The sequence below is a fragment of the Megascapheus bottae genome, chromosome 11 (assembly GCF_031878675.1).
Source record: "Megascapheus bottae isolate mThoBot1 chromosome 11, mThoBot2.hap1, whole genome shotgun sequence".
In the NCBI taxonomy this organism is placed as follows: domain Eukaryota; kingdom Metazoa; phylum Chordata; class Mammalia; order Rodentia; family Geomyidae; genus Megascapheus; species Megascapheus bottae.
This window is the reverse complement of record NC_143519.1, coordinates 19,701,847-19,773,935: the sequence shown is the minus strand read 5'-3', so window position 1 is coordinate 19,773,935 and position 72,089 is coordinate 19,701,847.

Here is a 72,089-nt window from a genome sequence, read left to right as displayed (position 1 = left end):
TACCATATAAACATGAACCCAAAAGGATTTTGAAGTTTCTCAAATTAAATTGCTTTTTAGGAGGGAGATTGTTCAAAAGGACTCATATTAACTCCAACTAAAATAGGGAGAAATGCAAAAAAGAGAAGGATATTTTCTGCTCCTCATATAAGAAATGACGATACATAACTCAAAATTGTGGATCTTATCTGTATCCAGCATACTTACTGATAATTTCTCAATTTTAGACAATGGTTTTATCTGGATAAGATGATAGTCTTTGTTATAAAACATGCAGACGTGACTTTGGCCAGCCTAAAACTCAGGGAAAATTTACAGGAGGAATGAAAGAGACAAGGAAATTAAAATTCATAAATATTTAAAAAGCCAAATTCTCAGTCATTAGGACCATAAAGTGAAATCGAAAAAATAAATCCAACTAATATTTCTCTTCTCACCACACCTAGTTTTAGATGTTGAATTAATGAACAGAGGACATCAAAGGCCATCTGTATCTATATTCTCCTGTAAATGTTATAAAGCTATAAATCTTTCACAAAGGATACAAAGATGGACAGCAGGAAATCATGTCTGGAAAAGGGAAGTGCTAAAATAGTGATTTCAAGTATTTTTTAACTTAGTTTTTCAAAACCAAGATAGTAAATAATAAGCTCTGCAAGTATTCTCTAACTGAATAACATTTTAGTCTTATTTAAACATCTCAAAATTAATTTTAATACATCTCAAAATACATACCCTTTTGATAAACTTATATAATTTCAATGTCAAATCCATGAATTTAAAGTAAGATTTTATGAATAGTAGACTCAGGAAGTTAAATTGAGAAGCATATTCATGGTTAAGTGAATGTATTTGTCCATAAACTTTTCAGTATTCTCAATTTAGTCATTTTCTGTGCATGCTGGGATTATACTTCAAGAGCAATCATTTTGACTTCTTCTTGGGAAAGTAACCATTTAACAAAGGTATGATGATAAACTTCAATTACACTCCTTTCATGAAAATTCATATAGCAATTACTTTAAATCATTTTGTTTCTCAAGAGTTCTTGAATTCAATTAAACAGGATTGATTTCAAAAGAAAAATTAACTCCATATTTTAAGAGTAAACATGATATATCTCTCAACATGATAGCATCCTTTCATCTTCTTTCCTAAGGAGCTGAACAGACACTCATGGTCCTGTCACAAGCTTCCTCTTACCTCATCCATGTATTTTTAAAGATCTTTTTTATTGCAAATTCTGTTTGAAAATGTGTGAAAAGCGTTTGACATTGCCCATAACAGAATTACTTTTAAAAAGAAGAATTTGAGGATTCATTCATGACCTAAAAAGGGCATATTTATATTAAAATCATCAAGAATAACAAAATAAAACATAAACTGCTCTTACATAAAATATCTATGTACAAAAATTTGTTTAAGACTGATTTTTTCAATGAACTCTTGTATACATTATTTGTGCTCTTCCCAACAAAACAGGTATACTACCAATACCTTCATTAATATAATTGCACACATTGAAATTCAAAACAAGTGCTATCTAGAGTAGGAAATGTTTCAAAGAGTACTGTAAGAGATATCTGAAGGATGGAGATACTCCGTTTCTTTGTTTAATACTTGGGGAGAATGGTTCCTGGGTGGATTGGCAGTATAGCTGAAAAGAATCTGCAAGATATCAAACCAGTAATTAAGACACCCAAACTTCTTTAGCAGTGTGAACAGCACTGAGCTCTTTATGTGAGGAACACTTGAATTGTGAATGTCATAGAGGCCAAAAGCAACTCCATTACCATTGGCTACCAGAGCATATGAATATACTCAGTAGGGCAATACTAGCCAAATTTATGACAGTGAGTATTACATAGGAAAAAAATAAGATGAATCAGATGTTTGAGGGAAATTTAAGACATCAGATTATAATGTATATGGATGTATGTCTTTATAGAAGTCATCTCAGAACTCAATTTTGCAAAATATGAATTTCTGATATATAGTTTAAAAAGTCCATGAAGGACATAGGTGATTGTTCCTTTATATATTGATGTTGTTTTCCCACTTTTTTCATTCACTTGCACGTGGAGGTGCTGACAAAGATCAAAAAGTGATTGAAGAAAACAACTCTAAAATAAACCCCACTGTGTACTTTTTTTGACAGCAGACCTTTGAGCAGTCTGTCCCCTTGACCTCCTCAAATCCTTTGTAGTCTAAGAAATGGAGCCATGAGCCTTTTTTCACTTACAACTCAGAAATACACCAAGGAATGGAAAAGATAACCAACCTGTTTTTCTTAGAATTCATACTTACAAAGTACACACGAGCTCATCAACACTATGGTTACTGAGTTTTATACATTAGACCAAAGTGTGAATAAATATTGGGAAATCAAAGAGAAATACACAGCCTTCAAAGAAAAGGTGATGTATTCAGTGAGATAACACAGTGATGTTGGGAATGTAACTGACATCTCAACTGCTGTCCTTCATTGCCAACAAATATCAGTTCAAGCCCTAAAGAAGTAAGAACAAAATACCTTGGTGGAACCAATCATACATAAATAATACATACAACTTCCAGGAGAACAAAAGTCATGGGCAACAAATTCCAAGATATCTATAATTTTCATATGTGAAGCACATACTTAATGTTACTCAGCTATCTTCACTACTTGAATCTTATATCCACAAAATTCCTGACACTAATTTTATGATATTCATTATTAATCATTTCACATATTTTTTGATAAATGATACTAATAGAGTTCAGAATATATAACAGCTAACTCTCCCAACATTCATATTGATTTTTCTGAGCTATAAGAAAATAAAAATCAGCCAGCATGGGAAAAGTTTACAATACCCTGAAATCACCACAAAGCACAATTGATTTGTAAAGATTGCTTTACTTTTGTGTCTTAATGTGTGTAAATCAGACTAACTCCACTGACACTTCTTTTTAAAGGTTAAACAATATTTCTTGTCAATAGGAAGATATTTGCATTTTCCAGTGGAGAATTAAATATTTTGTTTAACAGAAGATATTGAATTAAATATATATAATATATAAAATTAAACTATGCATATAGAATTAAAATAAATTCAATGGAAGATAGATATTCTTTTTCCAAAAGATCATCCTGTCATTAGTTGATTATGTAGTTGATTATCATGACATAATATATATATATATATGTTTATCAGCTACTGGAATTTTACTCTACAGATGAGTATTAAAATAAAAACACATCAAAGCCAGATTTGAATTAGTCTTGTGTTCTAGACAAAATAGGTATAATTCAGTGGTAAATGCAATTGTTAGATCTTTGTAGCATTTTGGTATTTTGGAAATAGAGAGTATGGAAATGTTTTTCATTTCCCTTTCCTTATTCCTTTCTATCTTTCCTTTTTTTTTTTTTTGTCTTGTGGGCATCTGAGCTTTCCCTGGGCCTCTTTATGCTCAAAGCCAGTGCTCTATCACTTGAGCCACAGTGCCACTTTCATCATTTATCAGTTTCTAAGTGGTTTATTGGTGATTAGAGTCTCAAGGACTTTTCTGCCCCAGCTGGCTTTAAATCACGATACTTAGGTCTCAGCGTCTTGAATAGATAGAATTACAGGTATGCACCACCAGTGCCTCACTTACATTTTATACGATCCAAAGTTTCACAATGGAATTATACTCATCCATTAGAAATAATGATATTTTACTATTTGTAAGGGGATGATAAGACTTAGGAAAACTATATTAATAAAGTAAGCTAGACCCAGAGAAATATTGGTTGAATGATTTCTTTCATTTGTTGAAGATAGGATATGTCTGTAAATCTACAAGTAAACACACTGGATGCTAAAATGAAGAAAAATATTAAAATATTGAGAGAAACAATACACTGTGACAAGATAAATTATACATATCTGTAGGCATTCAAACAGAGTGAGGCCAAATTAGGATAGTCTTAGCAGAGGATCAGAAAGGCTCAATAGCTAGGTACATATGATCATGTAAAATTATATTTATCAAAATGAACTCCAGGAAATGGAATCAAGAGATTTTGTTCTTTCTTGGTAATTTTGTTTTATTTTCCTCTTGTTTTGTTCTTTTAGCTGTCTTTAGGGACAGTAAGACAAAGGCACAGAAATGTCACTCATTAGAAACAATGTTGAAAATGAATGCTAACATTTGTGGGTGGGGGGAGGGGAACACTGAAAGGGAGTGAAAGGCTTTTCTTCGAAAAGAAAAATATGCTTTTTTTATTGTCAGGGTGATATACAGAGGGATTACACTTATATTCTTAGGATAGTGAGTACATTACTTCTTGAACATTGTTACCCCTTCCCATGTTTTTCTGCCACTCCCCTTCCCCCACCCCTCCCAAGTTGAAAAGCTCATTTCTATCATATTGTCTTGTGAATATTGCTATTACACTGGTTCACATTTTGTCCTTTGTTGAATCTGACTTATGTAACTTTACACCTCTGTATATCTTCTTTATCATATCACTAAAAATGCATGAAATGAAAAAAGTTCCAAAGCATTTGCCTGCTCTTGGATCTATGACATTATCTAAATGTATGATATAAAAGGAAACATATGTACTTTGGATAAGGAAGAGTCAGAATGGGATTTTGTTACTGTAACTTCAGCACAAACATCTGCTGCTATAGAAAAAATATTGTTGATTTATTTTACTCATTCAAAAAGATTGTAGCCTGGAGTTTGTGGAACACACCTGTAATCTTACCAACTCAGGAAACTGAGATCTGAGGATCATGGTTCAAAGCTAGCCAGGTAGGAAAATCTGTGAGTTTCTTATCCCTAATTAAACACTAAATGTCAAAGAACCCTAATTTGGAATGAAAATGTTAATAGTTAATGTTCAGGTTCCCAGTTTAAGCACCCAATACACACACACACACACACACACACACACACACACACACACACACACACACGGAAAAATGGAGAAAGATGCAAACACTGGTTTCATTATGCTAATCAGAAGCAATTATTGTAATTCATGCTTGTTATTGGTGTCTGTCAAATATATAAGAAGTTTATTTCAAACTGGTCCAAAATCAAAATCATGCATTATTTTCTTTTAGGAGTAAATAAATCTTTTCAGTCACTGCAGAATTATTGATTTTAATATCAATTCTCTTCTTTGAGTCAAACACTATACACATGCTTTTATATAATCACATTGCTTACTTATATATTGCACACACAGACCCACACAATTGCTCTTCTAAGATAAAACTTTTGTTTCTTTTCTAACATTCAATGCTCTTTTTCCTCCTTTCAAAGAGCAGAAATTAATGTTTAAACATGGAACAAGTGGGAACAGAACCCAGTGTGTACTCATTTTCTTTCAGGCCCTTAGGCATGAGTTGCCTTCTCTCTGCTTGTTTTATACTGCTGACTCTTGCTTGTTTGCTGGCAGCTGTGAAGAAAGGCTATTTATCTTAAAATTGACCAGTGATGAAGTTTGCTCACTATTGTTAAATAAGCTGGGCAAGAAAATACTTTTAGTGCCTAAATATTTTCATCATTCTGTCACTCTAGTTGCATTTGGTATAGATAGAAGAAGGAAGAAAAATGTTGCCCTTGCAAATATCCAGGACATATAGAGGAATCATTGATACAAAGAGATAATCAAAATAATTTTACTTATAATTTTCAAAGGAATTTTTCTTCCTTTGGAATTTAAGACAGAACAGAATATTATTCTGTAAAGTAGACAAGTTTGTATCACCCTTGTATTCTATTTAATATATAATTATGAAACAACTTGTGAAGCATAATTTCATGCTACTTGTTATTCTTACCCAATTCATCAAATTACTTTTGCAAACATTCAGATATAGAGATATTATTCAATGTCGAGAGTAATTTTTCCTAAGTTGGGGAACTTGCAGCGTGAATAATTTGCATGTGGATTTTTAAAAATAGAAATGAATCAAAAACATCTCCTTTTCCCAAACAATACATGTACAAAGAAAAATAATGTATCAGCATTTATCATTTAGAATGACATCTAGTGTTTTTTGCTCCTTATAATCACTATATTACATTAAAATAAGTCAACTGATGCAATGATGTTAGTAGTCAGAAAATATGTTCATAAGATTTAATTTAATATCAGGAGGCACCAAATATTAATTTAAATTGCACTTTCAGTTTCAAACTTGAACATTTAATCAAAAGAACTAATTTTGATTGGTTCCATATCTCTGCTATGGTAAATAATGCTCTAATGAATATGGTTGTGCTAATGGGTTTAGATTAGTTAATTGCTGGCCATACAGGAGCTCTATACTTAATCTTTTGAGGAATTACAATACTGCTTTCCAGAGTGGTTGAATGAGTTTACACTCCCACCAACAGTGTAGTGATCTCTCCTGTCCACATCTCTGCCAGCATCTGTTATTAGATTTCTTGATCATGGCCATTCTAACTGGAGTGAGGTGGAATCTCAAGGTTGTTTTGATTTTGCATTTCTTTTATGGCCAGAGATGTCAAGCCTTTCCTTATATGTCCATAGGGCATTCTTATTTCCTCTTCAGAGAAGTCTCTCTTTAAGTCCTTAGCCCATCTTTTAATGGGATGGTTGTTTTTTTGAGGATTTGTTTTTGAGAGATTCAATATTTTTTTAGCTGTGGGTATATTTTAGTTATGAAGCCATACTTCTATTTTACTTCTGTATGTTTGGTTTACCTGATAGGTGCTTAAATAAGACCACAGAAGCACCTTGTGAACAGCTGTTTATATTGCCTATAAAGGATATGGTTAGATATTGTGACTTTCCCCACATCTCAGAGCCAATATAATAAGACCATAAACAGCAGAAAAAGTGATAAAAATATATTGCTGTGCATATCCCAATTATCTGTTCTCCTGCTGAGGATAATTGTATTTTGCATGTCATCTGACTATTATTTGGCTCAGGGGAATTAGTTCTGTTCTGTGAAATTTTTCTAGGCTATAGGATACTTCAAAGAGAGGGAAAAAAGTATTTTTTAAAATAGCAACTTTCTAAGATGTTATAGCTAACATATAGATCTTGAGACAACCTTCCCTCTTACCTGTGGGTTATTACTGCTTGAGTGAATGAGGAGGAGGAAGGGGGTGGGTCATGTTTACAAAGTGGGACTTCAAACTAAAATAGAATCAAACTTGATGTTTTCCATTCACAAATGCTTTCAGTGTTCTAAGGGTCAAGCTAATAACACGGAAGGAGAAGTTTCTGGTAAAAATATAAAGTATTTAAAAATTTGAATCAGAGTACAGATTGTGGGATAATTTCAAAACAAATTGCAATTTTTTTCAATGCATTTTGAAATAATGTATGAATTGATTTGATGTAGTCTTTAAATTTTTGGCATAAAATATATACATATATCTACACATTCTCACAGGATTTAGTTTTACATCCCTGTATGCATGTATGGGTATATACATATATAAATGTGTTCAATGAGATAGTCATATTTAAGTGTGTTTGAATCATATTTTATATAGACTAATTTTGAGTATAAAGCAATTTTGAATGGAAACAGTATTTGTGCTTCTTTAATCTTGCTTGTTTGAATGGTCAGCATATTTGTACACAAGATAATAATGCTAATGAGCAGTTTAGAGATCAAACCATGACTCATAAATGAGGAGGATTTAAAAGCTATTGGTCATTTTTCCAAACACAAGTATCAAAGTAGTTTAAGCTCCAATTTTTACCAGGGAGTTGAAGTTTGGGCAAGAGAACATGTGAAGGACTAACTGGACCAGCTACATCAATAAGGTGAGAAACATTTCCTCAAGTATGCTGCCACAAATTTACTTTATATAATGATTGCATTTAGTATTGAAGTGCATCCACACTATAACACTTTAAGACATATAAAGATTAAAAGTGTTGTATACTTTTAAAGTTACTTAAAAAGTATATGCTTTTTAACTACAGATAACTAAGTCATGACATAATGATTTAAAAACTCACATATATAAAGTAATCATTATAGATCATAATGCAATACAGTTTTTTTGGTATATGCTGTAACTATACAAATATTGGTAGTAGGAAAAAAGTAGAACCCCATCAAATGCCTTAAAACTGTCTTTCCTGAAAGCATGCAGGAAAAGACAAAGACAGAATTTTGGTTTGATTTATGTCATTAAAATAAATAATGTTAGGAACTGAAATATTTGACATGGTTTGTCATGATATGTTGAATTTAACAATACTCTAAATCTTCATTGAAAGATTTCATTGTCTAATGTCATGTACAACAATGAAATAGGTGGGTGATATAAAGTATAAAGATTTAGTTTCAGACTACCAGAAGCAAAGTATAGTGACATTCTTTAGAAATATAACATAGCATTATTCAGCAAGGTACTTTAAATCTTTACATGCAAACATTTTCTCTTTGAATTTTGGTATAAAAATTTAATTTTTGAAACTGGGCATCAGCGCCATGGCCCATACCTGTAATCCTAGCTACTGAGGAGGCTGAGATCTGAGGATCAAGGTTCAAAACCAGCTCAGGAACAAAAGGACCGGAGACTCTTACCTCCAATTAATCTCTAGAAAACGGGAAGTGGGGTTTGGCTCAAGGGTAGGGAGGTAGCCTTGAGCTGCTGAATAGCTTGGTGACAATTCCCAGACCCAAAGGTAGGGTGGTAGCCTTGAGTTGCAGAGCTCAGGGACAGCCCACATGTTGCGTTCAAGCCCTATGACATACAAAAAAAAAATAACTTTTGCGTAGCTAGATTTTATTCAAATGTCTCTGCTTGTCTGTAGCAAAACGATCAGAGTTTTAGTTCATAATATGGTAAAATGCTATTCCACCATAGAATAGCTGATGGAAATAAAACGATCCCAGTATTCAAGGTTAGTATAGTAACAACAGTTATTTGCCAGGGATATGGTGAAGGAGCAATAGAGGAATTGTTTTCATCATATATAGAGTTCTAGGAATGCCAGATGGAATAGTGCTACGTTTGTTATTCAACATTGTATTTATCATTGTAAAAATATTTGCTAAGAGAGCTAATCTCATGTTGTTCTTTTTAGTATAATGTAAATATAGTAACAAGGATTAGGAACAGATTTACAAAAAATGTTAAAAGGCTAAGTATTTTGTAAAAGTATACTAAAATATGGAAAAGATGAACTTGGGGTTAAGGTTATTTGTTTGCATTTGTTATAAGGTCCCACTAAAATTTGCTATAATAATATTTCAAAACTTCATGATAGCATGATATTACATTAGCATATTTATCTCAACTAGTAGATACATAAAATTCCAATCAATTAGAGATTTTATTGCTCATTCGTTTCTAATTATAGATCCTAGTTATCACATAAGTTTCAATTTTTTAGAAGCACACAAAAATTAATTAAATAATGGTTACATAAGTAGTAATTTATTTTTCTTTTTATCCATACTATGCCAAATACATTATGTAAACACATTTTTACAATGCCCCAGAGTCATAAAAAATGTGTTGTACTGAATGCTTTTTCATTTAATTGTCAAAACTTTTCAACTCACAGTGACAATCAAAAAACTTTGTAATACAAAATATCTTAACATAATATAAAGTACATTTAAAATGTGTCTAATATACAAAGGTACATATACTAATGTATTTATACAGATTCATCTTAAGTAATGATATTTTGATTTTTATAATATTGCATACATCCTCACTTGAAACAGGAAAAACATTACTAGACGAAGTGAACAGATACACTTAAAACAGTCTTCTATTTGAAAAATATTTATTGTCTTAATCATGTGGATTAAGATCTCTAAAATTGACTCAATACCTGAATCTTTCAAAAAATACTAATCCTCATTGAGATGTTATGAGTAGATATGTCCTTTGAGAGAAAATCAGATCATAAAGACACCCTAAATATTCAGCACTGATATCCTTATATTCCTAGTCCTAAGAGATAACTAGTTTTACTTATTATGTAAGGGTAGACTGAAGATTTATATACTGAAAGATACACCTTCAGGACACCTATTTTGCTGACATTTGGACTTTTCCAAATTTCCAAATTGATTAAGAAAAACTTTCTATTGTTCAGCAGTTTCCCATCCTATAGCATTTTATTATGCAATCGTAAATATGAAAAGGAATTTTAAACCTAACCTGGATATATCTATCCAGTAGAGTCGTGGCAACTTTTTACAAATGAATACTCCTGTGTTGGGGCAATCATAACATTTAAGAACAGCGGCAATGTAATTATAATTTACTATAATTCTATAACTTTGTTTTATTGAAGCTTTTCTAGACCCAGACAATTTGTAAAATTTTTGATCTGTAAATTCTCTCCACTACTAAAACTGCATTGAGTATCAGCTTTTAAGATATACCTGAATTTAAGGAGAAGGAGTTTAGTCAATCAAATGACAGCTTATTCTGGTCATATTTTCAGTTAGAGAGCCACATGCGTATTTCACAGTATACACAGAGCACAGTACTATGTACATATAATACGTAGTATATGTAGTACACAGCCACCATTGTAAATTAAAAAATAAATAAAATATTGAGAATAATGGTTGTTATATGTGCAATTTTCTTCTTTTAACTATTCACTTAGTTTTATCTGCCTGTCAGTGTATCTTCTAAAACAGGTAGGGATATTTTATGACCAAGGTAGAGATAAGCTTTAGCCTGATTAGATGATCTATGGATAAATTATGAAGGAAGAACAGATAGTCAAATTAAGTAGAACTAACAATTTGTACAGAGCATAAGCATTCACTCCCTTTCTGCCAAATGCCTTTTCAATTATATCTGAATTTGGTTCCATATGATCTTCTTTTCTACCTTATGTGTTTAGAGAGATATAAATATGAGTAATGAACTGTTTGATTGCAGCATTCAACTTTATTTACACATAACAATGTACATAGTTTGTCAAAATATTTCAAACATTCAATATTGATTTGTTTGAAGCAAGTAAAAGAAAGCTTACCTTGCCATGTTTATTCTAGACGTGACTGGGGTAGACATAGCTTTTCAGGCAGAATAAGCTTAGTTCCCAATTTACTATGTATTAGCTATCAATTAAATAAAATATACTTAGTCTTTTGATATCTTTTACCTGACCATATTTACTAATTTTCCTCCTATTTACTTGTATCCTTCTAAAATGTAAAATAAGACGATAATGAAACTTCATTTATCTCTTAGGAAACAAATGACGAAATCCATAGTAAGCAGTTTTTCTAATTTTACTTTTTTATTGTATTTTATTGTCAGGGTAAGGTATAGAGGGGTTACAGTAACATTTGTTAGGTAGTGGGTACATTAATTCTTGAACCTTGATACCCCTTCTCATGATTTTGTCCCCCTTCACCTCCTCCCTCCCAGTCATTTTGGCTTCCCCTTTCCCTTCCCTATTTTAGATAAACAAATACTTATATATACAATATACCAGGTAACAATGTCAGATACAAAAACCACATGAAATTAATCGCAAGTGGAAAAAAAGAGAAATGAAATAATGTCACATAATATATGAAGAATATCAGTCACAAAGATAAAGCTCTTGTTTCCATATTCTAAAGTTCAATTCCTTTAGACTCATCCTGTATGATTTTTTGTACATAACTTTTGAGCTATTGTGATCATGTCCTAGAAGAGTCCTGGATGTGTACTAATTACTAAAATGAGTGAAACCATGGAGCCTATGCTCCTTTGGGTCTTATTTCACTTAATATGATTCTTTCCAAGTCTTTCCATTTCTTTATGAATGGGACGATGTCATTTTTCCTGATGGCAGCATAGAATTCCATTGTGTATAATTGTCACATCTTGTTGATCCAATCATCTGCTGAGGGGCATCTGGGTTGGTTCCATATCTTGGCTGCAGTAAATAATGCTACAATGAACAAGCAGTTTGTATGTGAAGAATTTCTCTGTACAGTTCTATGTAAGAATTAAAATGCTAACTCAATTTAAAAGGAGTGCTTTAGTGGGGACTGTGGAGCAGGAAGGAAATATGATTTTGGCCATATGCATTTCCTTCTCCACTAAGTTTTTTTCTTTCTTCTGTAGTGAAAATGTTAGCTGGAGTGGGAGTTTGAGGAACAGATGTTAGTGGGAGGGATAAGTGGGTTTTTGGTTGATTTGTTCTGTGATAAGATGTTATGTTGAAGAACTAATGTTATTTCATGGGGTCCCTTCTCTTGAATTGGAGTCTGTAACTTTGTGACCTATCCCCAAATTAATTTTAACCTATTTAGTTTCTTACTGAATCATTCCATGTTCTAGGTTACTCATGACTGTGTACCTGTACCACAAGAACACTATTATTTTCAGAATTTCTCATCAAAGGTCAGCATTCAGTATTGTGCAGTGGAAGCTTGAAACCGAATGAAATGGAAGTACTTTGATAAAAGAAATTAGAAAAATTACAATAGCATCCATAGCAGCAAGGGATTATATATTACTTTTCAGTTGTCTACACTTAATACTGTAGTGTTTCAAATGTTAATAATACCTGGCAATCTGAAATTGTGTAAGGTCCGTATCTATTATTTGTGATTAGTTCAAAAATTGAAGAAATACTTTTCCTATATCAAATTGCATTGCAAACAATAAGAAATAAGTTATTCCTGTTACTATGCCACAATTGGAATTCTAACATGAGTTTCTTTGTATCATTCACATCTTAGTTATGAGTGAAGATGAAAATAGCAAAGAAATTTTCAGGGACAGTAATACATCCATTACAACAGTATTTTGACTACAATGGTTAAGCAAAAATCAATGTAAGCATTTTATGAGAAATGCTGAGCTAGGAGGAATTTATAATAAATAATATTATTTTGAAATTGGTTTTGTATATCCTGTGCATGAGCAACATTTATAATAAATTTATGTGCATATATACAGGCTAATTTATTTTTCCCAAAGAATCTGTGGTTAAATATAACTAGCATGTCACTATCTGTATGCATAATTGGTTAATGATTTATTCCTTCCAAAACCCTTTGAATCCTTTTGTGCTACCAATGTCTAAGACTTAGGCAAATGTTTAAGATATATTGGTCTCTGTGAATCTTTGGCTCAGTAGAAATATGCATGAAACTGGTACATCAAAACTGATCTCAGGTGAATATACACATTTCAGAATCTTGAACTGTATTGTTCTTATTAAAGCTATTAAGATACATGTTTCTTATGCTTTAGATTTTTATAAGATTGAAATAGAATGTCCTTTTCTACTCACAATAGAAAATGAATCATGTATTAAAAACTCCAAAAGTCTCTCTTACTAAACTTGAGACCATTATGAAATCTCCTACTCATATAGTTAAAATAACTCAGTCTAAAGAGAAGTAAGTTATAGAGCATTTTCTTTCAGCAGAAGAACTACTTGGTGTAATAACTTAAATGATATTGTTTTATCACTAAGGACAAAATTGAACTACTGGATCCAGGTGATGCACGTAGATGAGAATTCCATAGAATGAAAGTTCTAGGGACTTCAGATTATTTAACAGTCATTTATAGATGATTCAGCATACAATCTCATGGCTTAAAATACATATATTTGTAGCAATTCACTGGCCTTTAGCATGGCTCCAACATGGCACTTCTGTATATCTCACTACACATAGGGATATTTCACTAAAAAAAAATTGCTTTTTAACACTGCAAGGAAAGAATACTGAATTTCATATATCTAACAATATACATATATAAAATATACTCATAAAACCAAGAAAAATTCATGCAAACAGTATTTAAAGATCACACAAGTGAGATTGGGAGCCAGGATCTGAGCACAGATCAGTGTCTAAATTCCAATAAAATTGAATAAATAATAGAATTTAAGTTTACAAATAAATCATATGTAACTTCTTGAAAAGGAAACTAAATATTTGGAAGAGAATATTTCACAAATGTAATTCACCATATCATTTGCATTGACTCTCTCATGGATAGAGGCAGTAGACCCAGACATGGACACAGAGATGGAGAATCAACTCAAAACAGATTCTGAAGAGTTACGAAGAGATTTTGAAGAGAGCCAAAACTTGTGGAGTTCACTCAATTCACTTTTATCATGTTATGTAGATCAATTGATGAATCATCCAAGGTCAGAGGTTGGCCTTATCTCAAAATAGGAATTCAGAAACTAACAAGTGTAATTTAGAATATACATTAGTGATATGCCTGTTATATTGTCATAATAATTTCATTACATGTCAAGGAAAAAGTATACTTTAGCACTGTTGTCATATGCCATCTCTTGTTAAAGAATGCTTACATTTCATTTGAGGGGAGTATCTCATCTTATCTAATAGGAACATGATGAACTTTTGTTATTTGAAATTTGATAGGGAAGGGGGGAAAACCAAGATGGGGGTGGGGGAAATGGGAGGGTGGGGGGAGGGTAATGGGTACTAAGACATGTGAAAGGGTATCAATGTAAGTGAATTAATGCACCTTCTATCTGGCAAATATCATGTAACCCTTTTATTAATTACAATAAAAATATATTAAAAAATCTCATGAACACACTTTTCATGATCTGTGTAAGTTACTGTGAATATGAACTGTGCTCTTTTACTTGAAGATCTTGTCTTCCGAAAGTGGTAGAGGAAAAATTTACAGATTACAAGAATTCCTTTGTATCCAAAGTCAGACTAATGACCAGAATTCAGAGAGTAAAAAATAGTTGAGTTACACATTCAAGTTAGAAGTGGCCTCTTAGGCTTTTTAGCCTGTCTCCTTGGAACAGTGTACCAATTTAATCAAACAGTGTGAAGGGAGTGACAGATGGATAGCTCATCAGTCCCACTAGGTCTGGCATGACTTGAAAGACAAAATCTATCACAATGAATTAGAAACCTGATGTGAGAGAGAAAAAGACAGAATAACTTGATTTACATGTCTGCTTTATCAGAGCAAGGATAAAGACTGCAGAACCACCCTCTGTAAGCACAGGAACTGTTCCAAGACAGTACAACAGACAAAGGGACACCTTATATGTCTTACCTGCAGCCATTAGCCTGAACAAATTAGACTGCAAGGCAACTTAGAACAATACTTAACATATAGGAAAGTTTAGATACTGCACTTTAAAGTTGTTGATATTTTTGGACTTCCTGGATAACTTTTTAAATTCCACTAGAAACACTTTCAAAAATCACTACAGTATAAAAATTGGAACAAGTACTTAGTATACACTTATGTTTCTTAACATTTATTTACATATACTTTGAATATTTATAATAGTGATAAAAGTGTATCTTATGTTAGATTAAGCATCATACAGAAAGGTCTAGGAAATGCTGTAGATTAAGCATTTACTTTTCCTGAAGTCTTAACTCCAAAATCACCCCCCACACCAGTGTTTTTCCTCCCACTGTCTGCTTTTATGGCTTGAGTCCTAATTTTTCTTTCTGAATTACAAAACCTGAGAGTCATTTCCATATCTACTTGATTCAGAAATTTCATGTCCTTTAGCAAGGACAGTAATAATGTTAAAGAAGATATCCCAATTGAGTCTCGGAATGAAAACAAACTGTACTCTTGATAATATGGCAGCTAATTAATTTGTAATTAATCTTCCCAGACATTATTTAAGAACATCTGTCTATTTTTCATAGTTTTCATGGTACTTTTCAATTATGCTAAGTAAGGTGGGTATAAAATGTCCATGGGGTGATTGCTTTGAGATTTTGATGGGATCAATGGTGGATGAACTTTTTCATCTTACCAGTAATAACTTGCCATAATCAGAAGATCTTTCAAACATATGCTTTTAGAATTTTCTGAACAGTAACAAATTTAAACATTTCAATATAGAGACATGCGTGTTTTTATAATTGGTCAAGGAAAGGAGGGAGAATATGTTTTGTAAATTCTACATGATCGATTCAACTTCTTGACTGTTTAAGTCACTATATTATTACAATGTATAAATAAAATATATTAAGATTTTTGTTATATTATATCACAGAAATACAAAAGGACTATAATATAATAGATATGTAATAGATATATGAAGCATTTTATTTTGAAAAGTTTTGTTATTCTTTTCTTATTTTTTTTTGTTAGTCCTGGGTCTTGAATTCAGGGCCTGGGCACTGTCCCTGAGGTACTTTTGCTCACAGCTACCAACTGAGCCACAGCTCCACTTCCACCTTTTTCAGTTCATATGGTACTGAGGAATGAGTACCAAGGTTTCATGCATGCTAGGCCATCACTCTACCACTAGGATATGTCCCCAGCCCTTATTTTATAATTTCTAAAGTGTAAACATTAAATGTAAATTTTGAAGTTTTCATCATTCTTAGTTATGTTCTATAAAGAATTAGAAACATTGATTTTGTTTGAGAAAAACTTAGAATACAATAGAGAACCAGGATCAAATTGAGATCAAATTCAGTTTAAAATAAAAACTGTTTTCTGGAATATCAGGATATGCAACTATAAAATATATGCTAGAATTTCTATGATTTTATGGGAATAAGATACTAATAACAATTATTAGGGCAAACTAAAAAAATAGTAATAATATTACTATTCATTGATACATATGCATTAAAACAAGTTTGAAAAATTTATCAGCTAAGATGTTTAGATACAGTTATGATAAAGACATAAAAATCTTTAGGATTGTTTTCCCACTTTATATCTTTTTAATTTTTAGTCAAATCAAAATTTTACCTGAATAAGATAATAATACTCATGAAACTTATACCTTAAAATATTTCAGAAAAGTGCCATAGTTTATATTCTTTCAAGTCCCTATTTAAAAAATTCAAAAGAAAGAGATCTATAATATGAAAAATAAGAAAAAACAATAAAATTTAGCTACTGAAAACAGTCCTTAGCTATGTATCTCAAGATAGCATATTAATTGACCTTTTGATTTTTTTTTTTTTGCCAATCCTGTGCTTGAGCTCAGGGCCTGAGGACTGTCCTTGGATTTTTCTCTCTGCTAGAACTGTACCACTTGAGCCTCAGCACCATTTCTGGCTTTTTCTAATTATGTGGTACCAAGGAATTGAACCCAGGTCTTCGTGCATGCTAGGCAAGCACTCTACCACTAGGCCAAACTCCCCGCCCTGATTTTGGTTTTTTAATATAGATAGTTTACCACCTAATCAGTCTGTCCATAAATAAAGACAATGGAATCTTTTGGTTTATTCATTTTTGTTGCATAGTAAATTCTGTTATATCTATACTTGATGTCAGTATAAACTCAAATTATATTTAATCAAGTTTTGTTATCTTCTCTACAGTATCTGTAATGCTCATGTGTTAAGATGATTTCTCATTAACAGTTTCTCTGGGCTGGACTTGGACCACAGTCCTTCTGATATCTGTGTCATTATTAGCTAGGATTACCAACATGAATCACCATGCCTATAAGGAATTAAATCTGATAATCTGGCTATATCGGACTTCTTTTTCTTTTTTTTTGCCAGTCCTGGACTTGAGCTCAGGGCCTGAGCACTGTCCTTGGACTTTCTCAAGGCTAGAGCTCTACCACTTGAGCCTCAGCACCACTTCTGGCTTTTTTCTGTGTATGTGGTACCGAGGAATCGAACCCAGGTCTTCATGCATGCTAGGCAAACACTTTAACCACTAGGCAAAACTCCCGGCCCTATCGGGACTTCTTTTGACTTGATAGAATGAAGGCATTATCCAGAAAACCAATTTAGTGTGCCCAATTCTTAACTGCACCTTTGATAATCACTTACAAGCACAATATTAAGGCCTGATGATATGCTACTTCTTAAGCCACACCTCCCACAAGTATTTAAATGGTTATTCATGTCATCTGGAAAGTCCAAAATCAACGGACAAACACAAAAATCACCTACACCCATTTAGAATGGACAGTGCAGCTTAAATTTGATTAGTATCTTTTGTGGTCATGAGACCAAATGAGTAACAAAAGATCACACCAATTCTCTTATGGTCATCGTTTCATATATTTCCCTTAGAAAAGATTATTAGAAAATGAAATTAAAGCTATTTATTAATCGGCAAAGATATTATATATATTACAACAAATGAAGAAATATAAGATGAACAAGTCAAAAACAAGTTAGATAAAAGAATGAAAATGAAAAGTTTTAGTAGGTATTATATAAATTCCTCCTGAAAACATATCCAAATAATGAGAAATGGCATAAATATAAATATAATAATATTCTGTAGAACAAGGATGAATAGATAAGTGCATAATCTAGAAAATGCCTCCAATTCAATAAATCAAAAAATAATTATATAATATCTTGCAATGAAACAAGTTCTGTTATGCTATAAATTATCTAACATATCAATTATGTTTCCAGATTCTAATCTAAATAAAGTTCCTATATGTCAGAAAGCTTAGAAATAAATTAATAAACCAGCGTGCAATATATAAAACTCTCAATGAATTAGGTATTTTCTTTTAGTCTCTATATGGAAGCCTAGCAAGGGGGTTTATTTATATATTTGCTTCCTCCAGCTGTGTTAGCTCTATTGAAATATCAGCCTGTCTGTTAAAATTATTTACCTGTGGTCAGACCTTTTGAAGCAGAATACGTTGCTCTCTGCATGTCTTTGGAATGACAATTTCCCTTTTCATTTTCTAACGGAAGCAAAGGGATGTCTTTACCCATAAGCATTGGAAAGGCATTCTACAGGTAAAACCAATAACAGTGTGGGGCAACTTCCGAGATTAGAGATTTTTCACATGGAATTTTTAATGCTCTAACATATTGACTATCCTACCATTATTTCAAATGAAGTTTAAGTTTCCCTACCTTCCTGGATGCCTCTCCACTACTTCAGGCATTAGTTTTCTCTTTGACATTAATACTCTAATGGGTCTGAGAATAGATGAGCATCAATTTGTTTTGAGTGTTTACCTGTTATTTGGATAGTGCTACTTCCAAAATCTATAAGCCCAATTACTATCTTTTACTGAAGGCTCAGCAAAAGACATAAAGGTCAATATAGTAAAGTTACATTTGAATAACCAGAGAGTTTGCATCTTAGAAAATAAAATGCTTTGACTTAAAATGTTTCCTGTAACAACAAACACAACCAGTATATAACAAGATCCAGATTACATATAGACAACATGCTCTGGCACAATTAAATATATTTTCAAAACTGTGGAAAAATGTCTTTTAAAAATTATTCCAATATGTTAAATGTAGTGATGCAAACCTATAATTCCAGCACTTAGGCGGCTGAGGCAGGATGGTTTAAGTTTGAGGCGATATATATATATATATACCGAAGAATTGAACCTAGGTTGTTAGGAAAGCACTCTAGCACGAGGCCAAACTCATTGTCCTTCTTACAGTTGTTTTTAGGCAGTGTTAGATGTCAGAAATTAACAGAGAAATCATGTAAAGGGATTACAAGAAACTAATTTAGAAAATTCTAGTTTCAACCAAAACATTTGAATTCCAGGAAAATAAAAAAAAATACATTCTGAATAATCAAAAGTAGTTTATCACTGAAGTACTTCTCTGAAAACACTTTTAGAACAGTAGTACATCCAGATGAAAAATGAATTCATAAAAAGTTAATAAAATATGAAATTTTCATTTACATAAATAATAGGAAAGGTTGTTGCTTCCCAGATAAAGTCAAATCAGGAACAAAATCTAATGTAAGCCTAAGATAGATGACAGTAAAATGACAGAAATTAGCAGTTGATAGGGACAGTTGCAATATGATTGCTAATCATTTAATTTAAATTATAAATGAAAATGTACATAGCTATGGGGATATTTTTCTTATATGCTAGAATACTCAACATGAATGTTGAAGATGAAATGAGCCTTTGCGTCTTTGAAATCATTTGAAAATATGAGTCTGTAAGTGGAATTGTGTGATCATAAAGCCTGTCACCACATGGTCAGGGTGTTTAATACCAAGAAAAAACTTTTTTGTCTTTATCTCCTCTCCTCATTTCTCCTCCCTTCTGCTCCCTTTTCCATCTGCTCCCCGGCCCTTTTTCCTTCTTTTCTCTATTCCCTCTTTGTCCTTGGTCCTTTACTTTGTCCCCTTTTCTCCCCAGTTTTTCCCTTTCCCCTATAGTCATTCCTTTCTTCCTTATTTAAATTACTAAATAAGTAAAGAGAATTAATGTTCTGCTAAACAAATAAAATTTTCAGTGTTCTCCTTTCTGTAGTTTGGACTTGTATCTATTTGCCATTTGCCATGATTATTGTTATAAAGAGGGCAAATAATTAATTAAATAAAAAGATCAAATGGCGTGAATGTAGATTTATGGCCAGAAGGTAGGCGGAAGATACCAAACTTCAATAAAGCACATAGATAATACAATAATATATGAAAGATTATTAGACATTTTTATAATTTTGGAAATTTTATTACTTTTTTTCAAATAGGTTATTATAATTTTTCCTTCATAATTAGCAATAAAACTTTAAAAAATTGCAGGGAGGCATACTGCCTCATCAGGAGGACAAAAGAGGAATAACTAAGGAGTAATTCTTCAAAGATAATTTTGAGGTAAGAGGATTGTAAAGAATAAAACAAACACATCAAAAACTAGTATTTTAAAACTTGGCTATTCCTTTTTTCCATATATATTTATTGTAATTAATAGAAGGGTTACATGATATTTGCCAGATAGATGGTGCATTAATTCCCATACATTGATACCATTTCACATGTCTTGGTCCCCATTTCCCGCTCCCCACCCCACCCCTCATCTTGTTTTCCCCCCCTTCCCTATCCAATTTCAAATAACCAAATGCAAATATATTCGATATATCAGGTAACAAAGTGAGATACTGTAACAATATGAGATAACCAAGGGAAAGCAAAAGAGATGAGTGATAACGTAGTACCTTAAGAACAACCATCATTTATTATATGGCTTATGTTTCTATATCCTAGAGATCCTTTCATTTAGAGTCATACTATATGGCCTTTTGTATCAAGGTTTTGCTCTATTGCAAATATCTGCTAGGAGAGCCCAAGGTTTCCACTGATTATGACAAATGAAGGAAACCATTGAGCCTAAGTTCCTTTGAGTCTGGCTTACTTCACTTAATATGACCTTTTCTAAGTCTTTCCATTTCTAACAAATGGGGCAATGTCATTCTTTCTGACAGCAGCATAGAATTCCATTGTGTACAAATACCACATCTTTTTTTTTTTTTTTTTTTGCCAGTCCTGGGCTTGAGCTCAGGGCCTGAGCACTGTCCTTGGACTCTCTCAAGGCCAGAGCTTTACCACTTGAGCCTCAGCACCACTTCCGGCTTTTTTCTATGTATGTGGTACCGTGGGATCAAACCTGGGTCTTCGTGCATGCTAGGCAAGCACTTTAACCACTAGGCCAAACTCCAGGCCCCCAAATACCACATCTTGTTGATCCACTCATCAACTGAGGGACATCTAGGTTGGTTCCATATCTTTGCTATGGTAAATAGTGCTGCAATGAACATTGTTATGCTGGTGGATTTAGTATGTCTTTGTTTCTGGATGTTTGGGTAAATGCCAAGTAGTGGAAATGCTGGGTCATAGGGGAGCTCTAAGTTTAGTCTTTTGAGGAACTGCCATACTGCTTTCCATAGTGGTTTGCACTCCCACCAACAGTGTAGTAGTGATCCTTCCTGGCCACATCCCCTCCAGTATCTGTTGTTATTAAAAACTTGGTTATTCTTATTTCTTTACACTATATTGAGGATCAAAATATGACTTTTTTTCTACTACCTGTTTTCACACCCAGTTTTTCTTGGTGTGAGATTATTTTTATTCCTGTAATACAGAACTGATTAGGTGTGAATTCCAAGCTGATAGGTATATATACACCTTCCATAAAGGTCTCAGTGTGGCAATAGAAAATATTTTATTTTGGCCTAAGGGTTTTCTAAGTGTTATGAAGGCTTAAGGAACATAATTTTCCTGCAAGTCTGAGTTTGTTTTTATGTGTGTGTATGTGCATTTTTAAAATACAATTCTCCTTAGCCAGCTGGTATCTTAACAGATTTTTATAATGCCATCAAAAAAACCTTGTAACTTCCTTAGTGGAAAGAAAAGAAAGGAAGGAAGGTTGAGTATGGAAATCAAAAGAAATAGAAAATACCTGTATTTTTAAAAATCACCCAACACACAAACTTAAATTATAATTATATACCTATATGTGCATTTACAGTAAGGAACTACTATATTTATTTTTATTACTTCATAACAAATTATAAAAATATAGCAGGTGAATAAACACCCATTGTTTTTTCTCTTTAGGGGTCAGATGTGGTTTAGCATATTCAGCCCTCTGTTACGGTTGCTGTAAAGTTATGATCAAGGTTTCAGTGTTACCTACCCCATTCTCATCTGGACTCTGAAAATTCTCATTGAAGTTTAAGAGACTGTTCATCTTCTTTTGTCATAGCTGGGTCAATAAGGGTCCTGACTTTTTGACAAATGTTGGCAAGAGGCTGCTGTCTGTTCTTAAAGCCTATTAGAACTTTTCAGAAGCTGCTCTTCTCTCTCATCTTGGATAAAGGATTTCTAGTACATGATTGCTTAGTGTTTCAGGTCAGCAAGGAGATTGTCTGATCTGAGCTGAAGCCCAAGCTTGCATTTGAGGGCTCTTATGTGATTAGTCCATGCAGAGGTATTGCTCTTTTGATTAAACTCAAGTGTGTTAATCAGCTTTTCATTACTAGGACAAAATACCTGAATTAAATCAACTTGAAGGAGGGCACAGTTATTTCAACTCAGCATATCTGTGGCTTTATCCATGGGTACTTAGCCTTGTTGCTTTAGACCCTGGCCATAATGTGTATAGTGGTAGGAGGGCACAGCCAAGGATTGTTGTTGAAATCAAGTGTTAGAGAATGTGGTGCCAGGTCTCAACAGCTTCAAGTTTGCCTGCTCCCCAGTGACCTCACTGTATCCAACTACACTGTACTTCCAAGTTTCTCTTGCCTCCCAATAGCAGTCAACATGCTGACCAAGCCTGACACACATCTATGCAGGACTCCACAGATCAAAACTCTATGGCTCAAGACTATTGGGTAAATCTAATTAGATTTGAGATACATTTTTAACTACCTTCTTTCCTCACTGCTTGGCTCTACTGAATATACAAAGTTGCTTTATTGCCTTCTAGCTGGAATAATGCATTCACATATATAAACTATATTAAATTAGGAAAATGAAATTTGTTCTTGTATCCTAAGTGCCAATTCTAAATCAGTAGGAAACAAATTGATTTGTGATTAATCTTTCTCCATAAATATGTCCCTTATTTCATATATGTATATATATGCAAACACATGTGTTTAGATTTTTGGCTGATGATATTAACATCTGTCATGAATCAGAAACTATTCTACATTATGCCCTCAGGTATTGAATTTTAGACATCGTCTTCTTCTATGTAGATAGTTCTCAACAACGATTGTTCAAGATCTTTAGGCAACAGAGATCGCTGGCTTTAATCCCTAAAGATTCTGATTATCTGGAGTAGGATATCCATTCCCATGACATCCCCAAGGCATGTTCATGGCAATTACAAATTGCTTTGTGTTGCCCCATTCCAAGCTATCCTTCAAGTTAATATATTGGCAGGCAACAGTTGAAAATGAGATAATTTTTGGATTGTCAGTAATTAGGAAGATAATTTGATCAAAGTTGGATATAGAGATTAAGAGAAATTTTGACAACTTCTCTTGAGGAATCTGAGTTCCATAGGTAAAGAGAGCTCACATGGATATGAACAGAGGCTATCAGACAGGGAGACAGCAGACTAAAGTATTCAGGAGAGCCAGTAATAATCAATGGGTGAATCTATGAGAAGTCACAAGCCAAAGGATGCCAGGTATAGATAGTGTAATTAGCTGACAGCAGAGGCAGTAAGAAAATCTAAACGGAAGGAAAGTTTATAGAATATCTGTATGAGTTTAACTATCTAAAAGGTACGAAGTAAAATTGTGGAGAAAAGTAAATGAGGCCAGTTCCTTGTTAAATAAGATAAAAAACATTGTTGTTCCTTATTCATAAGCCTCAGCTCTGCTGAGATCCCTGTGTGTTTTCTTAGCTTACTTTAGGTCTTTCTTTTTTCAGGTTTCCTTGAGTGCAGTCTACTTCATCAACATTCCTGTCTTGTTGCAGTCATGATATAAATTTTCGATCACAAACTCAGTTTCAAAACACATCAATACCTCAATAATTTACTCTCCTACAGAACTTTCTACTTGTCACATTATCATAAAAGCTGAGATTAATTTTTGTTCAATGCAACGTAGGGGATCCAACCTGCTCCATCCACCTCACTCAGTTGGTCTCACCGAAGTGCTTACTAGGATCCTGAACTGGGTCAGCACAACAAAGTCCTGGCATAAGGACCTTCATGGAGAACCTGGTAATGAATAAGGAAGGGAGGGTGTGTTGCAAAGAGGGATGAGGAATCCGGAATGCCCTGCTATTAGATAGACCTTCTTTAGGTCCTCACAGTCATTAAAACAATGTTAATATCACATTAGTACAATAGCACAAGGGAAGAATATTATGATAGAAACCAATGAGAGGCCAGAGTTAAAGTATAGGGGTAGGAGTGTCTCACGCAGGAAGAATATCTCAGACATATCTCCTAAGGAAAGAATATCAGACATCTGTGCAGATGGAGAACAAAGAAGAGGAAATAAGTGGGAAGAAACATACCAAGGGCAAAGATAGAATGAAAAAAGAACTTTGGTTTGTACTTTAAATGCTGTGGGCGAATGACAGTAGTACGTTAGAACAGTGACATGAACTATTTTTAAATGGCAAGCAGGTTGAGTATTCTCAACAATGAAGGAAATAGTTCTCTTTCTTTATAAGTAAAATGACTATTTAATATGATAGTAGTTAGAATGCTGCAGATAGAGACATGAGAAGTGATTGTGATGATTTTGGTAGCAAGTGATCATTCCCTAACTGTAGGTAGACTCTTTGCTTCTCTATGATTAGATTCAGCCTCCTGATAGATTAAAGCTGTGAGTTAATGGGTCAGAGAAACCTCTTTGCTAGAAAGAATCACAGTACACTGAGAAAATTGGAAGAGTCATTTAAATGGCATTTCTCCTACTAATTGCACTCTTCTCAAATCAATGCTATGTATTATCTGTATATTCAAGACTTTGAAATTCATGCCCATTCTTGTTTCTTAGGTTCTCACTGAATCAGACTTGTATTTTCATGTCTCTTTTCTTTGTTTTCCAGTCACTATCATAATTCATTTTTACTAACCTCAAAACATAGAGAAAGATTCTACTTCATTTGAGAAAGAAAGAAAAAAGAAACCACTCTACTTTGGTTCAGAGATTCCTGCCTTCGTGCATGTAATGTTATAACATGCGGATAGTATAACTTTTTTCCCACATTTTATCTGTTTGGTTTGTGATTCTTTAAGAGAAGGAGTAATGTCTTATTCAAATTTTAAAGAACTCCCAGGGCTATAAGGAAAGCATGGAAGATCATGTTGTGACATATGCATTCTACTGAAAGTAAATATTTGTTGAGCAGCAGAAGAAATAAGTCGATATTTGTTCTTCCCTGCTGATTCAGTCACCAGCTTATTGTTTTGTTCCTCATTGTCCTTCTTTCCTATACTTTCCTTGTAGAGATCTCCTGTAATTGTGCATTGCAGAAGGAATTCTGCCTAATTTGTGAGGAGTTGCTTTTCAATAGATTCCCTTTAAGTGTTGCTTGATTGACTTAAACACAGGTGATCTTAATGAAATGTCTATCATTTTCTAGTACTACTTATCTCAATATTACATAAAATAGTCTATAAAATATAAATATTGCACAAATGTAATTATTCCTAATTTTTCATTCAGAAATGATACTTGATTTAACCAAAAACAGTGAGAAAGAAAAACCATTGACAGCCAGACATGTAGCTCATGCTTGTAATCCTAGCTACTCAGGAGGCTAAGATCTGAGGATCAAGGTTCTAAGCCAGTCCAGATACTAAAAAGTAATTGGAGACTCTTATCTCCAATTAACATCTAGAAAATGGGAGGTGGGGCTTGGCTCAAGGGTAGGGTGGTAGCCTTGAGCTGAAGAGATCAGGGACAGCACCAAGGCCAAGTTCAAGCCTCATGACTCAAAAGGATCGGGAGTTTGGCCTAGTGGTAGAGTGCTTGCCTAGCATGCACGAAGACCCAGGTTCGATTCCTCGGTACCACATACATAGAAAAAAGCCAGAAGTGGTCCTGAGGTTTCAAGTGGTAGAGCTCTAGCCTTGAGAAAGTTGAAGGATGGTGCTCAGGTCCTGAGCTTAAGCCCAGGACTGGCAAAAAAAAAAAAGAAAGAAAGAAAGAAAACATCGATAGAACCGGACACATTAAAACAGGAAGATTGACGACAAAATGTGTACCCTGCAGATAACTGTATACTTTTGACAATATTACATATCAGATAGAAAGACACATGAAAACTAAAGTATTCAAGATCAACTCAGTGCATAAAATGCTACCTTACATCAAGAGTTTATGATTCACTTGAGAAGAAATAGCCTCACAACAGACACCATGCTCATTGATTTTCATTATATCTGCCAGAAAAGTGAGATGCCTAAAAAAGGCTCACATACACATTGATGCTTTACTTATATACTCTGGAGAACATAAACAAACTCCCCATACACATTAAGGACAAAGACCATGTCATTTTGTAATAAAGCATACCAATAATAGCAATAACCTGATCAGTTGTGTGTATACATACAAATATACATTTACATATATATGTATATATATATATATATACACACACACACTCTTCAGAAAATCTCTAGTGCTGAGAAAATAAGCACCAGTACCTCTACTGCTGACATACTTATTCCCTTGGCATGCAGTACATGAACATTTAAGAGGTACTGCTTTTAAAAATATGTACTGATGCAGTCATTTTATTTTCTTTCTTCTTAACCTAAAAATCCTCTTAAAAACTCCACAAATGACTTATTTTCTGGAAGGAAAAATGTGCTTATCATTTTAAATTAACAAAGAACACTTCCCTCAGCTCAGTAAAAAGGCTCTCGTGCAGTATCCAAGCCTTAATGAGTATTTGTAAACATTCTGAGTTTGCTATGGTAACTAGATGAAGTGGCAGATTAAAGATATTAAGCTGGATTTGCTCTGCTGCAATCAAGACAAAAACATATTTTACCAAAATGTAAAGGCTAAGATATATACGAAATTCTTTACAATGCTGTATTTTCTAATTTTATTAATATCTTTTCTGCCTTTGGCATGTTTACATTTGCTACTGTATTTTTCCTTTTATATATGAAAGGTTATGCACTTGTTGCCTTTTGCATACACAGTTTCTGAGAAGACATTTTTTCTATTGTGTGATAACTTACATGGTGAAATGAATATAATCCAGGACTTATATTATTTTTTTATTGTACTTTATTGTCAGGATAATGTGTAGAAGGGTTACAGTTACATTCATCAGGTAGTGGGTACATTGCCTCTTGAACCTTGATAACCCTTCTCATGATTTTGTCCCCCTTTCCCTCCCTCTACCCCTTCCTAGTCATCTAGTTTTATCCTTCCCTTCCCTATTTCAAATAAACAAATAATTGTATAAATAATTTTATACCTGTATACAAATTCAAATACAGTAACCTCATGAGATTAACCATAAGTGGAAGATAAAAAAGAGAAAAGAAATAACATCACACAGTACACTAAGAATAGCAATCACGAAGATAAATTTCTTGTTTCATTAACCTAGAGTTCATTTTGTTTAGATTCATCCTATAATGACCTTATGTACACAGCTTTTGTGCTACTGTGATCCTCTGCTAGGAAATCCTAGTTGTGTACTAATTATTACAAATGAGAGAAACCATGGAGCCTATGTTCCTTTGTATCTGGCTTACTTCACATAATATGATTTTCTCCAAGTCTTTCCATATCCTTACGAATGGGGTGATGTTGTTCTATCTGATGGCAGCATACAATCCTACTGTGTATAAGTACCACATCTTCTTGATCCATTAATCTACTGAGAGGCATCTGGGTTGATTCCATATCTTAGCTATGGTAAATAATGCTGCAATGAACATTGTTGTACTAGTGGATTTAGTATGTCCTTGTTTCTGGACATTTGGGTAAATGCCAAGGAGTAGGATTACTGGGACATAGGGGAGTTCTATGTTTAGACTTTTGAGGAGCTGCCATACTGCTTTCCAGAGTGGTTCAAGAAGTTTACACTCCTACCAACAGTGTAGTAGTGATTCCCCCCTAGCCACAGCCCCACCAGCATCTGTTGTTATTAGATTTCTTGATAATGGCCATTCTAACTAGAGTGAGGTGGAATCTCACTCATTTCTTGTATGGCCAGAGATGTTGAGCATTTCTTCATGTGTCCATAGGCCATTTTTATTTCCTTGTCAGAAATGTCACTCTTTGATTCTTTTATTGGGATGGCTGTTTCTTTGAGGATTTGTTCTTGAGAGATTCAAATTTTTAAACTGTAGGCATATTTTAGATATGAGGCCTTTGTCTGTTGTATAGTTAGTGATGATCTTCTCTCACTCTGTAGGCTTTCTGTTTAGTTTGCTTGCTATGTCCTTTGCCATACAGAAACTCTGCAGTTTAATGCAGATTCATTTGTCCAAACATTCTTTAATTTGTTGTGTTTCTGCACCTTTTTTAAGAAAGTTTCGACCTGTGCCAATGAGTCCTAGTTTATCTCGTATTCTTTCGGTAAAGTTTTGAGGGTATCTACTTTTACCTCCAGGTCTCTGATCCATTTGGAATTAATTCTGGTGCAGGGTGATATATAAGGATCCACCTTTAGTTTTACTATAGCTCTGAAATAAAGTCTAAACTTTGGTGTTGATATTCCTCTAGCACTGTTCTTTCTGCTAAGGATTGTGTTTGCAATAAAGGGTCTTTTATTATTCAGCATGAATTTTTGGATTGCTTCCTCTATTTTATTAAAGAATGACACTGGGATGTTGTTGGGTATGGCATTAAATTTGTAGATAGCCCTTGGCAGGATTGCTATTTTCACGATGTTAATTCTTCCAATGCAGGAGCGTGGGAGTTTTTTCCATTTCCTTAGCTCTGCTTTGATTTCCTTTTTTCAGGTTTTTAAAGTTTTCATCATAAAGGTTCTTTACATTCTCTTCTGCTTCTCTACATATTAGATATGTCATACAGTAGTGATTCAAGAATGTACATAAATTAAATTTGAAAACAAAATACAATAATTAGGGGAAATGCTGTATATGGTATATATAATGAGATTATTTCAATTGAATAAATTAAATAAGTTTCAGCATAAACTTTTTACATTATTGTTTATTACTTATATATTATTGAAGTGCTAGTGGTTGAATCCAGGGTCTTGATCATGTGTGGAAAGTGCTCCACCATTGAATAGCATTCTTAGTACTGTGAAATTTTACAATACATTAAAAAAGTCTGTGTGCTCAGCTATTTAAGACCCTAAGTTTAAGCCCCAATACTGGCCAACATAGACATACACTTGTACATCTGTCTGTCTGTCTGTCTGTCTGTCTGTCTGTCTGTCTGTCTGTCTATCCTCCGTGTCTATCTGTTGGTCTGTACATTTGTGATATTCCTAGGGCTTGAGTGCTGTCCTTGAGATTTTGTGCTCAAGGGCAGAGTGCTACTACTTGAGCCACAGCTCCACTTCTGGTATTTTGGGTGCTAATTGGAAATAAGTCTCATGGCCTTTTTTTTCTTAGGAGGCTTTGAACTGTGACTGTCAGATCTTAGCTTCCCAAGTAGCTAGGATTACTAGTATAAGCCTCATGCACCCCACTCTTTTTTTGGGTGGTTGTTGTTGCTTCAGTTTCTGCATATAACATTATGGAAATATTAAAAAATGAATGCCAGCTTTTAAACCTCTTCGCCTCTGGCCAAATAATTAGAAGAAGGTGTATTGCCATTTCTGACAGTGGGAAGATTTTGTTGGTGGCAGAGACTTTGCTGTCTCCTGGTAGCACCTCGGTTCCATGTTCTAGACTTCAAAAACAAACAAATACAAACTTAGTCTAATAGCTGTTAAAAATATATCTGGGCCAGGAGTTTGGCCTAGTGGTGTAGTGCTTGCCTAGCATGCACGAAGACCCAGGTTCAATTCCTCGGTACCACACACATAGAAAAAAGCCAGAAGTGGTGCTGAGGCTCAAGTGGTAGAGCTGTAGCTTTGAGAAAGTCCAAGAACAGTGCTCAAGCCCTGAGTTATAGCCCAGGACTGGCAAAATATCTATCTATATCTATGTATCGATATCTCTCTCTATCTATATGTGAACATTGACTATCACTCTTAGTTGAATCTCTGATATTGCAGGAATAAATCACCCATAATTAAAACAAAAAGCCTAAATTCTGAACCATTCCTGCAATAAAGTTTTAAATATCTATCATATCTTTTAGTAAAGATTTTTACATAGCTATAAATAGATAGATGTAGATAGTTATAAATATCACACACCTGCATTAAATAAGTAATGCATGTTAAGATAGTATATAAGTAAAATATTGCAAGACTCAAGGATGGGGAAATGTTCTTCTGTCAAGGCCCAATTGTATACTTTCACTATCATTTGAAGTCTTACAAAAGACTATGACCACAATCTAGTCTAGGTAGAAAAGTCTTCAGAATTCCATGTCCTAAGATTACCAGTAAAAAGCTAGGCTAGTGATAAAGCTCTACTGGTACAGAACAAGCAAGGAAGCAAGCCAAATGAGTGAAAGATTCTGAGTTCAAACACTAGTTTAATCAAATTATTAAAAATATAACAAATACAGTGCTTGCAAACAGCAGTCATTTTATGATTTTTCACAACCTTGTAAGTTAGACATTTGAGGCAAACTAACTGACCAATTTTCTCCTTCCACCAATTGCTAATGGATAGCTTCAGGTATTTAGTGGTATGCTAAACTACCCTTGAGTTTCTAGAATTTTTTCCTGTATATTTTAATTATCACAAAGAAGAATAGATTAATAGCTAAATAAATGGTATTAAAATAGAGGAAGAAAATTAGTGATATACGCTAAGTTATCCATGGGCTTCCAATTATTCTGAAGTGGGTATTAAGCAAGTACACTTGGTCATATAGCACAACCTGGAAGTAATTCTCAACTATAAAATTCTCACCTATAGAATTTACAAAGTTTCTGAATTCAAGGTATGTAGATACTTTTCCATTACCTGTCCAGAAACTACACAATATTAAATAGGATTTAGTTAGAACCATGTCAATTGAAAATTAGTAATTTCCATGCATCTTGGTAAAATGTATTCTACTCTCTTAGCCATTGTCAAAAAGGTCTGTTTAGTTAAAACCAATAAGAAGGATAGCTTCCAATACAATGGCGTCCCAGTATTAAAAGATGATAAAAATGAATAGAAGACTAACCCAAGTATTTCAGTAAAATTGAGTCCCAGTATTAGAAGATCATAAAAAATAAATAAAAGATGAATCCAAGTATTAAATTATAAGTGAAACTAGTTTTACCAGGGATGTGTATTAGTTAGATAGTATCACAGCAGATGGTGGTCACCTATACATGACTAAAATAAGGAGAAACTCTATTTGTTAACTATCTGTTAAATGGAGAATTCTACTAAAGTTTTTCTAGAAAAGTTCCAAAAGTAACATAGTGAAAAACTTAAACAAGAATTGCTCATCATAGAATTAAGAATTCTAAATGGAAGCCTGGCAAAATGGAAGCCTGGCAAAATGGAAGTCCTGGCAAAAGCAGAATCTATCCAAAAAATATAATACAAAAAGCTACACAACAGAACATGGCTTACATGTTATCTTTCCAGTGTGGATTTGTATGTTTTTTGCAATGTACAGAAGAAAAAAACCTAGAAAGAAAAGAAAACAATCCGAAATATTAGTTTCTAATGCACAAAATATGAAGATCTGACTTGCTACAGAACGTATCAGCTTACCTATACTTTGGGCATTTGTATGGTAGTCATGTTGAGAAGTTTTGCTAAAAGTTTTCCAAAAATGGGTAGCTTATTTTGTTTTGAAAGCATATAATTTTCCAGAATTTGCTAAGGTCAATATATTTCTAGACAAATATATTATGAAGCCCAAAAAGGGAAGCTAAAATAATGAAAATACCCATTTTTCCAAAGATATAAAAATGTCCAAATATAAAAACAGCTTCACTCAATGGTCCATGGTTTTGTGTCTATAGAACCATAACTCTTATAGTCTGTATTATGAGTTGACCACATATCACTCCAAGACTGGATTAGATCATTCAGCAGGATGCTTCTTCTGTAACCTTTAGCTATTTGTATTGTAAGAAGATAGAGTTCAAAACACAATCTTGGGAGTGTCCTGGTTTAAATGACACTAACCAAGGATACTTACAAAGTATTAGAGTTCCAGGAGTAAAATTAGGACATAGTAGCATACAGAAGCACAAGAGAACGTTTCAGCAGAAGTTTCCTACTGACCGTGGTGTGCAGAGGCACTGCATAGTCCCAGTCTTAAAAAAAAAAAAAAGCTTTTGGCCCTTTAGTAATCTGAGGAGCTAAGATAGAAAATACAGGCAACTGAGCAGACAAAATGAAAAGAAATAGGAAGAACTTCAGAGAGAGTATAGCCTTATTGGATAGCTAGACAAAGGTTGAGAGAAAATAGAGAGAAGAAGATTCTCTCCTGTCAACTTTCCTACACTGGGAAAAAAAGGCAAGCAAATAGCAAATAACTGGATGTGTGGATGATACATCTGTGACCAGAGCTGGAAGACATTCTCTTGGTACCATCTGCACTGTGACTGAGGAGGTCTTTGGGGATGGATCAGCCATGAACACACAGTGAAAGGTTCTTTGTTGGGCTTGTGGAAATAGAAGAAAAATTACATGAGAAAATTTCATGGGAATTTTTCTGAGAAATTCAAATACAACTTAAATGCCTTTCTTTCCTAATAATTTTTATCTGAAACATATTAAATCCAAAATGGAGCTGTTAATAACCAAACCTATTCATCCTGTACCCTTTTCCTTACTAGAGAATGAACCCATCATTGTCCTTGACACATAAACATCAGGGGTAATTTTTAATTCCTTCTTTTCTCTCATTCTCCACAGTCATTGCATCATCAAGTCTTTATGGTTCTCATAGGTAAACAGGGTACTAGTTTTTACTCACATTTTCTTTTCATCATCTCATCCATCAACAAAGCCAGGCACCAGGCATTCTTTAAGTCAATAACTATGATAAGTGCTGTCTGATCTTCATGCTTCTACATAGACTTATCTACAAATTATTTTCCACATAACATCAACAGTAATATATGAAAGCTTTTATCTTAGGAGATCACTCCCACAGTAAAGGCAGTTAAAAAAATCCATACTATAGTTGAAAAATATAAATTAATTAGATACAACCTATTTCATTTCATGCCATTTGTATTATTTCTTCTTTCACTTATTGTACATCAACAGTACTATATATCTATCTCACCATCATCATTTCACCAGGTGGGCTGCCTTAGAGCTTAGAACTATACATTTCCAGTTGCATCTTTGTGGACGATGCTTGCAATCTTGACGATGTCATCTTCGATAACTTTCAAATCTACCTGTAACTTTCCACAGTGACTAAGTATACGAGTGTAGTCATCATGAGGCAGGTCCACATGTCCTTTGGTTAAGAATGACAGTGGCTCTGGGTGTGGTGGCTCACACCTGTAATCCTAGTTACTCAGGAGGCTGAGATCTGAGGATCAAGGTTCAAATCTAGCCCGGGCACAAGAGGATCTGAGACTCTTTTTTCCAATGAACCTCTAGAAAACTGGAAATGGAACTTGGCTGAAGGGTAGGTCAGTAGCCTTGAGCTGAAGATCACAGGGGCAGTGCCCAGGCCAAGTTCAAGGCCCATGACCCACAAAAAAAAAAAAAAGAATGACCATGTCTTAGAGAGTATGAGAAACAATTAAATTGTCTATGATGATCACAAGGTTCTCTAGTTAATACATATATATAATATACATTATATGTATATTATAATATATATTATGTACATCAAATATACAATAATTTTATATGTATGCATTATATATTATATATACACATATGCAATTAGTCCTTTATTTTAGCGGCTGCCTATGAAGAGAACTCAAAAGCATGTTTACGCATGCTTTTCCTTAAAGAGAAATGTATCCGGTAGACTCACCGACAACTGTTGTGGCTTGCACTGATTTGTACTTGTTACGCTTTGCAGTCAAAGCAGGTTTTCAACTGCAATAACTGCAGGGAGGTGACTAGGTTATAAACCCTGTGTCTTAATGAATAATGTATGTGATACTAGGTAACCTGCTGGGCTGTAGCAAGTGCTACAGGAAGCCACCACATCCAATGTGATTTTCGCTTTAAATTTCTACTTATTTCATACATTAAAGGAACAAAATCCTAATTGAAGATCTTTCCCCACCCTTCCCAATTTAAGACATGCAATCAATTTGAGAATTACATAAAATTGCTGGTTAGAGCCTCAGCCTATTTTTGAACTAGGCCAATCTTGTAAAATGCAATTTTAAGATAAATTAGATTTTCTGGGTTCCCTCGGGTCTCAAATCAGGGTATCACAATTTACTAAAATAAAACACTAAAAGGCTAAATATCTTGTTTAGTATGACCACGAATTTCAGCATGGAGAAGGTTCTTAGTATCTATCAAGGCTCACTTACCGGTTAGAATAAGGCACTGAATTTTCTTCTTTCCTTACTAAGATATTCCAATGAGTTCAAGGTTTTATTGAAATAAAAATGCAACCATATCTGTCAACAGGGTTGGGGTATTTTCTGTACATGCTTAACTTCCAGTATGGGCACAGTTAAGTACACAATAAATACTTTAATATTTAGTGACTCGACATATGCAATGAATACAGCATTTCTTCCAGTGCAAATGTGATAGGAAAAAAATTGGTAAAAATTTGTGGAGAGCTTACATGTTGAATTATTTTATTCCCTTTCTGTTATGTGACCTGTAATGTGGTCTTAACCTCTAGCTTCTGTGTCAGTCTTTCCAAGAAATAGGAAAAAAATCTAAAGGGAAGTGAAATGAACTCAGATTTCCCTCACCTGTGCTGAGCTATTCACAAATTAGAACAATGGCCTCCTATCAGATTTTCTTTAGAATTTCTTTTATAAGTTATGTGGATTCCTGGACTTATGACCATCCTCTACTTTCATTGAGAATTTGGTGAGCTTTTTATCTCCCATCCTGTTTTATGGTATGCTAAATCCTTTTTATTAAGGTAATAAATAGGAATATAAAACAAATCAAAAAAACATGCTTCAAAAGATTAGACATTTAACAATTCATAATTAAAAGATACATACTGATATGTATGTATTAATGTAAAGGAAATTTGTTCTGTGCTTTTATTATAACCTTAAAAAATTCAATCAGTTATAAAATACATAAAACTAAATAATGTTGACATTTTATCACATTTAAACTTTTGCAAGCCCATCAACAACAATAATAATAAATTATGCTATACTACTAGCCATATGGCAATATCAATGACCTTATAAATGAATGAAGAGATTATAATTTGTGAATCCCTCTAAGGGACATTTCAGGATGCTCTGGTATCAAATATGATGTTGAAAAATAATTGGACTATTTTATGTTAGTGTGACTTTAAGTTTTCTCTGGTGTAAGATTGAATTACATTAGTGTCATACTTCTTGGTTATGTGATTAAATACAATATTACATGCAAAATTCTCTTTATTTTTCCTGATCCAAAATAATAATCAAAAGTCATTAAGCCTGATTAAGGAGCACTGATTAAGATATCCTTGATGTCTAATGAGATTAGAATAGTTATTTTTTAACAGCTTACAGAAGAGTGACTGAAAAATAGCACCTATTTTTTGTATTCTCTATTATATTGTACCATGTATCCTTTTTTTGTAGTAATACTGATCATTTGGGTTGAGTGCAGAGCATTTTTACAATCTTAAAAGCCTCTTTCCAAGCTCTAAATGAATTTTCTGCCTGAATTTTATAGATACTTTTTCTTACATTCAGAAGAATGACACCCACAAGTATATGGTTGATAACAATGCGGACGAAAAAGAGCAAAGTTGTCATTCCTTACAGCTTCTATACTGGATATGGAACAGAATTGTCCTATCCTAGTTGCTCTACCATATTTGCATGGATAAGAATTATATGCCTCTGAGATGGAGCCCTTAGCATGATTACCTTTGGCCTTTTGCATACACAGGTCATTTTGCTAATAAGTTCCACAAAGCAGTCTACAAAATATAGATGGATGTATTTTTAAATTATGGACTTAAGGTTTTGTATTATCTTTTGGACTAGTTACAAGATGCACATTTCTAAAGTCTATTTATTTTCGAGAGAATGTTGGGAATCTTAGTTGTCAACTCAATGGTGAAATCTGAGTGTAGGAATCCCTTATTTCAAGGTCACACTTAGGTTGTCAATGTACAGTATATTGGATGTTGAACTACAATCCCAAGAGTATCATAGAAAATCGTAAGTAAATCAGCTAGGGAAAACTGTGTGACATAGGACTGTAGAAAAGAGCAACAAAGGAGTCATGGTTTTTGTGTTTCTTTTGTTGTGGATTTGCCAGTTTCTCATGCATGTAAATAGACTGAGAACTACAAAGATGACAAGCACACATTTGTAAATCATTTATAGGTGCTGTTTGATTGTCTTAACTCCACATAGAAGGAAAGAAAGGACAGTGTTAGGGAGTTTATTCAGGCTCCACACTTCCTTGCTTACAAAGAAAAGGATAAATTATAAGCTATTTTTAATGGCACTGGAGGAATCTAATCCCTCATTTGCATAAACCTGATGACTTACTGAAGATAGCAATTAATTTCTGGTTAGTTTTAGCTTTCTTTAACAAATGCATAACATCAAAAGATTCTTAGCTGGAAGAAACATAAAACTCCTTTTCAATCTAGTATATTAAAATTAACACTTTCATTTCTATGACAATATTGATTTGTAAGTTAACTAAAAATCTAATCTCACAAGGTACATTCTCTCTCACACATACACACAAACATACATACACACAGAATTAAACTACAGGGTCTGAATTCATTGTTTTATTGATAAATATGTGAGGGATTTGAAAAGAGAATTCTGAAATGCTATAATGGCAAATGAGATTACAGCATGATGTTAAAATCCCAGGATCCTCATAAACTTGAAATGCTATTATTTTGTATCAAGAAAAGTGAAAAACTGCACAAGTAAATGTTTTACTTTGTGCTTAACAAATTTAAAGTTACGAAATTTGTAAGATGAAATGCACAGAAATGGTGCACAGGGACATACCGAATTACATATTTTACCTAGATAGTGGTTTATGTGACTCGCCTATGAAATATTTAATATTTCACTGCTTTACATAGTTCTCTATAAACACCTTACCTTTCCAAACAACGATAAATTTATTGACTAGTGATAGTTATATTCCAATAGTATATTCTCAGAATGGTAACATTCCCTTAAATAATTGTAAGTTTGTATTTGAGTGTGTCTCACTCCTACTATGGTACAAAAACTTTTGCTCTGATATAGAATTAAAATGAATTATACAATGTTCTCCTGTAAGCATGAGACTGTCAGATGAATTTAAAATCTACATTGTGTAATGAAATTAGTATTTTAAGATATGTAGATTTCCCATATTATTATTATGTACAATCAAGGAATAAACTGCATTTTCTCTCTTTTCATTTGGCTGACTATTCATAGACTACTTTTACTCATTTTCTTTATAAAAATGACAACTATTGCACCAAAGATAGCTAAGTGAAGTTGTTAACTACTTGTCATTATTTCTGCTTTCAAGTGTAGCAAAAAATACAATAAAACTAGATGCATTGAAAATGCTTTTCTGATGAAACATTTTCTGTCACGTAGAAAAAAATTCTGTGGGTTAAAACTCTCAAGAAATTCCTGTAGACAAGGAATTGTTTTTACTCCCAAAATAAGGCCTAAATGCCCAACATACATACTTACTTTAATCTACTCAATTACTGAATCATCCTCGGGTCATGAAATTTCTTGTTTCAACCATCACTGAGTATCATCTTCTGAAAATTGGGTAATTTATTAAAAAACAAAATATATTTTGGTGTTCTGTTGAAACATTAGGGTTAATATCATTTTTTTGGAAAAACAATACTAGACAATCTTATCCTTGTATTATTGTTTTTCTCTTTAAGTTCTCATTAACTGAGTAACCACTGATTATTTTTTATTATGTGTTTGGGTAGAGGCATGAATTTGCTTGAAGCTGAATTAAAAACCCACCCAAAAAGAAAGGTGTATTTCACCTACACCACACCACTGTTGGAAGCTTTTATACATTTCCCAACTTAGTCTGTGAAATTGAAATGACTTGAAGAAATTCCCTGGACTATCTTTAGTTATAGAAAAGAGGAAAGACTTCCTTAGAGATGACTTATATTGTTAAAATACTATAAAATGGAATGATAGCATGTCTACTCACTCTTAGAGAAATCCTTTCCTAAGTATGACTTAAAAGGTGGCAAATGCTCCAGTAAAGTACTTTTTATTCTGTACTTTTCAAGTTTGTTCATGTAGTCATTAATTTAGTAATGGTATTAGCTATCCTGTGAACATTTTGTTACTGCAGCAACAAATGGAAGAAAGTTGACTGTAGTGGAGGAGAGGACTTGTTAAATTCTATAATAAAAATGTATAATAGACATAATAAGTAGCAAAATCAACAACTATTTTTATAGAGTGAGATAGTCTTTCCAGTAAGAGGACATATAGTTGGTTAATTAGAGAAATTAGCCCTGCATGCTTTCTAAGCTTGCATTAATTCCAAATAGGTAGTGTGCAGATATATGCAAATATATGAACTACAATAGTGTAGATTTGAGGGTAAATACTTTTATTAGTGATCTATGAATTTAGTGAGATTCATTATTTTATGTTAACTCATTAAATACCATAGAAAATACTGATGTTCATCAATTTAGAGTCTCCAAATATAAGACAAATACATGATAATTTAGGATGACTATACTGATGTACACTGGTATTAAGAATGATTATTTTTAAGTGTTTGTTGTATTGTGGTAAAATAGTAGATGGTGTAAAAATATTGCTTGAATTCTGAAGCTAACCTAAGCTCATAAGTTAGACACTATTATCACCATTTCAATATGGAAAGTAAACTAGAAAGGTTCAATAATGATTATACATCATAAAGTAAACATACATGCTCGCTTGCTTTTGTAAGTTAATGGTGACTACTGATGTTAGTTATGCATTTGTTGAAAAAGAAAAGCAACTAGTATGATTCATTTTTTTAAAAATGTTTTTTTATTTATAAAGAACTATGTTGAAGTTATTTATCTGGACCTGGAAGTACATTTACAGAACATAATAGACACAAGCATATTATTGTGTACATGTAAATGTTTTGTGTGTATATTTGAATGTATGTATGAATATTTGAGTGTTTTTTGAATATAGTTACATAGTCACATTTTCAAGTCTGTATTGCATACACATTGGAATCTGATAAATTATGTTGGTGCATTTAATAATAACCAATTGCATGCTGCTGAAATATAAATGAACAGGGTAATATATTAATCAGCAATAAAATATATTAGTCATTCTTGGGAGAAATAGTAATCTTGACACAATTAGCATTATATTTTCTTAATATATTACTTTCAAAGTCTAAATCAACATTTATTTGCAATAATTATTTGCCATAATTGAGTGCTCAGGAGCATTCTATTGTTTTCTGATAAACACAGCTTAATTGTAAGATAACCTGCACTGTATTGTTTTGTTGCATGGTTTAAAGCAAGAGCAGCAAATGGTTTTAATGAAAAATGATGCAAGGGCAGTGGAATTTATCTCTTTGATGAAGATAATTCTAGAAATATGATTAGAATACTTACAGTTGATCATCTGTACCTTAGTTATCATCACTACAATGCTTTTCAAAGTATTTATAAGTTTTGACTAAATGAACATTGTGAGTGGAAATTTCTCGAATAGTAATATTCACTATTCTGTATGGTCTTATAATGATTAAATGTGAGACTTTGGGTCACTTGCAGTATGGATACTTTAACCAATTGAATTTGTATTTTAATTTCTATCAACTTAAAATTTTAATTGCTATGTGCATTTGGGTACAACAGTATTGAGCCACAGTATGCAAAGATTTTTTTCTCCTGAGATTCTATGCAATGCAAAAGAATTTGGCTAGTTTATGAATCACTAGTATTAATACTGTTCTTTATTGATGAATCCTTTCTTTAGAAACACTGCACGTACCTTTACTAAAGCTACAACCAAATGTGACTAGCTTGGATGCCCCACAAGGACCATTTTTGCATTGTAAGTTTAATGAATTAGATGTTGTATTTGTAGTTTAATTTTCAAAGGCAACCATTCCTTTGATTCTCAGATGGGCAGAAGGTTATTGAATTCTCAGATAGTGACAGTTTCATGCATTTGGTTTTTAAATGATGTAATATTGTTCTCCACTGTTTCATTTTCTCCTCTGACTTGAATTAGTTATCATAATTTTGATTTCTTAACTGTAAAAAGCAAGAACGAATTTTGGAGATAGAAATACTGATGATAAAAGATGAAAAATACAGAAATAGGAATGCATTTGAGGGAATGGTGAGAATAACAAGAGGGGTGACATTGAGAAAGAAATATTTTTTAAATAATCACAAAAGATAATAAAAACAAAATGAAATAAATAAAACCCAATACAAACCTGTGTTTGGCTACAGTGATCAGTACTGATGTGGCCAGGCCTTACTAAAAGATTCCCAGCATAAAAAGTACATATTCTCATAATAAGTGTTTTAGTAAGGAACAATTTTCACACCAGAAGGAAACTAGAAGTCATATATGCCGGGAAACTATTTGCACAGTTACCTGCTGACCTCTGGAATTCATCATTCAAATTTTCTGTGGTGAATACACAACCACATGCAGTCAAATTGTTTTTCAAGTGAGCACAGTTGTATGCTGTCACAGCATATACCTAAATATATTGCCTATATCTATATTTTTTCCTTTCCTAACATCCCAGTTTTGAATATCAGCATTTATACATGACTAGTCAGTGAAGCTTGAAATCCTGCAATCATATTTCACACTTTTCCTACCATTAGGTCAAAGTTCAATTACGTCTGTCTCATTTACAAGATGATATCACTTTCATTCTTGCTTTTTTTTCTAGTCCTGGGTCTTGCACTCAGGACCTGGGCACTGTCCTTGGGCTTTCTCAAGGCTAGAGCTCTATCATTTGAGCCACAATACCATTTCTGGCTTTTATTTCTATGTATGTGGTACTGAGGAGTCGAACCTGAGTCTTCGTGCATGCTATGCAAACACTCTACCACTAGTCTAAACTCTCGGCCCATTTATCACTTTCTTTCTCTTTTTTTGTACACATACATTTTTTTAAATTTTTCTTTTAATTTCAGCCAAGCCACACTTCCCATTTTCTAGGGGTTAATTGGAGTCCGTTTTTTCTACAGCCTGGCTTTGAACCTTGATCCTCAGATCTCAGCCTCCTGAGTAGCTAGGATTACAGGTGTGATCCATGGTGTCAGATGTCGGGCTGTATGCATACATTTCTATGTTGAATTGTACCACCCCCTTCATACATCTAGTTAAACATAACAATAAGTAAATACAGAAAAAAAATAAAATAAGGCAAAAATGCCTTTTGGCTTCTTAATCTTCGTCTTTGATTCTATTCATGCTCCATATGTTCATGCTGAGACTACCAAAAGGAGAACTGAAGTTCCTAGGACATCACCAGAGTATTATTCTCTTTTCTTCTAACATATAGTGTATATGTGTGTTGGTACTGGAGCATGAAGTTAGGGACTGTGACAGGGCTGGTACTTTAACTCTTGAGCCATGCCTCCAGTCTGGCATTTTGCTGGATATTTTGAAAATGAATTCCCACATACTTTTCTCTTTTGTTGGTCTCAGAACCATGATTATTGAAGTTTCAGGGTAGGATTATAGACATGGGCCATTGGCACTTGCCTAAGGTTCATATTTTTAATAATTTTAAACTGTCTTTATTACTAGTCACACAACTAATTGTATATTTCTTGCTTCCTGAAAGTTTAGCAGCTATTATCATTGTTATCAATAACATTTCTGACTAAAACACCATATACTTTCCACTCTCAGGCACTCTGTTTTTTAAAAGTGACATTGGAACACTTGTTTTTGAATATTCCCCCAAACACTTTAATTCGCAATACATTCTATATCTCAGAATACAGGAGAGTTAGGAGGTGGCCACAAAATTTGGCCACCATGTTCTCATCTGTTTCTTAAATCACAATCCATAAATTATGAACTTTAAAATGCAATTTCAATGAGACCACTTTTTCTCTGAGTGTAGAACTTGGTTGAAATAACGTCTTTCTCTATTTTGCCTTGCTTTTCTAGTATATGTTTTTGTGACACATCGAGCTCTGTGATAATAATAGTGTGTGATATATTTAGTAGTGTATATTTCAGGTAAATGTGTGCTTGAAATACATATAAATTCATCCCATTCCCAAATCTTAGAATATATGCTAGGAGCAAAATTTATGGAGTAATTCTAGGATCCAACATTACAGATGTTAATTACATTGAATTCATTCAGAATGTGATGTGATGGTGCTATTGTTCAGTTTTTATCAGTGAGGAGGATTTGAATATGTAATCAGATATGCATCAATAAGCATGTATCTGTCCAATATAAATACAGCTGGTTGCCATACAAATTACTGTGCACATTTTCTTGTGAATGCATATATGTGCATATTTAAGTATTGGCTTTCATATCAAAATTTCTGTACCTCATTGTCATCTTCACTAAGGAGCAAAGTAAAGGTGAGATCTGTGTTATATTCATAGGTAAAGTACTTTAAGAATGTAATGTCAGGAAAAGATTGCCAAAACTTGCACTTTATTCCCAGAGCTCAGACATCAGCCTTGCCAAACAATTGCTGTGAGTTGGAAAACATTTTGGATATTGATATTCAATATTTTTAACCTTTTGTCAGTGGGTGATGAATTAACTCAGCTCCAAGGCTGTTCCAGTTGACAGTGAGAGCTGATTTAACTCATTTCTCACTGCGGGGAGAAGAATCCGATCCAGGGAGAACAGCCAATAGAAGGAAAGAAGTGAATTAAAAATAAAATTAGTGCACTAGTACTGTAGCACTGTTAGGTATCTCAGAAACCCAAGGATAATTAACATTCTTAATATAAAATATTGATGCTCTGGAGTATTAATGTGGTATCACAGTAAGAATTGACAGTGCTTAATGTTTTGTGGCAACTTCCTAGTTGAGCACAGAATTTTTTTTAAAAGTGAAAGGAAATGAATTTCAGATTCAGAAAAATTAAAATTCATTGGAAGAAAAGCAATTAACTCCTATTTTTTATCTTTAGTATGTTAACTTTTTCTGCACAATGAGAGAGTCATTAAGCCAAAGTATTAAACTTGCAGTTGTCACTGGTTTGCAAACTTGCGTTGTTTCTCATCCATTGGTGTTTCTGCCATAAGAACATATAAGGTAAATGTGATTTACAGTAACCTGGGTTACTGTAATTGTAATGAATACTTTCTAGCTCTTTTGATCTATTTGCATTCATTAGCTGATATAAATTGGTCCCAAGGCAAATTTCCCCACCCATCTCATGGGATTTAGCAACTTTGAATGGTAGTTTATAGAGGAAATACTCATTAATTTCAATTTTTATCATTTATCAATTTTCAGTATGACTTGGTGTTCTGTAACCTCCAGTAATCTGTAATGAACTTTTCTGTTTACTTCTCTGTAATTGATTGTAGAATTGCATATACATATACAGGCTGTGCTTTCATTTCTTAGCAATACAACCAGCAATACACATTCATACCTATTTATCAGTCTGTCCATTTACCCAGACATTGTTCTAATTTTCTATCATCTATACATACACACACACACACCCCTTTCATTTTACTTTCTTCTATTTTTCTCCTTTTATTATATGAATATTTTAGGAGCCTTTACCAGTTGTTTACTATTCTTTTTAAAAACACAGCCACAGTTTATATGTGTTCAAATTTCCACATTCTTTTTCAAAAAGTACATGTTCTGCTTTGTGCCTTATTCCTTTTTTACTTAACATAGTTTGGGATCTTTTTATACTACTATACCGAGTTTGCTCATATGTTTACCATAGCCTCCTGTTCCTCTTAGGCATTAGAGAATACTTGTTATTTTTAATGCTATTTTTATCTTGCCTTTTGTGGATGGACTTTCTGACTGTTTGAACATCCCTGTTGCAAATAATGGTAGACAATTAACTCTCTGGCAAGTGCATCTTTGTGGTAGCTTTTTAGTATAGAATGCACGGGTACATGATTTTCTCCAGAAGTTGGGCCCTTGCATTTCCATCCATGATGGATGAGATGTATTATGAAACTTGCGATTGTTGATACTCAGATGAGAAATTGTAGTTTTTCTCATGACTTTCTCAGATATAGTGTCAGGATATCTATTAAAAAGATATTTGTACTTATTTTTCTGTAATGCTCTGTGTTTTTTCTTCCTACTCTTACATATATTTCATCTTTATCTTTACATATTTAAGGAACCTTTGTCTTAAAAGTGGAATGTACTTTCTTTCTTTGTAACTAGTCTTTAGACTTTGTTTATGATTGTGGTTTGATATATGTCATGAATTATTTCTATTCCATATACATTTATTTACTTGCTGGATAGCACTGTATAGCTTTTCACTAGGAGGTAAGAATATAATCATAAAAGAAGACTTGAGATCATCTGAATGTGTGTCCCCTCAAAATTTATGCGTTGAAATTCTTCCTTCTGAGGTGTTATTGACATGATGACAGATCCATGCTTTTCAGAAAAGGAGAAACAAATATTGGATAACTAAAGATGTCCTTCTTTATACTTCTGTTGGTTAGGCAATTACCCCAAATCTGTTGAATATTATGGACCATTTGAGATGGGGAAAATAAGAATGAGCTAAGGGCTGAATCTGATTAAAATTTTGCAGATGCCTGTGTGAAATACCAAGGTGAGACCTGTGGGAATAATTAGCATATACCAAAAATGAATGACAAGAATGTAAAATGTATAGCATCCAGGATATACACACTAGTGAGATGAGGTGAGTGAACAGAGTGAGAAGGAGCATGAATGCAGCAAAGGCAGTTAATGTACCCATGAGAAAATAGAAACAATGAAGCTTGTTCAGATAATATGGGAAGGAAGAGAAATAAAGAATGGAGGGGTTAATCTGATCGAGGTATTTTATATGTGTAGATGGTCATGTCAAAATAAAAATCACTGTGGAATTGATGGATATTAACAAAATATTTTTTCTTTTTATTTGATTTTATTGTGAGGGTGATGTACAGAGGGGTTACAGTCACATACATAAGGTAGTGCATCCATTTCTTGTTGGATATTGTTATTTTTCCTTCCTCATTTTTCTCCTTTCCTTCCTCCACCCCTGTAGTTGTAGAGTTCATTTCCAACATATTTTCTTGCAGGTATCACTGTTAACACTGGTTCACCTTTGTCCTTTATCTCACCATTTTGTTGTTCCCTTCCTTTCCCTAATTCAAAAACATATATTCAATATACCAGGTACCAGAGTCAGATACAGTGACAAAGGGAATAAGCCTTCAGGGAAGGGGCTAAACAAGATGAGGAGAGGGGGTCTGTGTTGGGGACCAACTCTGGGATCAGTGACCCGTGACTGTGGGGTCAGTGATCTTGGACCCACACAATTGAGTACACAAGGAAGTAAGCTCTTATCATGGTTTTGGGCTGTGTCAATAGCTTCTCATTTAACCTGTTTGGTACTTGATCGCTTCTCATTCAACCTATTTGAGACTTGATACTGTTTGTACTAATGTAGCCACTGGCAGTTCCCTAGTTTAAAGAAGTGCATTTAAGGTCAGAACTGGAAATAAACTGGGCTACAGTCCTGGGCTACAGGCTTCTTAAGCTGTGGCTTCTGATTTGGGCTGTAGCCCTCCTGAACCCCATCTGTTTGTCTCTCTTCTATTTTTTCCTAGTCCCTGCCCCCTATTTCAGGAATCCCAATCTGCGAACCCTGGTTCGCTGCTGGCTGGCCCCGGCAGTCTGGGAGGGAAATGGGGACAAAAACATGAGAAGGGGTAGCAATGATTGTTAAGTAATGCACCTTCTATCTGACAAATATATTGTAACCCTTCTATTAATTACAATAAAAAATCACAAAAAAGAGAATAAGCCATGGGGAGGAACCAAAAGGGAAAAAAAAGAAATAATTTCACGTAGTACACAAAAACAACAACCAAAAAGAATATTTTTTTTTTCTGCAAGTCCTGGGCTTGAGCTCAGGGCCTGAGCACTGTCCTTGGACTTTCTCAAGGCTAGAGCTCTACCACTTGAGCCTCAGCACCACTTCCGGCTTTTTTCTATGTATGTGGTACCGAGGAATCAAACCTGGGTCTTCATGCATGCTAGGCAAGCACTTTAACCACTAGGCCAAACTCCCGGTCCCCCAAAAAGAATATTTTAAGAACTGTTCTTGAACACGAGACAGTTTTCTTTTTCTCCAGCCAAAACTTAACAGCAATTTAGCTGATTCATCAATAAAATCCACTGAAATAACAAGGAAATGAATATGACACATTTTCTTCCAAGAAGATCGTTTCTGCTGTGTATGTGGTATAAATACCCTCTTCTTTAGTATATCACAGAAACACATTTTTGTCTACACAGCACTGTAACAGCAATCTGAAGGCAGCTTCCTGAAAGTGTCTGTGTTGTTTATCCCAGCAGAGCACAGGTTTATCAGGTGACAATGTGTGTATGTTGAAGTTCAGTGCTGTGAATGACTCTTACTGATGGAGGACTCTGATTCATAAGCACTACCTTCCTGATGAGAATTGCCTTTCATACAGGAATTGGATCTGTGCGGATTTCTGAGCGTAAGCATTCAGAAGCAGCTGGAGAAAGAGAGCTGAAAAAGAAAGTATACAAACCTGGATTTCTCCTCTCTGATGCAGTATGTTCCTGTCTTTGTAATCTTATGCCTTACATAATCATTATATGTCTGTTTTCTCACTGCTTTCATGTCATGCCTATCTGCACCTGTTTCCGTATTTACTTATGATAAATATGCTATTTTGTGCAGAGGTATAAAATGTGGAAGTTAGCGATCTTTTTGGTTGATCGTCATTGAAGAGCCCAGAGGCTTAGGAAGCAAAGAGGCATTTGCAAGTTACTACTAAACAATTTTCTAATGTATTGAAATGTGTTGAAGATCTTAAAACTCCAGCCATTGCATGCAGGTAATTTTAAATGACTACGCTCTCTGTCATCACTTCATATTCTTCTATTTTCTCCTTTCCCAAAAGGCATCTCTTACCCTGATCCTGGCCCTTCACCGCCTAGCAGCTGCCACAAGATGGTTGTAGGATGAATTCTGAACTCACACCTGGGTGGAGGAGGGGATAGGTCAGCTGTAAATGTAATAATGCTTCTTCTATGTAATATCTTTCCTCATATCTATTACCATTGTTACTGCTATTGTTTTCACACATCTTATTTTTGCAATCCTGAAATGTCCCTCTGCTTTAATCTCTCTAGATCTCCTATTAAACACCGGAGACAGTTTCTTCAGATATCTGTGTCCACACAGTGATCATGTAAATATATAGGGAAGGTACATTATCTTATGTGCAAACAAGAATGGAAAAAATACAGTAAAAAATGGATCACTCTTTCATTTCCAGCAATATCTCCTCCCATCATAGCATTTATATTGACATTCCCAAAAGACTTCAGTCAAAAGAAAATCCATTTCCTTGATGCTGAAATCTAGTCCGTAGAGATTTTGTTTGTAGCTGTATCCATGCACACTAAGAAGGAAAGTGGATGTACTCATTGTTATGATTAGGAGAGTGAAATCCAAGCAAATTACTTTAGACACTCATAGGATACAAAGAGATTTAGCGTACGTAAGTTGACCAGAAAACTAGACAACAGCTGTTCAGTTTTAATCACTGGTAATACCTGGCTCTTTAAATTTAAATTTATGCTTAAAATAAACAAAATAAAATGTGTATTGCCTCAGTGGTACTAAATACATTTTAACTTCTGTAAATGAGAGATGTTCTTGTTTTTTCAAAGATTAATAGTCTGTGGTTTGTATATATCATCATATTTATCCAACCCAGGAACGAATATATCTTGTCAACATACTGACTTATTTCTTGTGGATATATATTTATAGTAGTGACATTCTAATTGTATTATAGGGAATACATCTATATCCTTTTTCATAATAGTGGTAATAACTTAATTCTTGCCTACAACATACATTTTCATTTCTGTATAGCTCACTAGCATAGTTTTGTTTTTCTTTTCCTCTTTCCTTTCTAGTTTTTTTTTCTTTTCTTTTCATTCTTTTTTTTTTGCTGTATACTACATGACAAGTATGGTTTTTATGTTTGTGTTTTTCTGGTGATTAGTAATGCTCAGAGCTTTTTCATATAACTTTAGACATTTTTATGTTTTCTCTGGAGAAATATTTATTCCCCTACCTATTTTTAACTTCGCAATATTATTTATCTACTGAGTTGTAAGAAATCCCAATAGATTTCCAATACTAATCCTTTCTCCCATTTGGAGGTTGTAGTTTCATTTTATACATGGAGTTGTTGTGCAAAAACTTAATAGATGGAATCCATGCATTTATTTTTTATGTCTTGCCTGTGTTTTTCATATCTTTACAAAAGGACACTACTAAACCAGGAGTGGTTGTTCATGCCTGTAATCCTAGCTACTCAGGAAGCTGAGATCTGTGGATCACAGTTCAAACCCAGACCAGGCACTAAAGTCCCTGAGACATTTCTCCCCAATTACCATACCCCCCAAAAAAAAGAAATTGGCAGTGTGGCTCCTGAGGTAGGGAGGTAGCCTTAAACTCAGGGATATTGCACAGGCCCAGAGTTCAAGTACCACAACTGCCCCCCCAAAAATAGAAAGAGACACCACTAAGTCCACTAAGTCCTGATTCTTTTCTTCCCTACTATTTTTGTTTGTTTGTTTGCTTTTGTCTATTGTGGGACTTGAACTTTGGACCTGGGTGTTGTCCCTGAGCTCTTCAGCTCAAGGCTAGCATTCTACAACTTTGACTACAGAGCCACTTTTCAGTTTTCTGGTGGTTAACTGGAGATAAGCATTTCATGGATTTTAGTGCCTGGGCTGGCTTTGTACCTTGATCCTCAGATTTTAGCCTCCTAGAATAACTAGGATTGCAGGCATGATCACAGGCACCTAGCTCATGCTAATTTTCTTTTTGACTTTTTTTAATTAAAGAATTTATTCACATTGATTTTTACATCATATTTCAAATGATGTGTATTATGTCTTTCATGTTTATATTTTTCATCAATCTTAGTTTTATTTTGGGGTATGTTGTAAGAAAATGTTCTGATTTCATTTTTCCTTTTTTTTTTTTTTTTTTTTTTTGCCAGTGCTGGGCTTCAGCTCAGGGCTGGAGCAATGTCCTTGGACTTTCTCAAGGTCAGAGCTCTACCACTTGAGCCACAGCACAACTTCTGCCTTTTTTTTTTTTTTCTATTTATGTGGTACCAAGGAATCAAACACCGGTCTTCATGCATTCTAGGCAAGGACTCTACCATGAGGCAAACTCCTGGGCCCTCTGATTTCATCCTTAAACAAGTGTATATCTGATTTTTCTATCAGCATTTCTGGAAGGGATGTTCTTCCACAGTTGTTCTCCTGATTACTTGGATGAAGAGTGAAAGGTAACATATGTATATGTTGGAGACCATTGCTTTCAGCCTCCTGAGGAAGTAAGATTATAAGATGGCACCTGGCAGCTCGCTAATGAGTCAGTACTTGCTGACCAGGAAGTTTCTTTGCATTTGTTGATTTGTTTCTTCCATGCTTGTGGATAGAGTAGATTGCTAGATTTCTTCCAGGTCTGTTTGCTGCTTTGCAGATGACCTTTACTGTGATTGGCTGCTTAAGGTTATAAATAGTGTGGGGTTTCTGGGAACGGGGGAGAAGGGAAAAAAGACGGAGAAGGGAGAAGAGAGAAGGAGAAAGGAGAGAGGCAGAGAAGAAATGAGAGAGAAATAAATGACCTCTGCTTGCAGTGATTTGAGTCTGTGATCATTCCTAGTCTGCCTCTGAAGTGACCTGTTGTTGCAGCGGGCAGCGACATGCATGTATTTGCTCTGTATTAGGCTCTGTGAATCCACATGTCTGTGCTTAAAAATACAATTCTGTTTTAGAATGTAGAAATATCTCAATAGACTATTACCTATAATTATTTCTACTACCCATCTGCAGCTATCAGATACATTAAACAGAAATAATGACAATAATTCCTATTTATCCCTACAAATATTCTTACATATTTCTACCTTTTTACACATATTCCTATTCCAATATTCTTGCACATTTCTAGGTTAAACTCATCAATTTCTCATACAAGGAATTCACCACAAGTCTAAACTCAAAAATATTTCAAATGGGAGAAAATGAAAAACAAGAAAAAATGTTGCCAATTAAAGTGTATACTTGAACACATACTTCCAACCAAGAAATACATAAGACTGCAAAGTATTTTATAAATGTAAACCAGAGTCATAAAGTGCTGTATATTTTGTTGATTTGTAGACTATTTTTGTAGAAGAGAAGGGTTAAGGTAACTTTCAAGCCCCTCTCTCCCATCTATCCAATATTTATCTGGATAATAATGAGGATAAACTGTCACTTCCATAAATTCAATAAAATTTGTTTTCAAAATAAATATTTCAATTAAGATGTTGCAATTTTCAACTGCACAAATGCATTCAAGAAATTTTAAGGATTCCTTTAAAAAAATTAATCCATCTTTGAAATGTTTCAAACAGTCACTGAATGTCTAGAACTGAAACATCAGAAATGATTTTCATGTCTCATAGCTGTTCATTAGTTTGATGTATTTCTTGCAGACACCATTACTGCCTGACTTCTGATCGATAGCAGTACATAGCTGGCCTCATTTTCAGAAAACTCTAATTGTTTGGGGGAAGATACTGAGAATTTTACTTTTGGAAGAACATGTAAAAGATTTAATTTGCTATTATATTTTAAATACTATAATCAATTTATTTTATAAATGTAATTATATCTGTACTGAAGTCATATTTAAAGTACTAGCTGGAATATTTGATCTACATGCTTTTCAACAAAATGTCTGGAAGCTTACTCCTAAAGATAGAAGATAAGATTCCTGTCAGATTTGTCATTTAATCTTAAGAAAAGGCAAGCTGAACTGATTTGTCTTTGTTCAAGGCAAGCAATTCATAAATTACTTGAATGATCATGAAGGACCTATGTGAGATAATTAAAAGTAAGTTACTTATCTCCTTCTGATATTAAATCCCCATTTCCCACAAACCTCTGAAGTCCTCTCTGAAACATTTCTGTTTACAAAGAAAGGTCATCCCTTCATTTTTCCTTTGTTCTAAAGAGAGAAAAATCCATGTCTGAATGAGTTTTTCTGTGGATGGCCACCTGTGTAACACCCACCACAGCCTCACTAATGCTCATTTTCTTCCTCAAGAGGCTGTGTGTGTGTGTGTGTGTGTGTGTGTGTCTTTATTATAATTTCCTAGCATTTAATGTGCCAGGGATTGCAATTTAGCTCATTTTCCTTGACTAGTATTCCATCAGATGTAATTATGTGGCAAAATAAGGGAATGTATTAGAAAACTTTGTTGATATATTAGACATCATTTAATATTTGTGGTATTACACATGAGTAAAACATTTTGAAAATGTTTCAAATTTTATATATATATATATAATTAACTTTAAAATATTTCCCTAATCTCAGTGTATTTTGCAAAGTGTGAGGGTGGTTACTCATTTACTTCAGGGGTGTAAAATATTTCTAGAAATGTGTTTGTAGCTGAATATTTCTAGAAATGTGTCTGTAGGCGAAGGATGAAAAAGAACCTGGTATCACTCAGTGTCTATATAGCAGATGGCAGGAAGCCAGATCATAGCTCTTTATAGAGACTGATGAACAATTGTGCAATCAAAGGTTTTCCTTTCTCAGGTTCGTGGTACACATGTGTTAATGAAACACAAAGTAAGGAATAGATTTTTCTTTTACTTATCACACAGTGTAATCTCAAAATCACTAGAACCCATGACTTTTAGTGAATATGAGTATTTAGGAGGAAAACAGAGAGAGCATAAGCCCCAAATTAATGCATGCAATAAATACGAAAGAGAAGAAGTAGAGAAACCAAGGTTCAGAACGATGTAAGTAAACAGTTACAACCATGAGCAAAAAATGTTCTTGATGAGATTTTTCCATTTATCAGCCAAAGATGTGAAACTTCCATGTAGACTAATAGAGCAGGAAGAATCCATTCCAAGTGGAGAAAAAAGAGGCTGACATAATCATATTTCTGTCTTATAACTGCAGGAGAAAAAATATTTTTTCAATGAAGTTGACAGCATGTACAGCATCTGAATTATACTGACAAGTTTAATAACGATACTGTGAACTCATTAAAAGAGTAGTTCTCTTTTCTCTGCACTCATGAAGAATGAGAAATGTGTTAAACACAGGATCTCAGCCTTTTGTTTCCTCTTCTAAGTGGTGATAGATGTAGCTCATATGGGTTCTATCAGTGGAAGCTCTCAGCAGCTCTGAAGTTTGGAGTGGATACTTTTGGCACCACTTACATTGACCACTATGTACTGCTGATAATTGTTATTTTAATTATTGTAAGTTATTTGTTCATTTGTCATATCACATCACAAATTTTCATTCTATGATCTTTACAATATGTCCTAAAGTGATTCCTTTAATTCTTTTTGGCTGGTAGTTAAGCAGCTATATGAGTTAGAGAAACAAGTCAGGCAGATTAGAATGTAGAGGAAATGCAAATTTATGAATTTATGTATCATGAATGTGATCCAGTCTTTATGGATCTAGAGATAGGCAAGCAGTGATGCAGTTATAATAAAGAGGAACTAGAGGTATGGCTCAGTTGGTAGAACAAAGCTGTCAGGGACAGTGCAGACAGTGATTGGTGAGGCTCTTTGTTCAAGGCCCAGCACCATCACACTCCCCCACACCATTAACCCTCTCCCCACAAAAAAACTGGTAACTATTGGTCAATTTGTAAAAGTAAAATTTGGGAGCATGGAATGGCATTCCACATCTGTAATCACAATTACTTTGAAGTGGTAGGAGCAGAAGGCACATATTCAGTGCAAAATTTAGTGATAACATCTCAACAAACATACTGGCCACAGTACTTCACACTTGTAACCTCAGCTATACAGGAAGTCAAGGTAAGAATCATTGTCTCAGGTCTGCCCTAGGCAAAAATGGGAGGCCAACTCACAAATAACTACACAATAAAAAAAGAGCCAAGGGTATGAATCAAAGATAAAATTCCTGTCACCTGAATTCAGGAAGCTTTCTGTTTAAACCTCAGAACTGACAAAAAAATAAGTGTCCAGAGATGAGGAGTATATTTAAATAATTTTGACAAAACATATTAGACTCAGTAAAACAACAGAGAAGAATGATTATCAAGAGAATTTTAATTTTTAGCTATGTGAGACCTGTAAAAATATTAGGACATTGTTACTCCCTCCCATGTTTTTCTCACAATTTCTCTTCTACAAACCCCAACCCAAGTTGTAAAGTTCATTTCCAACTTACTGTCTTATGGGTATCACTGTTGCATTGGTTTTTCCCTTTGTTCTTTGTTTCACTATAACCCCTCTGCACATCACCTTCACAATAACGTTAAGTTGGAAAAAGATATTAGGAAACATGGCTCCAAAACTGGTGATAAAGAGCTTAAGAATCTAGATCATTGTTACTTTAGAGCAAACCCAGTGCAAAGACAGACACAGAAGTAAAAACAATTTTCTCCTAGGCAGAGTCATATAACACCCATCATCACAACTGATGTTGTGCACAAGTCTTCAACTAATTTTTCTTCTCTGAAAAACTTCTTAAATTCACAATTTTCTATGTGACTGAAACTTCTGCCTAAGCAGTTAAAAATAGCCAAAGAATACAAACACTATACATTCAATTCCCTTTAAGTGAATGATTTTATTTTCATTTGAAATGGACAAGCTACCTAGAATCATATCATATGGCACAAGTTTAGATTCCTACTCTATTGAAAGGTTATTTCATGATTACTCTTTCCTCCTTAAAAATGCCAACCCTCTCTTTCCACAATTAGTTGTACTTTAATGACTTTGTTTTTATTTTGTGGGGACATCAAGCAAGGAGGAAAAGTGTTGTGAGGGCTTTGCCTGTCACTTTATCAGCACACCTGCCTCCATGGCTGTGTTGTTGTCATCTCTCCTGCAATTAAGAATTCTGACTGTGCTTATAGCTTATGCCAGCTCCTCTCATTTACTAAGGCCAATGGTTGCTAACTTATTGCAGCTTATTGATCCAGAGTTTGGCTCCTCTCTGGTCTGTCTGAGTTTTCTACCTCTACTGATTATTTATCCTACATTTTTATTATACCGTAAAACCTTAATATTCATTAAAAATAAAAATCTTTCATTTATTGTGACTCCTTGGTTTTCTTGCATGAATCTTAAAATATCCATCAATTAAATTTGGTTCAATGACATTTCTGTAATGACCGACACATAAGGTGTTTCTTTCTTTATTAAAAACAGAAAACAACAACAACAACTACACACACACACAAACACAATACACACACACACACACACACACACACACGGACATACACACTTTTCCTCTAGTATATATACCCAGTATGTACATCTCCCTGGCCAATCTTTCTCTGTTTCCATTTTGAATTCTTTATAGTTCTCTGACTCCTATAATTTATATTGCCCCAGGGATCATTCTTCAGAATTTTCTATTCTTTCTTTGAATTCACACTTTAGATAATCCCATTTAGTCTTATAAATTTAAATCAGTGTTTTAAAATCATTTTTATAAATGATTTTAGTTTCCTTAGGAGAAAAATGAAATTAAATTTCTCCCTAATGAGCTAAATTAAATATTGAAGAATAAGAATTTTTCAGTCAGGGTTGAACTATGCCCAGCTATGACCACTGAAATACTACTCCTTTACTCTTTTTCAAAAACCAATTCTCACCTCTTTGATGGACATAACACCCCTACTGAGAATGTATGTTGTTAACTTTATATTCCCATGAATGTCGTTTATATTTCTAGGAAGAATCTGTTAGGTAATCTCCAATTCAAAATCAGCCACACAAATGGCAATTTCAATAGATGTGTATTAAATATCGCAATATGGAAATACCCTAAATCCAAATCCTAATGTGAACTTTCACTTTCCAAAGGTCTGTTATTTTCCCACCTTCGCTGAACTTATTATCTTTTTTGATATGCAGGACGATTATTCTCATATTTTTTCAGGCATAGAACTTGGTGAATATCTTTGATTTGTATAATGCCATCAAAGTGTTTACTTGCCTCTAATTTCACTCTTTACCATGAATCTGCACTCTTACCATTTCAAATTCTAATATATTGGTATAATCTACTATTGTTTTTAGGATGAGTCATTTCAATAGCACCAGAATTTTTGCTTTCTCCTTCCATTCATTCTTCTATTTCTGAGTTGCAATTGGAGAATTATTTAAAAATTTAAGTCAAATACTAACTCTAAAATTCATAGGGAAAAGTTTAATGAAAAGCCTACAGTAACATGTTCTGCCTTAATTTCAAATGATGACTCTTCCTATTATTCTGTAAGTTGCAATTAGCCTTCTGGTATAGCTGTCAAATGTATGAAATGTTTCTCGATTGAAAAATGAGCATTTCTCCTATTTCCTAGAATTCTTTGTAGATTTCCTTATATCTATCTGGATTGGTTCTGTTCTCCTGTAAAATATTACTGTATAAGTTATTCTCTACTTATTGAAATTAACACCTCATTTATCCTAACACTTTATAACTTGTTGGCTTTTTTTTTTGTAAAATCTTCTTCTCACCAATTCTTTCCATTATTTGAAATGTTTTCCTTCCATGATATTTGCTAAATGACAATTATTTGCTTTTCTCAAGTTAACTATTATGATGTCAAAGTGTCATTTACTCATTGTTCCATCACTGGTAGGATGCAGAGTATACTTGAAAGAGCACCCAAAGGGAAAACTGGAAAGATTTGAAGAATAAAATAAATAGTACAGCTTTATATTTTAATATGTGGCTTAAAATTCTTTTGAAAATTCATATATTGATATATATCAATAACTATTTAAATAGTTTACATAAATGAACAAGAAATAATTTTGTTAAATGATAAGTTCAGAAAGCAGCATTAATTATTCTCATCCTAAGGAGGTGGAGGTTTTTACTTCCACACTCCTTATGTGACAACTGGACATAGAAATGTGTTACTAAATAATAAAATATGGACTAAACATAGGGACTTTGCTACAGACTAGCACTGAAAATATAATAATAATCGACTAAACAAGATAAATATTATGAATAACTTCATGTGGGTAATTTGGATACCTGGCATTATGTGATGAAAAAGAGGCAAAAAGGTAAAATTTCTTTTTCAAAATAATAACACTAATTCTAGTGATCAGAAAGTAAAAACTTCAAATAAACACAAACAGGAAAAAATATCCAATCAGCAATCCCTCAAACTATTATGATCATTAAAAAAGAAAAAAAATGAAATATTTTTACAGATTAGTTACTGAACAAATACTAGTGCAATATAATAACCTGGAAAGAAACTAGAACATAGATATGAGAACTATGTAAAAGTGAGATTTGTATATCCTTGGGCAGAAATAGACCAATGTTGCCAGGCATGGTGGCTCATGCCTGCAATCCTCGCTACTCAGGAGGCTGAGATTTGAGATCAAGGTTCAAAGCCAGCCCTGACAATACAAAGCCACAAAGCCATCTCTTATCTCGAATTAATCTCTAGAAAATAGGAAGTGGGGGTGTGGTTCAAAGGTAGGATGGTAACCTTGAGCTGGAGTTCCAGGTAGAGTACACTCAGGGGTAGGGTGGTAGTCTTAGAGCTCAGGGACAGTGCCCAGACTAGAGTTCATTCTCCCCCTCCCTCTGAAAAAAAAGAAATAGACGAACATTCATCTCTTAGTTTTGGCAAATGTAGTAGGGAAATACAAGGTGTGACCATTATTAGGAAATGAAACTAGGTAAAAGGCATATGGAAAATACAGTATTAATTTTGTCAGCTTCCAGTAATTAAATAAATAAAATAAATAAAACTTAATTAAACATAATTTTAAAATATAAGTTAGCAACCTGCAGAATATAATGTTGTGTGAAATGTTATTTTCAAATAATACTCAGAAGCGTGTCTTTCATTTGACCAGAGACTGAATGCATGCAGCAAGGGACAGATAGTTCTTCAGACACTGAGCTGGAGAATAATCTTATTAAAAAGGTTCGTGTAAAGATTCTAAAATGAATTCAAATTTCTCAGCTATTCTGCATGAGAAATATTTAAGTATCTTGTAACACCAACAGAATTGCAAAAAGCCTTCCTGCTTTCCTTGTCATATTTTTAATTAATAATCCTTGTTGCCCTAGAATTTAGATTATCACACATTTAAGAGAATATATTTAACATGGAATTTATTTCCAGTTAAATTTTATAGAGTTTGTATGTATAGACAAACATAAAAAACTGAGAGGAGTTTCTCTTTAAACTGATAATGCACTGCAAAATTTTGCTAAACTACGGCAATAATGACTATTTAAACTTAAGAATTATTTGTAACAGAATAATCTTATATTTACATATTTCCTTGAAAAAAGCTGGGTCATATTATAAGGGACTATATTATCACACTGTAAAATGATCTTCAAAAACAATTTTAATAATGAGAAGAGAAAAGTAATGCACATTATTAACCTGTGATATTCATGGTAGATGAATTTATAATAAGACTTAGATTATTTAGTCACTTTTATCTGTCACAGATCAGACTAATTATGAATGGTTCCATTAACTCTAGTCATTGTTTTTCCTTGTCATAAAATAAGGCTATACAAATAAGACATTTAAAAATGAGACCAAAGGAAAGCTATTAAAACAACCAGAGCACAAAGATATTCAAGAAAATTAATAGGCAAGCTAAATGTACCTCATTCCCTGGAAAAAGATTATCTTTTTGTGAAATAAAATTCCATAAAGTCCAATGGAGTGAAAGAAAGAATACACTTGCATTTTTCATCACTTTATGAATATAATTATTATTATGTTCTTTCAGTAAGTCATCACACATAAAAGATTCCAAAAATATCTTTACCATTATTAATATAAGCATTTTCTTTTAGCAGTAGATATTAATATTAATGCATTTTCAGAGTACAGAATTAACACTCTCTGATTGTGTCTATAAAATTATGCTTTACAACATAATACCTAAAAAATAATTTAAGGTGCCAATTCATTTTTAAATGAAAATATCTATAAGTAAACTTTAGTGATTACAATGGTACAATATGGTTACACCCTACATTGTATTCTCAGATTTAAAGTTATAGTTTTTATTCCCATCCTTATTTTCTATTATAGTGAATAAATTATGAAAATAATCTCTAAAACTTCTTATGCAACAGAGGTACATCTTTTTTAATGTTCCATTGGATCTGATAAGAATAGATTATTCCATAAGAATAACATGTAAGTTTTCAGATTGCTTCAATTCATATCACTTCATACTGTATTCAAAAGTTTAATCATGCACATTCTAATACTTGTGGGTATTTTGTTGTTTTCTTCTGATTCTACCTTGGTATTTAAGTTATGGCATGAAAAATTGAAAGATATGATTGTTATTTTTGGATAAAAAAAATCTGATTAGGGATGTTGCCATAAGTTCAAAGCATGTAACTTTGAATGTCTATGTAAGAAGGGATATTTTGATAGTTTGGTTTGTAGATTTCTATACTTTTCAATTTCCCTTCATATAAAAGTCTCTACTATAAAATATACTTCCACTTAAAGCATAAATTTACCCTAATTGTAGGTCTAAAGTAACCCAGTAAAGCCTACCTTTCTCTCATTGTGAGATGTCATTTGTTCAAATAATAGGTTCTATGAAACACATTCATTCATCAAGTTCTGTTGAGTTTTTGAGATTGCTTTGAAATTATGACAAATGCCTCCTCTCATCCTTTAATTTCCTTTTATTTTGCTAGCTCTTTCATTTACTCTGTGGACATATTTATTATAATATTTATACACATATATCTTGCTTATAAATACATGCAAACACACACACATACTCCATACACTGACATAAACAGATATTGACAAATGCAGTTGTCTCTAGGTATTGTTCTTCTTTCTCATAAAAAGCAACACGAATATGAGATTAAAAACATGAGGTCAAATATAAACTACTGAAACATAAGATAAAATTATTGAGAGAATTAATAGACAAGTAATCACTGAACAGAAAAATCTATAGATTATTAAGTTGCTGTATTAATTGTAATTTACTATGTCAGTTTCCTTTTGCAATTTATTATGTGGAACTGAAATTCCAAGATAAAAACTTGCCCTACTTTCCTTTTAGTGCCCATCATTGGTGTTATGCTCCAGCTTCTGTTGCTCAAGACCAGCCCTGTACCAATTAACCTACAGACCCACTTAGGGAATTGTGTGTGTGTGTGTGTGTGTGTGTGTGTGTGTGTGTGTGTGTGTGCGTGTGTGCATATCTCAGATCTCAGCTTTCTTGAATAGCTAGGATTAGTAGGTATAGCCATCAATAACCAGGTAGGCGTTTTCTTTCATACATTTACTTTAAAAAAAAAAAATAAAAAAGCACTTAGGGGCCGGGAGTTTGGCCTAGTGGTAGAGTGCTTGCCTAGCATGCATGAAGACTCGGGTTCAATTCCTTGGTACCACATACATAGAAAAAAGCTGAAAGTGGTGCTGAGGCTCAAGTGGTAGAGCTCTAGCCTTGAGAAAGTCCAAGGACAGTGCTCAGGCCCTGAGCTCAAACCCAGGACTGGCAAAAAAAAAAAAAACACTTAAATTGATCATGTTTTAAGTTTGTTTTTAACTGAATGAAGTTATATTTAAGGACTTCACATCAAGACTGACTGTAAACCAGGCATGGTAGCATCCACATGAAATCCCAGATGCTCCAGAGCTAGACCTAGGAGGATTTAGAGTTTGAGACTCTCTCAGCAAAGATAAGTATTTTTTACTTAAAAAAAAAAATAGAGGGGCCGGGAGTTTGGCCTAGTGGTTAAAGTGCTTGCCTAGCATGCATGAAGACCGGGTTCGATTCCTCGGCACCACATACATAGAAAAAAGCCGGAAGTGGTGCTGAGGCTCAAGTGGTAGAGCTCTAGCCTTGAGAAAGTCCAAGGACAGTGCTCAGGCCCTGAGCTCAAGCCCAGGACTGGCAAAAAAAAAAAAAAAATAGAAACAACAACAACCCAAAAAAAAAACAAAACAAGAAAGCCACATGCTGGTGGCTCATGCCTATAATCCTATCTACTCAGAAGGCTGAGAATTGAAGATCTCAGTTCAAAGCTAGTCTATGCACAAAAATCCTTGAGATTTTTTCTCTCCAATTAACTGCCAGAAAACAGGATGTGATGCTGTGGCTCAAGTGGTAGAGCACTAGCCTTGAGCTGAACAGCTCAGGGACAAAGCCCCATTCCAAAGTTCAAGCCCCATGACCAACAAAAATAAATAAATAAAAATAATTGAATAAAATAAAAAAGGAGGAATTTCGTTACTATTTTAGTGTTGGAAAAGCAACCAGTATTGTCAATGAAGTGTTGATGGATAAACAGATAAATAGATCCATGAAAGAAATACTGAGTTCAAAAATAAACTTTAATAAAATATAGTCACTTTGTCTTTGACAGACATACAAAGACAATGTGATGGAGAAATGCTGATAAAAAAGACAAGAATTTGGTGGTCTTTGTTAAAATGGTTCCAGAACCTTCTCCTTCACAATAATTTCCTGCAAGTTTCTAGCCAACGTTATTTTCTTTTCTGATTTCATCTTCTTCCTATTCCTCAATATCTCTTTCATTTTAATGTCTAATAAGCACCATGCTAAATGACTACTGCCTAAGGAGATGCATTATACAATCAGAAAACTCGATCATGTAAATAACTTACATCAATCCTGCATCAATGAGTCTGAGCTAAGGCACATATTATCAAGAACATGTAATGATGCTACAGATACAGATAATGGGATGACAAAACCAAGTGCTCTCTTGGCCCCAAACTTGTTTAGAATGTGTGTGCTTGTGATTCATCTCACATTTAATTTTCTCTTCTTGGTTTGTAATATATTCCTAAGAAATAACTAAACTGTCTTCCTGTTTCATTAAAGCAAATGCTGATACCCACCTACTAAAACAGGTGAATGATTTAGAAATAAACTCTATCTCTGAAATAACAAAAGATTATGAGAAATGAAAACCAAGTCTAAAACTTCAAAATATAAAGAACATATAAAACAAGCAAAAACAATGCATTCTTTCTTTGATGTATCATGCATAAATTTTAAAAATCAAATATATATTTTAACTAAGAATTATAAAATGCATTCATTGTCCTCTTTCCAATCTCTTTTTTTAGATTGTATTTTTTCCTTTAGCTTTGATTCGTTTGCTTCTGTTAGTGAGATCATTAATTTTGTATTATATTCCTGAACTGCTTTAGATTTTTTTTCCTATTGTGCTGCTTCCACATTTAACAAGGTTTTCTTAGCTTTTCAGGTTCAATGAATTTGTGAAAGTTGCCGTTATGTGCATTTCCAATCTTTTCTTTTGAAAACCAGAGGGAATTGAGATGGTTAGGGGCTGTAGGGCAGCAGCCAACTATTACAGTGAAAAAAAATAATATAGTGTTTGCTCGGTTAAGGAAGTAACTAGGGAATACAAAAGTAGGTTTGCAGTTTGCTAGAAAGAATCGACTCCACAAAAGTCCAGTAAATAGAAGACACATATTACAGGACATTTCACAGAGCAATATTTAGAGATTAGGTTAGGCTTCAAGTCATTTACTACAAGCCAACTAAATTAACCAGAAGAGACCAATGCCACAGGGAAGAATTCCAAGATTTTATCCTGCAGATGGCTAGTTAGTGATAAGCTGTTCTCTTTTTGATTCTTTCAAGAATACCATCATAGTGCCATCATCCTATTAGAAATAGAAATTAGATTTCGATTACAAGTATAAATATATAAATTAGATTTCTATCAGAAATCTTATAGAAGTTCATAAGGGTTTACTGGTTATAAAGGCTTAGTAATTTTATTTTTTTAAGATTTTGCCAGTCTTGGAGGTTGAACACATATTTTGGGCACTGTCCTGAACCTCTTTATGCTCAAGGCTACTTACTCTACCTTGAGCAACAGTGCCACTTCAGGCTCTTTATTTTCTATAATAAAAATATTTACTTATCAAGGAACAGGGCATTGTTCCAAGCCCCAAATTGTATGACTTTACTTTCTTTCCACAGCTTTTAGCTGTATACTCTTTCAGGTTTACTGAGATAGAAATTTAAAAATACTGAGCTTGATAGCCAGGAGTTTAGCCAAGTGGTAGAATGCTTTTCTAGCATGCAAGAAGACCTGGGTTTGATTCCTCGGTACCATGTATATAGAAAAATCCAGAAGCCAGAAGTGGTGCTGAGGCTCAAGTGGTAGAGCTCTTACCTTATAAAAGGGGCAGGGCTCAGGCCTGAGTTCAAGCCCTATGACTGGCAAAGCAAAAATAAAAATATTGAGAAAGAAAATGCATGTTCATTCCATTAATAACAACAAAGATTACTATTTTGACTACAAGTTAATGGAAAAGCTTTGTAATTAGTTTTTTTTTAACCTTTTTTTTGCGAGTCCTGGGGCTTGAACTCAGGGCCTGAGTACTGTCCTTCGGTTTTCTCAAGGCTAGAGTGCTACCTCTTGAATCACAGCACCACTTCTGGCTTTTCTGTGTATGTGGTACTGAGGAATCTAACCGGGGTCTTTGTGCATACGAGGTAAGCCCTCTACCACTTGGCCATGCTCCCAGCCCTGTTTCTTGCTACACTTTTAAAAATGGGCCTCTACAGATTTTGGTCTCCGAGTCAGGTGATTAATTTCTATGTGGGAAACAGACCCTTGGAATTCAGTATGTAGTCTTTGGGCCCCTGAGAAATGTAAGTGTGCACTCTAGTTCCCATGTGCTTTCTGATTTGAAACATTTGGACAAAGGTTGTGTTGGTGAAGATTAATAAGACTATGTAATTCTCTAGTTATTTTGATTATTATACAAGGCATTAATAAAACAATTGTGGTCTCACACACCAATAGATATTGTAAGCAAATCAGAGTTTATATCTTAGTGAGGGCGACCACTTATAGAGTGTAAGATGGAAATACATGGATGCAGAAATTGTGGCCTGGATTAAGAATTTTATGTAAGAACAAGCACAGAGCTAAAATTTACCCTAGAATCAGAGAAAAATTTAAAATTAAATTTAATTAAAAGAAAAACAAATAATTGGCTGGGAGTTTGGCCTCATGGTAGAATGTTTGTTTAACATGCATAATGAGCAGGGTTTGATTCCTCCATACCAAATACATAGAAAAATACAGAAGTAGCGCTGTAACTAAAGTGGTATAGTGCTTTCCTTGAGAAAGTCCAAGGACAGTGCTCAGGTTTTGAGCTGAAGGCCAGGACTGGCCAAAAAAAAATGACTTTTGCATAGAGGATTAAAGTGAGGACCTCATACTTGCTAAGCCAGCACTATGTATGTCAGCCACTGTGACAATCTACTTTGCTTGTTTGTTTGGAGACAGTCTCATATTTTCACCCAAGCTTATCTTGGACCAGTAACCTCTACATCCCAAGTAGGTGGGATTATAGATGTCTGTTACCATGCTTAGACTGTTATACATTTTATCTGAGTGTAGTGGCATCTATACAGCTCAAATTGCTTTGTTGAATGAATGCTTGTACTTTTAAGCTATTAGTAAGACCAGTATTGAAGGTAGTTCTGTGACTCTCATGGATCTTATTCAAAAGTATAATGATACTAGAAGTACCAATCTGGTTAGGAAGACAGAAATTAGGTATGGCAGTACTGTCTTAAAAGTGTTGTTTTGTATTTGTGCACATACACCAGTGTGTGTGTGTGTGTGTGTGTGTGTGTGTGTGTGTGTGTGTGTGTGTGTGTGTTAGTACATGAGGAGAGGGAGGGCTACAGACACCAAGGAAAGGAAAAGACAGATGAATGGAAGTGAGCTTGAAAACTTAAAAACTGAGGAGTTCTTAGAAAATGGAGTTTTTAATATTTAGTAACAGATTTGAATTGGATTGCATTAGGAGAACAATGTATCTTTCCATTCACCCTTTTTGACACCTAAGCCAACAGTAAGTTGTTATTAATAGGAAAGGAAATTATTCAATTGTGTTGGAGCGTTGAAAAAGGACTTGGTAATTATTAGACACTCTTTTCTAGTTGACAAGATAAAGAACAGAAAACTATTGCACATTATTAGTCATCTTAATGAAATTTCCTTTCAGTGTTTTTCTTTCTTACCATATACTCAAGTGATAATGCTTATTTGTCAACAGTGCTCCTGCTATAAAGTTGCAATTGTTAAGTCCTTAGAGTAGGCACCTTGTTACTCATCTACTGTTCATTCTAAATAACTTTTCAACCAATTTGTGTGATTTCATAATTCAAAGCTAACCTGAGATTGAGAAAAATCAAGTACAAAATTAGTTTAGCAAATTCTTGTAAATATTTAGAAATTCTAAATGAAACACAAAAATGCAAAGGACAAAACATCAATGCCCGTGAGACAGGTGAGGAGAAACACTTGAAAGGGGATGTGAGGAATTGGGAAGAAGAACTTAGACAGTCAAATATGTTCACATAGGAATACTAACAAATGAAGATTGTTTCAGCTAAAATGTATACTTCTTGCAAAACTCAAAATACATCCATGAATGTTTACGTAGAAAATTTGTTTTGGTTTTCCTATGGTGTTTTATCCTACTTTTATTGAAGAGAATGTCAAATAAAATACCTTAAGTGATATTAAGAAAGGATATTTATCTAGAAGACCTATGTTACATAAAAGTATTTTTTTCTTTTCTTTTCTTTTTTCCATATATTTTTTATTGAAATTAATAGAAGGGTTACATGATATTTGCCAGATACATGGTGCATTAATTCCCATACATTGTACATAAAAGTATTTTTAAAGGATACCTATATTTTTTTTCTAAAAAAGAAGGCTACACTTCCTATCTTGTACTAAATCATTAATTGCCCAACCCTAGCCATTCAGTACATGATCTTATAAAGTACATATTGAAAGTTCTCAGGAATATTTTTAGTTTTGATTTACTCATTCACTTATTTATTTTTCTGTGCCCGTGGTATTACTTGAACTCAGGGCCTGGCCATTGTCCTTGAGCTTTTTCCCTCAAAGATAGGATTCTACCATTTGAGCTTCAGATCTGTTTTCAGCCTTGTTTTTTTTTTTTTAAAAAATAAACTACTGTTCTTGCTAAATTAAAATATTTTTTGTTTCTTTGCCTGGACCAGGATCCTCAGATCTCAGCATCCTGACTAGCTAGGATTACAGGCATGGGCCAAGGGTGACCTGACAGGAATCCTTAACAATTAATATTAAAGTGGCTTATATTTTAGTACATTTAAACATCTTGAACATATACTTTCTCTCATGCCTGTAATCCTACGTACCTTGGGAGGTGAAGCTAATAGAATCCACTGTTCTAAACCAATCCAGGAAAAAAATGGAGACTATGAAACAATAGCAACAATAAACCAAAAGCTAAAGGACTTATTGGTATGGCTTGGTTGGTGGAGCAATTTCCTGGAAGTGTTTCTAACTCATAAGCTGTGAGGAGGAAAGTGAGGAAGACATTTTCCAAGTTTTGAAATCCTGTAAGTTGAAATGGCACTGGTGTCATTAACAGAAAATAAAACTCTTCGGACAACTAGGGATACAAGAAATTTCAACATGAGGTCTTGTTTAGATTTGCTTCTGCTAATATACGTGGCATTGCTGGAAGTAGATGCAGTGGGATGGTTGAGATCATGAAGAAAATTGATTGCTGATTAGACACATAGGGAAGTGAGAGTGGGAAAATGGAGTTAGAAATGAACAATAAAAAAGATAAAGGAAAATAAAAAATGAAAAAGGTATCCATGTAAATCATGAAAAAGGAGGATTTTTACAAGGAGAAAAATATTCAACTCCACCAAATGAACTAGAATTGTCAAAGGTCTGAAAACATGACCTTTCAACTCCATTCACTCCCAGACTGCTGCAGAAGCTAATCGAATTGACCTCCTGGGTTCAAATACAATCTGCTAGCTCTCTAAACACTATTTTACTTTGGGAAAGTTTAACCGATTAAAAAGCATGGCCTTCTTAACAGAATTTAATAATAGCTGTACTAAAATCTTGTACACAGACGATAAAATAAATAAAAAATGTTAAAAAGGCACATATACTTGGAAAGAAATTTCCTAAATAGGCATTTTACTTAAATCCAATGACAATTTTATTTTATACATCCAACAACCTCTCAAAGAATATGTGGTTATGTATTCCCCTCAGTTTGGAGGAAAACTAAGTTTGTTTTCAGTAAGTTGAATCATTCCTACATCAAACAAGTTTCCTCTTGCCTTTTGTATGATTTATTGTCTGTCCTTTCTGTCATACAATCCCTCTTGTTTTGATTGCCTTGCAGTAAGCTTTCTTTCTTCTGCCAGTTAACTCCATGCTTTCTTTCTTCACCACATCTCAACATTTTCAACTCTCATTATCCTGTGCCTGTCAGTCTTACTCATTGTCATTCTTTATTCTCAGTTCCCAGGACTGTAATCCTCTTGTATTTTTGGTCTGATGATTCTGGATGTTTTCTTTCTTTTCTTGTGCCTAGCATACTATTCTGCTTTATGTATCCATAGTGTGTTTTTCTACAATCATGCTAGCTTTTAAATATTGCATCAGATCTGGAACTTTATACCACAGAATATTATATTAGCAGTTTTCCTCATTCTATTTTACTACTGAACTTATTCCCTTTACAACCTATCACCTACTTCCCTTGGCATTTTACTGCTGTAAGTCCTCAGTCTTTGTACAATGCCAATGAATCAACAGCCTTTATTGTACTAAAGCAATTTACAATGGCCACTAGTGAATTGCTCTTTTTACTTCTCCAGGGATAGACTATCTATTCTATATTTTTATTCTTCCTTGTTTGTACTAGAGAAAAAATATCACTCCATATACTAGGCAATACAAATAAAAATCAGATTTATTATAAGATTAAACATGACATTTTTTCCTTACTTTAGATTTTCATTGAACTTGGGAAAATTCAGAAAGTAAACAATAGACTTAAATTTTCTTTAAGTATTGTGTGATGAAAGCTATCATGATGACCTCTAAGAAGGAAAATCACTAGATTCAATTTTATATCTGGTAGCATTTTAGTAAGTGAAGATGGTGATATTCATGATCAAATTCATTTGTTGTTACTGAATTGAGGTAAATTTGTATATTTCAGTGAACAGTGTTTAAATACAGGTATCTCCTGTGGTTTAATACTCTACTATGACCTTCTTCCTAATACATTAAGTATTAGATCAGAGGAGCTATGTGGAAGGCAAGTAAAGTATTTTTCTTGTTTTCTGTTTTTCTGCTTGTGCATCTTCATTGTCATAAAATGCTCCTCATTAGTCAAACAAAGACTTTGTCATGGATTTTCTCCTCTTTCTTTTCCTTTCTTCTTTCCATCCTTCTCTCTCTCCCTTACTTCCTTCCTTTCATTTTTGAGTTAATTTACAGTTGTAATATCATGTGTTTTCATGCTGGTATGTCTCTCCATGCACACAGTACACTCTGGAATCACCAGCTCCATACTTTCCTCTTTCTCCCCTCCTACAATTAATTAAAAAATTGCTTATTTGAAATAGGAAAGGGAAGGAGGAAAACAAGATGATCGGGAGGGGGTGGGAGGAGGGAAATGGGGACAAAAACATGAGAAGGGGTATCAATGTGTGAGAGGTAATGCACCTACTACTTGGCGAATGTAACCATAGCCCCTCTATACATTACTCCAACAATAAAAAATAAAATTAAAAAAATAGTGCTTGTCTAGGTGCTTGAATTCAGTTCCATGAGATTTTGTGCTCAAGGCTATGAACTCTATGACTTACTTCCAGCATTGTTTGGCACTTAATTGGAGGTAAGAGTCTAATGGACTTTCTTGCCTGGAATGGCTTTGAACCACAGACCTTGTATCTAAGATTTGTCAGTAGCTAGGTATACATGCATGAGCTATCCCGAGTCTGTATCATTTTAGATTTTATGACCTTACTCTGGGATTTATTATGTTGCATTTGTAAGTATACATGTATACATATGCATCCATTATCCAAGTCCGTTCAACCTCTTCACTACTCAGTATTCTTTTCTTTCCTCTCCCTTTACCCTTGCATGGTCCCCCCTTGGACAGTCTGTCTATATTCACGCTGCTACCACTATCACCGCTGCTACCAGCCTCACCTGCAATTAGGTCTGTTCTCCACAGATGAGTGAGAACCTGTAAAACTTACCTTTTTATTTGGTTCATTTTATTCCAGTTTCATGTTTTTTTTCTTTTTAATGAATGATGTTTTATTTTTCATTATGGGTGAATTTTATCCATTCATCAGTTTTTAGACACCTTTGCTGATTCCACAGTTTGGCTGTTGTGAATAAAGCTGCAGTGAACAGGGTCAGGAAATACCTTTTTTTAAAATTCTTTATTGCTCTTTGAATATATGATTAATAGTGGTATGGCAGAGTCATAAGATAGACTTATTTTAAATTTGGGGGAGGGTTGGGGGGCTTTCACAACTGATTCCTATTGAATATATGCTAATTAATAAGCCCACCAACAGTGTTTGAAGGTTCTTTTTTTCCCTGGATCTTCACTGGCAATTGTTTTCTTGTTGAATGCTGTTCTGATTAGGAGAGATGGAACTTTAGTGTAGTTTTTGTTTTTGTTGTTGTTGTTTTGTTTTGTTTTTATTTTGTGGGTCATGGGGCTTAAACTTAGCCTGGGCACTGTCCCTAAGCTCTTCAGCTCAAGGCTGACACACAATCATTGAGCCATAGTGCCACTTCCAGTTTTCTAGTGGCTCATTGGAAATAAGTCTCAGGTCCTTTTGTGCCCTGGCTGCCTTTGAACCTTGATCCTCAGATCTCAGCCTCCTGAGTAGCTAACATTACAGGCATAGTCCCCGCGCCTGGCTCTTAGTGTAGTTTTGATTAGCATTTCCTTTAAAGTTAAGAATGTTGAACATTTCTTGATTTAAAAATATTTTTATTATTTTATAAAGGTGATGAGCAGAGATGTTTTAAGATTTCATAAGTCAGGTAATGAGAACATATCTTTTTGGACAATATCATTCCTTTATTCATTCTCTTAGTTATATATCAATATTTGTTCTGTGAATTGTCTGTTCAATTTGCTGGCTCTTGTATTAGATTATCATTCTCTTACTGTTTAATCTTTTATCCTTTTTTGTATTTTAGATTCTCATCAACATGATCAGAAAATAATTACATAGACTAATAACTTCCAGAATTTTCCCCATGTCTTCTGGTAGTTTCTGATCTTAAGATCTCTAATTCAGTTTTGGCTGGTTTTGCTAAAGGTGAAGAATTAGAGATGTAGTTGTAAGTTTCTGCAGCCAGTTTTCCAAGCACCATATTTTAAAGATGTCTTCTGTTCCTCAGTATGTATTTTTGGCTCCTTTGTCAAATTTCAGGTAGCTATCATTGTGTAGGGATTTTTGTCCCCTGAGTCTTCTATTCTAGCCCATTGAGCTTAACATCTCTTTCTGTGTCAGTGTCATATTTTTTTTTCCTTCTTAAATTTCGGTTTTGTAGTATAGTATTTCTAGCATTACTCTCCTTGAACAACCTTATTTCTGCTATTAGAAGTCTTTTTAAGACTCTATGTAACATTTAGGGTTGACTTCTGTACTTATGAAAAGAATTACATTGGGATTTTACAGAGTATAACACTGAATCTACGTTGCTTTTGGTTGTGTGACCTTTTTTTTCTTTCTTTCTTTCCTTTTTTTTTTTTTTTTTGTTAGTCGTGGGACTTGAACTCTAGGCCTGTGCGCTGTCCCTGAGCTCTTCAGCTCAAGGCTACTGCCCTATCCCTTGAGACACAGCCCCACTTCCGGTTTTCTGGTAGTTTATGGAGATAAGAGTCTCACGGGCTTTTGTGCCTAGTCTGGCTTTGAACTTAGATCCTCAGATCTCAGCCTCCTGAGTAGCTAGGACTATAGGCATGAGCCACCGGCGCCCGGCTACATTGACTATAGTTGACACTGTTCCTAAGGACAATCCAATGATCACGGAAGGTCTAACTGAAGAGCGAAGTCTTCAGTTGTTAAATGCAACCTGAGGCAGTGTGACAGAATACCTGAGCCAAAGAAAAACCCACAGAAAGAGAGAGATGAAGCGACGACTAAGTGGCTAACTGGCTCTTAAACCCAAAGTTTCTGTAAGCAAGTTTATTGATTAGGTTTAGTACAGGGAAGGTTCCCACAGATACATGCAGAAAACAAAACATCTATGTTATCATTATGTTCAGAGACAAAACAGATTTGTGAGTATATCGGGCTCCTTTATTATTTTGGGAAAGAAGACTGCAACCCAGAAAAAAATCCCAACTTGGGTTTCACTTTATCTAGCCTTTCCAGTCTAGCTGTCAGCCTTTCCAGCAGTAATGAAGACTATGGGCCAATCCAAGCACCTAGATATTTCTAGAGCTGTATGTCTTAACCCTTCGTTGGCCAGTTTTTAGCGATCTGAGTTCTATCAAGGTGGCGTTTCAATGTGTTAACACACCTAGGCTTTAGAGTTCCCTACAGTCTTGCATTGCAATATCCTTAAAATGAATATTATTTTAGAAAATACAAATCTTTCTTTCTTATTAATAATCTATCAGGAAGTGTCCTAGCCAAATCCCATTAATACATATTGTGGGTTCAATAAGATGAGATCATTGCAAATTTTTGCCAAGAATCAGTCATCTGCATGTTGGAGGGTTATTCTTTCTTGCATTCTCTCTGCCTTTTGGTTGTTATTAATTTAGGTGTTAGGAACTATACTCCGGCTTTACACTTGCTGGTTATTATCTGACCACCATGTTTACTTTCATTTGCTTTTACACATGGGCTTGTAATTTTTTCCTGACTCCCAGATTCAGAATCTTTTACCTCTACCTCCCACATTGTTGCACATTCCAGATGTGCACTACAATACATGACCTGCTTCATTATCCCTCATTTATTTTGAGTTAAAAGTTTATGAAGAATTGTTTGTTAAAAAAGATGAAAGGGATGATTTCTTGAAGATATATATTGTATCTTCTTTGATCTGTCAATGATAAGAACCATTACCTTAATACACTGAACTCAATGATTGGATCTGGTTTGGAGATAAATTCTTGCAATATCGAATGGCATTCACACAGAAAATCATGTTCATTGTTACCCATACTTGACTTTTTGTGAGGATTGTAGAACAGGACTTTATAATAAGACTTATGGATTGACATGTAAGCAACCTTTGAGGTAATAAAATGTAGAAACATACTTTTCTTCCATTTGCTAAAAATAATTTTTGTCCTAAGAGCATCACAACTGTAGCTTGGAAGGAAATTTATTCTCATAAACAGGTTAAAATTTACTCAAATTTACAATACAATTGTATATAAATGTTGCATTGCTACATTTCAATAAATAATACCAGTTTAAGTATTTAGCTAGGAGCATGGTTTGAGTTTTAATGAAATTAAGAACAATAAAATTGTA